The sequence below is a fragment of the Equus caballus genome, chromosome 7 (assembly GCF_041296265.1).
Source record: "Equus caballus isolate H_3958 breed thoroughbred chromosome 7, TB-T2T, whole genome shotgun sequence".
NCBI lineage: Eukaryota > Metazoa > Chordata > Mammalia > Perissodactyla > Equidae > Equus > Equus caballus.
The window spans coordinates 74,893,471-74,954,418 of NC_091690.1; the positions used below are offsets into that span (position 1 = coordinate 74,893,471).

General features: G+C 42.4%; 4 protein-coding genes and 1 long non-coding RNA gene across 10 annotated transcripts; 4 read left to right on the top strand and 1 right to left on the bottom strand.

The window, feature by feature from the left end:
* Positions 1-9,876: 9,876 nt before the first annotated feature.
* Positions 9,877-26,115, bottom strand: TRIM68 (tripartite motif containing 68). 5 transcript variants are annotated; one of them, XM_001501878.5, is made up of 7 exons: positions 24,870-26,115; positions 21,839-22,322; positions 20,042-20,137; positions 18,709-18,966; positions 18,248-18,270; positions 17,555-17,655; positions 9,877-17,315 (listed from the first exon to the last, which is right to left on the bottom strand). In XM_001501878.5, exons 2-7 carry the CDS (start codon positions 22,262-22,264, stop codon positions 16,765-16,767), a joined length of 1,455 nt encoding a protein of 484 aa, XP_001501928.1. In that variant the 5' UTR covers positions 22,265-22,322; positions 24,870-26,115; the 3' UTR covers positions 9,877-16,764. The 5 variants fall into 5 exon arrangements, with proteins under 5 accessions (XP_001501928.1, XP_023501622.1, XP_070129416.1 ...); XM_023645854.2 differs by having other exon boundaries at positions 22,187-22,322; positions 24,870-25,422; XM_070273315.1 differs by having other exon boundaries at positions 19,897-20,137; positions 24,870-24,944.
* Positions 10,482-11,459, top strand: OR52I12 (olfactory receptor family 52 subfamily I member 12). Its single transcript, NM_001391739.1, has one exon. It carries the CDS (start codon positions 10,482-10,484, stop codon positions 11,457-11,459), a length of 978 nt encoding a protein of 325 aa, NP_001378668.1.
* LOC138925038 (uncharacterized) lies at positions 26,089-29,100 on the top strand. Its single transcript, XR_011440690.1, has 2 exons — positions 26,089-26,605; positions 28,042-29,100. It is a non-coding gene; the product is annotated as an uncharacterized lncRNA (long non-coding RNA).
* An 8,417-nt stretch (positions 29,101-37,517) lies between these two features.
* Positions 37,518-45,706, top strand: OR51D1 (olfactory receptor family 51 subfamily D member 1). Its single transcript, XM_070273316.1, has one exon. It carries the CDS (start codon positions 42,383-42,385, stop codon positions 43,397-43,399), a length of 1,017 nt encoding a protein of 338 aa, XP_070129417.1. The 5' UTR covers positions 37,518-42,382; the 3' UTR covers positions 43,400-45,706.
* A 2,811-nt stretch (positions 45,707-48,517) lies between these two features.
* On the top strand, positions 48,518-59,724 carry OR51E1 (olfactory receptor family 51 subfamily E member 1). 2 transcript variants are annotated; one of them, XM_001497168.6, is made up of 3 exons: positions 48,518-48,622; positions 56,855-57,852; positions 58,303-59,724. In XM_001497168.6, exon 2 carries the CDS (start codon positions 56,897-56,899, stop codon positions 57,848-57,850), a length of 954 nt encoding a protein of 317 aa, XP_001497218.2. In that variant the 5' UTR covers positions 48,518-48,622; positions 56,855-56,896; the 3' UTR covers positions 57,851-57,852; positions 58,303-59,724. The 2 variants fall into 2 exon arrangements, with proteins under 2 accessions (XP_001497218.2, NP_001378206.1); NM_001391277.1 differs by lacking the exons at positions 48,518-48,622; positions 58,303-59,724 and having other exon boundaries at positions 56,897-57,850.
* The last annotated feature ends 1,224 nt before the right edge of the window (positions 59,725-60,948 follow it).

Consider the following 60,948-nt stretch of genomic DNA (forward strand, 5'->3'; position numbering starts at 1 on the left):
GGTTAACAGAGAAAATGTTACTGCAGCTAGTGGGATCCTGAGACCGGTACTCCATCAATGTGATATAGTCGATTGTTTAGAGAGGGGCTAGAACCCTGATGAGAAATTAAAACAGGTAGAGATGATGTCTAAGGGTAGGGATATGGGAACTTCTTAGCCTGAAAGGGGAGGGACAGGAAATGGTAGTTGAGGGCAGGCTAGTCTTGAGGCTTGGTAATTAAGCACCCTTCATTTCAGATTGCCTGGACAACTGGGAGATAGTTCTTGGGCTCTATAAGGCTACTGTAAAGTCAACACAAGCCACATAATTGGTGTGGTGATCCACTAGGCTGAAGCCTTGTGAGATGCAATATTAGGATAATAAGAGTTTGAGGAAGGAGAAGATCAATCGTACTTAATATAGTCTGATCCACACTAGGGGCCTTGAGCCCAGGTCTGAGACCAAGCCAAATGTCCATGTTCTTAGGAACAGAAATGACCTGATATTCATAGAAAAAGTAGTTGAAGCAGAAATTTAGCTTGGATAAGGTGTGTTTCTCATACACACTTTGATTCCATTCTTAATCTCGTTTCATTTGTCAAGTGTAGGTGTATGGCAGCGGAGGAATTAACCACTCTTCGGCTTTCTTTTTAAAGATGGGTAATCAGGAAATATAAGAGAGCCATTTACACTGAAGTGATGAAATAAAAAACAAGAAAATAGCAAAAAGAGCCCCAAATAAACAAAACCAAACCATAAACCTGAAAACTGACCTATAATGAAACAGATTGTGAGCTTCTCATCACTGTCATGTTAAAAGAACATTGCTATTTCTAGTCACTGGGTGGCACATCTTCGGTGATCGATCACGGAAGGAAAAGTGGTAGGCAATGCAGGGTTTAGCTGCATTGCCTACCAGTTGCATTTTTTTTTTAATCTGGCCTCCAAATCACACTTATCCATTTGAATATGCTTTTGAGAGCAATATAGAACTATAGAATTTTTTAAAAGTCTCATTTTTTATTAGCTATATATTTTTTTTAGCAACCATGTATCATTGTGCTAAGCACTTTTAAATAACTTCTCATTTAGATCTCAAAACATCTTTATGAATTAAGGACTATTAGCCCCATCTTACCAAGAACCAAAATAAGGCTTGGAGAGTTTAAGTAATTTGACCAAGGAAAAACAGCTAGTAAGTGACAGAGTAGGGTTTTCAGTCTTGGGAGTATGTATTTAGAACCAATGCTTTTAGCCACTTAGCCAACCTGTCTCTTGATCGTGTAGGACCAACACCACATTTTGAGTGGAGTACACAGAAGTATGCAGGATTTCTATGCTGTAATCTAAGGAAAGAGAAACTAGAGGTTCTTTGAAGTTCAAACAACATCTCTAAAGCCTGAGTGATACCACCAGAGGAAGAAGGGCCCCTTGTAAGTATGTTCTCAGATGGTTGGGGGAATGTGCACACGCTCAAACTCCAGATGAAGTCATGGAAACAATCCATCTGAAGCTGGAAAGTAGCTAAAGGGATGTCATACAGGAATGGGAAGGTAGTTAATACCGACCCCTTATCTTCAGGTTTATCCAGCCAGAGTATCACATGTTATATGATATGGTAACTCCTGAGTAAGGCAGATGGAAACTGAATGCAGTAATAAACAGAAATTGACAAGCTCCTGGCTGTGCAGAGCAGTGCACATCTGTTCTATCAAAACTGGCCAAGTGAGATCCCTAACCCTTTTTTTTCCCATTACTGTAATTGTTTTCTTGCCTATTAACGTTGGGCTGGATGGACATATGGGAATCACAGGTGTTAACAGGAGCTGGAAAGACATGTACTTGAATCTCAAATTTACCATGTACTTTTTCATGTGATCTTGATCAAAATGTTTAATCTCATATTAATTACATCAATTGTGTTGAATGGAATGGATGTTTTTCCTATTTTACAAATGGTTAAATACACTTAGATTATGAATACTACACTTTTCAACATAGTACCGGTACATACTATATTCATTAAATAGAACTTTCCTTTCTAAAGGATAAAACTTCATTGTTGTTTGGAATGTCTTGGTAGCTTATCAGGAAGAGTTATCCATATTGAAGAATTATAAAAATCTAATTGGGTGTTCATCTATAAAGGAGCCCTAAAGTTGTATTTGTAGCTATTTATTCTATTTTTTTAATTGAGGTAACAGTGGTTATAACATTATATAAATTTCAGGTGTAGATCATTATATTTCAGTTTCTGTGTAGACTACATAATGTTAACCACACCAAGAATAATAATTTCAATGCATCACCATACACATGTGCACTGTCACCTCTTTCACCTTCCTCCCTCCCACTGCCCCTCCCGTAACCACCAATCTAATCTCTACAGCTATGTGTTTGTTTTTTGTTGTTGTTATCTTCTACTTAGGAGTGAGATCTTACAGTATTTGACTTTTTCTGTCTGACCTACTTCACTTAGTACAATACCCTCAAGGTCCATACATGTTGTTACAAATGTCAAGATTTCATCTTTTCTACAGCTGAGTAGTATTCCTTTGTATATATATACCACATGATCTTTATCCATTCATCCTTTGATAGGCACTTATGTTGTTTCCAAGTCTTGGCTATTGTGAATAATGCTGCAACGAACATAGGGGTGCATATATTCTTATGCATTCACGTTTTTGTGTTCTTTGGATAAATACCCAGCAGTGGAATAGCTGGATCATACGGTAGTTCTAGTCTTAATTTTTTGAGGCATCTCCATACTGTTTTCCCTATTAGCTGTACCAGTTTACATTCCCACAGCACTGCATGGGAGTTCCCTTTCTCTACATCCTCTCCAACACTTGTTATTTCTTTTTTTTCCCAGTAATTTTATTGAGATCCTAACGGTTTATAACATTGCATAATTTTGGGTGTACATTATTATTTGTCAACTTCTGAATAGACCTCATTGTGCTCACCACTAGTAGTCTAGTTTTTGTCCATCACCATATATATGTGCCCCTTTACCTCTTCCACCCACCCACCATCCCCCTTCCTCTCTGGTAACCACTAATCTGTTCTCTTTATCCATGTATTTGTTATCTTCCACATATGAGTTAATTCATGCACTATTTATCCTTCTCTGTCTGGCTTATTTTGCTTAACATCATACCCTCAAGGTCCATCCATGTTGTTACAAATGGGATAATATGTTTTTTTATGGCTGAGTAGTATTCCTTGTATATATATCCCACATCTTCTTTATCCATTCATCCATAGAAGGGCATTTGGGTTTCTTTCATGTCTTGGCTATTGTGAATAATGCTTCAATGAACATGGGGGTGCATAAATATCTTTGGATCATTGATTTCAAGTTCTTTGGATAAATACTCAGTAGTGGGATAGGTGGATTGCATGGTATTTCTATTCCTAATTTTTTGAGAGACCTCCATACTGTCTTCCATAATGGCTGCACCAGTTTGCATTCCCACCAGCATCACATGAGGGTTCCCTTTACTCCATGTTCTTTCCAACCATTGTTGTTTTTTATCTTGGTAATTATAGCCATTCTGATCAGTGTAAAGTGGTATATCTCATTGTAGTTTTGATTTGCTTTTTCCTAATAATTAGTGATGTTGAACACCTTTTCATCTGCCTGTTGGCCATCTGTATATCTTCTTTGGAAAAATGTTTCTTCATATCCTCTGCCCATTTTTGATCAGGTTGTTTTTTTGTTGTTGTTGTTGAGTTGTATGAGATCTTTATATATTTTGTATATTAACACCTTATCAGATATATCACTTGCAAATATTTTCTCCTAGTTTTTGAGTTGTCTTTTTCATTTTGTTCCTGGTTTCTTTAGTTTTGCAGAAGATTTTTAGTTTGATGTGATCCAATTTGTTTATTTTTTCTTTTGTTTCCCTTGCCTTAGTGGAGATGGTATTTGAAAAGATACTGCTAAGACCAGTGTAAAATAGTGTACTACTTGTGTTTTCTCCTAGAATTATTATGGTTTCAGGTCTTACATGAAAGTCTTTAATCCATTTTAACTTAATTTTTGTGTATGGTGTGAGATAATTGTCCACATTCATTCTTTTATATGTGGCTTTTCAGTTTTCCCAACACCATTTATTGAAGAGACTTTCCTTTTTCCATTGTATATTCTTGACTTGCTTGTTGAAAATTAGCTGTCCATAGATGTGTGGGTTCAGTTTTGGGCTCTCAATTTTCCATTTACCTATATGTCTGTTTTTCTGCCAGTACCATGCTGTTTTGGTTACTATAGCTTCGTAGTATATTTTGAAATCAGGGAGTGTGATACCTACAGCTTTGTTCTTTTTTCTCAGGATTTCTTTGGCTATTCAGGGTCTTTTATTGTTCCATATAAATTTTAGGATTCTTTGTTCTATTTCTGTGAAGAATGTCATTGGAACTTTGATAGGGATTGCATTGAATCTGTAGATTGATTTAGGAAGTATGGACATTTTAACTATGTTAATTCTTCCAATCCAAGAGCACAGAATACCTTTTCATTTCTTTGTGTCTCCCTCAATTTCTTTCAACAATGTTTTATAGTTTCAGTATACAAGTCTTTCACTTCTTTGATTAAACTTATTTCTAGGTATTTTCTTCTTTCTGTTGCAACTGTAAATGGTATTTCATTCTTAATTTCTCTTTCTGGTACTTTGTTGTTAGTGTACATAAATGCAACTGATTTTTGTGTTTTGATTGTGTGTCCTGCAACTTTATTTATTATTTCTAATAGTTTTTTTGGTGGATTCTTTAGGGTTTTATATACACAGAATTATGTCATCTGCAAATAGTGAGTTTTAGTTCTTCCTTTCTAATTCGGATCACTTGTATATCTTTTTCTTGCATGACTGCTCTGGCTAGGACTTCCAATACTATATTAAATAAGAATGGTGAAAATGGGCATCCTTCCCTGGTTCTTGTTGTTAAAGGGGTAGCTTTCAGTTTTTCTCCGTTGAGTGTGATATTAGCTGTGGATTTGTCATATATAGCCTTTATTATGTTGAGCTACTTTCCTTCTGTACCCATTTTATTCAGAGTTTTATCATAAATGGATGCCATATCTCATTGAAGGCCTTGTCTGCATCTATTGAGATGATCATGTGACTTTTATTCTTCATTTTGTTAATGTGGTGTTTCATGTTGATTGATTTTCAGATGTTGAACCATCCCTACATCCCTGGAATAAATCCTTCTTGATCACAGTGCGTGATCTTTTTAATGTGTTGTTGAATTCAATTTGCTAGTAATCTGCTGAGGATTTTTGTATCTATGTTTGTCAGTGATATTGACCTGTAATTTTCTCTTTCCCTGTGTTATCCTTGTTTGGTTTTAGTATCAGAGTAATGTTGGCCCCATAGAATGAGTTAGGAAGCTTCCCCTCCTCTTCAATTTCTTGGAAGAGTTTGAGAAGGATAGGTATTAAGTTTTCTTTGACTGTTTGGTAGAATTCACCAGGAAAGCCATCTGGTCCTGGACTTTTGTATTTTGGGAGGTTTTTGATCTCATTACTGGTGATTTGTCTATTCAATTTTCTATTTCTTCTTGATTCAGTTTTGGAAGGTTGTATGATTATAAGAATTTATCCATTTCTTCTAGGTTATCAAATTTGTTGATGTATAGCTTTTCATAGTAGTCTCTTACAATCCTTTGTATTGTGTGAGCTGTCCATTGTAACTTCTCCTCTTTCATTTCTGGTTTTATTTATTTGAGCATTCTCTTTTTTTCTCTTGATGAGTTTAGCTAAATGTCAATTTTGTTTATCTTTTCAGAGAACCAGCTCTTAGTTTCATTGATTTTTTCTATTTTTTAAAAAATTTTCTATTCATTTATTTCCTCTCTCATTTTTATTATTTCCTTCCTCCTACTGATTTTGGGCTTTGTTTGTTCTTATTTTTCTAGTTTCTTTAGGTACCCTGTTAGATTGAGATTTTGTTTCTTGAGATAGACCTGAATTGCTGTAAACTTCCTTCTTAGTACTGCTTTTGTTGTATCCCATAAATTTTGGCATGCTGTATTTTCATTTTCATTTGTCTCCAGGTATTTTTTGAACTCTCCTTTTATTTCTTCATTGACTCAATTGTTGTTCAGTAGCATTTAATCTCCACATATTTGTGGCTTCTCCAGTTTTCTTCTTGTAGTTAATTTCTAGTTTCATACAATTTTGGTCAGAAAATATGTTTGCTATTATTTCAATCTTCTTAAATGTATTGAGACTTGCTTTGTGGCCCAGTAAGTGACCTATCCTGGAGAATGTTGCATGTGCATTCAAGAAGAATATATATTCTGTTGTTTTTGGATGGAATGTTCTGTATTTATCTACCAAGTCCATCTGATCTAATGTGTCATTTAAGCTCAATCTTTCCTTGTTGAGCTTCTCTTTGGATGATTTGTCCACCAGTCTAAGTGGACTATTAAAGTCCCCTATTATTATTGTGTTACTGTCTATTTTTCCTTTTATGTCTGCTAATAATTGCTTTATATATTTAGGTGCCCCTATGTTGGATGCATAGATATTTACAAGTGTTACATCCTCTTGTTGGATTGTTTCCTTTATCATTATGTAGTGCCATTCTTTGTCTCTTGCTACAGCTTTTGTTTTAAAGTATATTTTGTCTGATATAAGTATTTCTACCCCAGCTTTCTTTTCATTGCCATTTGCATGGAATATCTTTTTCCATCCTTTCACTTTCAGTTTGTGAGTGTTTTTATGTCTGAAGTGTGTCTCTTGTTTGCAGCATATATATGGGTCTTATTTTATATCCATTCAGCCATCCTAAGTCTTTCGATTGCAGCATTTAGTCTATTGACATTTAAAGTAGCTAATGACAGGTATATAATTATTGCAATTTTATTACTTTTCTTCTCTGTGTTTTAGTAGCACCCTATTCCTTTCTTCTCTTGTTGTTTGCCCTTGTGATTTGATAGTTTTATTTCATATTATGTCTGGGTTCCTTTTTCTTAAGTTTCTTGTATTTATTATACGTTTTTGGTTTGTGATTACCATGAGGTTCCTATGTAATAACCTATGTAAATAGCAATCTATGTTAAGTTGATGGTCTCTATAAACCCTACTCTTTTACTCTCCTCCTCCCACATTATATATTTTTGACATCCCATTTAACCTCTTTGTGTGTGTGTGTGTTTCCCTTAAGCTGTTATCATGGAAACTGATAATTTTAGTACAGTTGTCTTTTGATCTTTGTATGAGCTTCATAGGTGGTTGATCTGCTACCTCTACTGTATTTTGCCTTTATGAGTGATTTATTATTATTATTTGGATAATTTTCTTATTCCTATTTGTGGTCTTTTCTTTTCCCCTTAAATAAGTCCCTTTAACATTTATCATAAGGCTGGCTTATTGGTAATTAAACTCGTTTAGGTTTTGCTTGTCTGGGAAACTCTTTATCTCTCCTTCCATTCTGAATGACAACCTTCCCAGATAGAGTATTCTTGGCTGGATGTTTTTTCCTTTCAGCACTTTAAATATTCTGCACCACTCCTTTCTAGACTGCAAGGTTTCTGCTGAGATGTCAGCTGATGGCCTTATGGATTTTCCTTTGTATGTAACTTGTTGCCTTTCTCTTGCAGATTTTAGGATTCACTCTTTATCTTTAATTCTTGACATTTTAATTATAATGTGTCTTGGTGTGGGCCTCTTTGTGTTCATCTTGTTTGGTGCTTTCTGTGCTTCCTGTACCTGGATGTCAGCTTCTTTCCTTAGGTTAGGAAAGTTTTCAGCTATTATTTCTTCAACTAGATCCTTTGCTCCTTTATCTCTCTCTTCTCATTCTGGGACATCTATAATACAAATGTTAGTACACTTGATGTTGCCCCAGAGGTCCCTTAGACTGTCCTCATTCTTTTTAATTCTTTTTTCTATTCAGCTTGGGTAATTTCCTGTACTCTTTCATCCAGCTTGCTGGTCTGTTCTGTGTCATCTACTCTGCTGTTGATTCCCTCTAGTGAATTTTTCATTTCCATTATTGTATTCTTCAATTCTGGTTGGTTCTTTTTTAAATTTTCCAATCCTTTGTTGAAATTCTCACTGTGTTCATCTACTCTCCCAAGATCAGTGAACATACTTATGACTATTAGTTTGCATTCTATCAGGTAGATTATTTATCTCTGTTTCATTTAGTTCATTTTCTGAGGACTTGTTCTGTTTCCTTATGTGGAACATACTCTTTTCTCTCCTCATTTGCTTACTTCTCTGTGCTAATATCTATATTTTAGTTAGATTAGCTATGTATCTTTATGTGGGAGATATGGCCTTATGTGACACATTATGAGGCCCGGCATTGTGCTTCTCCCTCATCACCAGTTCCAAATGTTCCAGGAGTATCCCGTGTGGGCTATGTGTGCCCTTCTGTTGTGGCACGGTTGCTCTTGCTGCAGGTGCATGGATAGCCTAGGCCCCCTGGCCAGCTAGTTGTTAGGCTTAGCTCTGTGCGGCTGCTACAGTCACTTTAGCCACTTTATTAGGCAGCAGGAGCCCCAGCACAGTTGACTGTGAGGTCTAATAGCACACACCTGATGCTTTTTTACTGTTAAGTGAGTCAGGGCCCCAGTGTGGCTGGTTGCAAGGCTCAGGGACTCACAATTGCTGTAAGCCTCTGGCCTATGAGGCTGTTATCAGCTCTCTCAGGAGTGCAGCTAGTGGGAATAACCCCAGGCCTGAAAGCACACAATGGTTTCAGGCATTGGAAGGTGGGGCAGATCCCTTACGTGGCTGTTTGAGGCCTGCAGCACAAGTTGGCTGCAGCCAAGTCTTACTCCCAACAGGCCCACACACCAAACCAATGTAGTCCTGCCTCATGTGCACACCTTGCCCCACCAAAGCAGACCCACTCACCCCACTGCAGAGGTCCCACACACCCCACCTAGATGGACAAGTTCCTCAAGGGTTTGCTAGTGGGCAGGGCCGGTCCCTAGGTGGGGATGCCTGCCCTGGCTAAGCTGGAACTTTGGTGCTCTAGTGGGCAGGCAGACCCCTGTGCTAACAGGCCAGGGGAAAAGATGCAATGGCGTCAGGCAGTGTTTGTGTCAGCACACCTATACTAGGTCACAATAATGGCTGCCAATAGAGTGTCATCCCTGGGGAGGTGGTCCCAGCTGCCTCTGCCTCGCTGAGACTCACTTAGAGCTTATCAAGTGATTCTCTTTTACCAAAGGGCCATGAACATTTCTTTCTGGTGATTTTGTGATGGTTTCCAGAATGGGTGAATTTGTGTGGGCCCTTTAAGAGCAGGTATTTCTTTCTCTTATGTTCCATAGCTTTTCTGGGGATATCCCCTGTTGGTTTTAATAGCCAGCAAAGGCAGGTAGTCTGACACTCATCTTGGTTGTGCTGAGTTCAAAAGCTGATTACAGTACAGCTCTCCTTCTCAGATCCTCTGATTCTCCAGGAAAAGCTTTGCACCTTAAGATTACTCCTGGCCGTGAAGCATTGTGGCTAGAATGCGTTTTCTTCATCAGAAATATATTTCTGCCTCTTCCACCTCTGTCAGTGTTATCTCTTGTTGTGGGGGTTCTTTTTTCCAGTGCTGAGGTAATTGTTCCACAGGTAGTTGTAAATTTGTCGTGTCCCTGGGAGGAGGTGAGTTCAGAGTCCCTCTTACACCACCATCTTCCCAGCAATCTCCTGTAGCTATTTAATATATTAATTGAACCTGGCTCTCCAGGAAATCCAGGCTGAAATTAAGAGAAGCTAGGGATTATAAATATTTCCAGGCAGCTTATTTCCTCCTATGGAAAATTATGTTGTTCTCTAATGACCTTGTTTTCCTAAAACCATTAATCTGTTTCTTCAACCAGAAGGATGCTTAATTAATCTTTTATCTAGACAATATACTAAGGACACAAAATGTGACACGTTCAATTTCAGGCAGTTTATTGCTTCATCCAACAATCATTAAATATTAGGAACTGAATATACAAAGATAAAAGAAAACACCTTTCTTCTAGTTTCTCATTCATTCATTCAAGTGTTTGCGATAATGAGCAGACATATCTTCTTTTAATGGACTTGTGCAGGACAGGTAGGGGTCACAAACTTGTATAAGGCATAAGTTCCTGAACAAGACACACACAAATGAATACAACAAAATCATAGGGAGAGATAATAACGTCAATTTAGGCACCTCGGAGGTCAGTATGGGAAATTTTATGAAAGCTCAGAAGATATCTAATTTACCTTTGGCATGAAATGGGGGAGGAGGTAGAGCAGAGAAGGCTTCTCAAAGGAGGTAACCCATGAGCTGATGTTTGAATGATAAATAGAAATTAGTAGGGCAAAGAATACTAAGGAGGATGGAAGGTGGAGTAGGATAAGTTTGTCAGATGTCAGATTTCTGATCCTGTGGTCCACTGAGCTAAGAATATCACCAGGCTCTCCCACACCATAACTGGGAACAAGTCTTACAGGATTGCATCCTTTTCTTACATCATTTTGTGCATTAACAGGAAAGCAGCCTCATCTATGATGCCTGGGCTACCCTATAACACCACCATGGAAACCCCTGCCACCTTCTTCCTTGTGGGCATCCCAGGTTTGCAGTCTTCACATCTTTGGCTGGCTATCTCACTGAGTGTCATGTATACCACAGCCCTGTTAGGAAACACCATCATAATGGCTGTAATCTGCATGGATTCCACTCTACAAGAGCCCATGTACCGCTTCCTGTGTGTTCTGGCTGCCGTGGACATTGTTATGGCTTCCTCTGTGGTGCCCAAGATGGTGAGCATCTTCTCCTCAGGAGACAGCTTCATCAGCTTTAGTGCTTGTTTCACTCAGATGTATTTTGTGCATGCAGCCACAGCTGTGGAGACAGGGCTGCTGCTGGCCATGGCTTTTGACTGCTATGTAGCCATCTGTAAGCCCCTACGCTACAAGAGAATTCTCACACCTCAAGTGATGCTGGGAATGATTGTGGCCATCATCATAAGAGCTGTTATATTTGTGACTCCATTGAGTTGGATGGTGAGTCATCTACCTTTCTGTGGCTCCACAGTGGTTCTCCATTCCTACTGTGAGCACACAGCTGTGGCCAAGTTGGCATGTGCTGACCCTATGCCCAGTTTTCTCTACAGTCTGATTGGTTCCTCGATTATTGTGGGCTCTGATGTGGTCTTCATTGCTGTCTCTTATAATCTGATTCTCCAGGCAGTATTTGGTCTATCCTCAAAGAATACTCAGTTGAAAGCCTTAAGCACATGTGGCTCCCATATGGGAGTTATGGCTCTGTTCTATTTACCTGGGATGGCATCCATCTATGTGGCCTGGCTAGGGAAAAGCATAGTGCCTTTGCACACCCAAGTGCTGTTAGCTGACTTGTACCTGGTCATCCCACCCACCTTAAACCCCATCATTTATGGCCTGAGGACCAAACAAATACGGGAGCGAATATGGAGCATGCTGCTGTACTGCCTCTTTTACCACTCCAACGTGGGTTCATGAACACGAAATCCATGGAGACCTTAAGGATTCCAGCTGACTTCAAAGATGGCTTAGAGATCTATGGAGTTTGTTTGCTTCCCCTGGCACCATAAGAGTTCTAAGTTGAAGCTCTGAAGGATAAACTTATATAACTTTTCAACTTAGAGAAAGAATATGAATGAAATGATTAATTTTCTGATATTCTTAATCGTTTCAATCAACTAGTATCCAGATCAGAGAGAAGTTTGTGCAGAGAATAGTGATATGGGGTTTTTCTTTTCTTAGGTTCTGTTCCATATTTCCAACTTAATACCCTACTAGTACCTGAGTAGAAGAAACCAATTATTTGATCCCCCAACCCCTGGCTGATTTCCTCAGAACTGTCCATCTCCTCACTTGTTTATATGGAAGCAGCTATTAATATATGACCCTGCCTGCCTCTGGCCCATTGATGAATCCACTCAACTTGGGTCATGTGCTCTCACTTGGACCAGAGGCCTTCTACAGTCAAAATAGATTCCAGTTTATCTGAAAAGATATAAACTTGGATCACTGACGGTGGCCATTTTCCAACATATGAACTTAGAAAGAAAAAGCTATTCCATAGCAAAAGAAGAGATTAGCAAAATGGATGAAGAAACTGAATCGCTGGTTCTCTGGTTCCAATTTATCTTGGATACCCAGGTACATCCCTGTTATTACGTTCTGCAAGATATCTCTACATCCTTTTACTATATCCCATATTGTTAAGGTAGATGGACTCAGCGTACTAATCACTAGGTTTTTGTTTTTATGACACAGAAGCTAAGGCAATGTAAGTTTGATTTTTGACATCTTTCTCTTTGTTTCCTAATTTTGCTTGAGTAACTGAACTGTAAGACACAAAAGAGAGGGATCAAATATAAGATAGGTCTATCTTCTTCTGGATACCTCTAAGGCGGTGTGCTCTGGGATGAAAAGGTCAATAGAGAACAAGATCAATTATGAAGCTGAAATGTCACTACTCTCCTCCAGGTCACCAGATACTTATTTTGTTTTTGTTTTTCCCTTTTCAGAAAGTGTTAAACAGAATAATCACTATATGTTAAAAGAAAAAGGTTTCATATGCAAGAGATACACATATTTGACTCTGGTACATTTGAAAATGTTATGAGCCCAGGTCTGATGGCTTAGTGATTAAAGTTAGGTGCTCACTGCTACTGTGGCCCAGGCTCACTGCCAGTTGCGGAATCAAACCACCCATTTGTCAGTTGCCATGCTGTGGTGGTAGCTCACATAGCAGAACTAGAATGACTTACATCTAGGATATAAAACCATTACTGGGGCTTTGGGGAGTGAAAAAAAAAGAGAAAGATTGGTAACAGATGTTAGCTCAGGCTACTCTTTTCCAGCAAGAACTAAAGAAGAGGAAGAAAAAAAATTTTAATACAAGATAATTTTACAATAGTACAGATACCAAAGTACTGTATCTGAGTCTCAATATCTCCTTTCTACTGATGGGGGGAAGGCATTGAAAATTAAGCAAAATAATGAATGGAAAGTACAAAAAGCAACATCAATATATTGTATTTAAAAAATAAACCCAATATATTTCTAATTCCACAATTTTAAGGGGTAGTTCTTGGCACTATTGAAATTGCAGTCCTGTGTAGATCAGTACTCATGTGGTAATTATTCTAAACAGATTTTCTACTTAACAACTCAGCAAACCCACCTTTTGCTAATATTGGACTTTGTTTACCCACTAGAATGTATTCTATTTCTGAATACCAGTGGAGTAGGAATCAGCCTCTAAATATCTGATAATGATGCCCTGAGTTCCCAAAGAGCAGTAAAAAAGACTCTCCTCCCCTTGCCACCCCCTAACATAAACAAATCAAGATCATGAGGCAGTGAAGCACATTTGAAAAGATTTTGATTTTGAAAAGTCACACTATTCTTTCTCCATAAAGCACCAAAAGAACTACGTCTATTAAATCAAAGAATACTAGATACATTAAAGAATCTGAGGTAAAGCAACAAAGGTATAGTCCAGCCTGCAGCCAAAATAAAAATCTCTTTCCAGCATTTCCATCAGAAGGCTACTCTGCCAACTTGTGTCTCATTCACATTACTATTCCCTGACACCAGCTGGGATCCACCGTTGGTACTCAGATATTGAATTACAGATTTCCAAAAACGGACTGGTTCCCTGCCATGGCTGCCCCAAAACAGTAAGTCTTGCGCTTCTCTGGATGCATTCAGATCAGACCCCTCCTCTATTACAAGCAGCAATGTGTGCTCACTTAACTAGTGCCTGGGATCCACAGCAGACTCTCAGTGTTTGGATCTTAAGAGATTACAACCAATCATCCTTGAAAAAAAGGGAGACTGGATTTCCTGTGGGGAGTTGTGAACCCACAGATTTACCCTCTGCCTCTAGCTTTTATAGGACCCGAGAATCACAAGCTTTTAGTAGCCTTTCCCCTCAAGACTCAGGCATTGCACCCCTTGGTTTCTCTGCTGGTAAAGCAAGGATGGGCAAAGCTCATCCCTGCCTGGCAATGAATGATCACACCACGTCAGAGGTGCCAGGCCAGACATTCTAGGGAGTGGTGCATGCACTCTACCCTCTGATGGCTATGTGTCTCTTCCCCTTCTGGACCACTTTTGAAATTACCCATCAAATCAGTTTTTGAACAGGAATATAGTTAAGTACCATCCAGTCTTTCATGCCCCTAGGAGGCAAGAAAAGCTTACTTTTGTTTTGATTCTAGGCATAGGAATGAAAATTCCCTCACTTAAATATTTATCAACACACACACACACAAACACACACACACAGTGCTAGACAGGGGTTACACTGATGAACCAGACAAATAAAGTCCTTGTCTTCATGGGGTTCTTAGAAGGGAAGAGTAAGCAACTATCTTAGAGAAAAGGGTTTTCATACACTGAAGAACTTTAGTCTTCTTGCCTGGTCTTACAATCAAAGAGTATGAAATAAACAATTTGTTTAAACTTGTAATTCTTCTAACAAGTAATCATAGTGCCCAAATCAGCTTTAAAAATGTCAAAAAAAAAAAAAAACCCATCCCAAAATAGCACATTACAAACAAAACCATTTTACTCCTTAATTCATTCTAGGTTTGAATGAATTTATCACTTAATAATCTTTTTCGAAGAACTGTCCAAGATTGGTCCTAAGAAAGCCATAGTAACAGAACAACACTGATTTGGCCCTTAGCCTCTTCTGCTAAATGTCCAGGGACATAACTAGAAGTACTTCCTCAAAACCCATTTCTGAAGTCTAAAAGCACTTCCCCAGAGAGTTCCCCCAAGTAAAGACACATGGTCCCTCTAATGCTGGTCAGCTCAATCCTTTGCAAGATCAGGTCTGTGACTTACCAGTTCATTCCACTCCAAGCAGTTGATGGTAACTTCTCCCCTTTACTACTAATAGTCAAGGAGCAACTTGGATGTGTGGTGGGCAGAATGAGTTCATTTCCCCATTTTGGTCTGTTTTACCTCTTTCATACGTGAATAGCCGATACAATAAAGGTAGAAACATAACTTTTGCTATCCTTTATTACAGGAATTACTTTGTTTTTGCCTATACCTAACCTAGTATCTACTTTCCAGCCAAATCCTAACCCAACTGTCACTACCTTCAAGTATAAACTACCTCAGAGGTTGTGTTACACAGCATCAATATGTAATGTACATATTGTAGCCCGTACAATAAGCAAAACCATTAGTTCTCACATGGTTGCCTTGCAGTTTGTTTCCAGCCACAATCATTCCCACATCACACTCTTAAGAGCTGTAATGAATTGTTTTGGCTACATGCAGCAACCACGTTAAGGTGAAATGCCCAGACACATAGTCTCAATTCTCTTTCATTGTACATATAGCTCTCAAATTGGCTTTCTGAGCCTAGTCCAATTCTTTCTCCCTACCCTTCCCTCCTGCTTTCCTCATTTGTCATAGATTTAGAGAAGAGAAAGGCAGAATATTATATAGTTACCAGAAACATCAAGATGCCCTTGGGGACAAAAAATATCTGAATTTTAGCCCAACCAGCTTGTAAGACTTCCTGGAAGTGCACTTGTTTCACATTTTTCTTTTTATTATTTCCATTCTCTACCCTGATGTCACCGTCTCCATTCTAATCCAAAGACAAGCATATACAATAGATGCAGAATATATTACTGCGGGTGGAGTTTCCACTAGCATGGGACCTTTCTGTCTAAATGGCTCTAGACTGTCAGGAAAGGCTTTAAGAAACAAAGGCCCTGCTGACAAGATGCTGGCTCTAAGAAGGTAAGATAGGAAGGTGACACAGGCAAAATCCATGGCTTGTCTTCATTCATCCCTGAGAAGGGAACAAAACTACAGGATGGTTCTAAGATCTTTACAACAATCCTGTGAGGTAGGAGAGTATACAGCTACTGTAACCCCGCTGCCACTGAGGACAGTTGAATATTTACAAATGGGTGGGATGTTTCAGACCCAAAGGTAATGATGAGATGCAGACATGTGACTGAGATGTGAGTTTGGTAAACCCTTATAATCTTTACAATCTTCTTTCAGTAGCTTTGTGAGAAATAACTTGCTGCGTTAAGGCCATTTCAGTTTCTTCATCCATCAAGTGAAAATAAGAACAAGGCACACAGGGTTCCTGATCCTAACATTTAAAGAAAGGGCAGAACCAGGACACAGGTCTCCTTTGAGATAGAGTTTGAGATAGAGAGTGATTTGCCCAGCTCGTACTCAGAGAGAAGACGACCATTAGCGTGGTCTGGGCAAAGCTGCAATGTATTTCTCTGGTTAGGAGATCAGAGAGCAGGGGTCAGTTTTGGGTTGGTCAGAAGCAGCAAACCTAAGAGGAAGCATCCAGCCACTGCCATCAGCACCCAGCCAGTTCTGGACACGGACTGTAGTCTTTTGGCTTGTTGGTCAACCCTTCCCAAAGGGTTTCCCAAAGGCTGGATCTATTTCATCGTCCTCACTAACTTAATGATGGCACCAACAAGGATGGGGAAGAGGGGCATGAGCTACAGAAAGGACAGAGCCCTGATGCTCAGAACTGCTCTGATCTTCACCATCAGCCTGGCCACACGTCCCTCATAGGGGTGCACTGCTCATATGATAGAGCCTCAGCTTCTTCCCCTGCGGAGTTTAGAGAGCCTTTGGCCCAGGAGCAACAGGGCACTGGGTCAGGCAAGAGAATTCCTGGATTCCAGGCTCAGCTCAGTTCAAGGGAACCCTTGTCAGCAGCAGGGCCCTCCAAGACCCCTGCAGTCCAGGTGAAACTGCAAGGCCTCTGGTTAGGATGGGGGCTCTCTTAGTCCTCCCCGTTCAGGGAGCAGATGGTCAGAGGAGTGGTGTTGTTGGCACAAATGCTGTAGCAAGGACTAAAATAAGGCAGGAGGCGCCCAGGGAAGGGAAAGTGGGGAAAAGTGAAAATGTGGGAGGAGTTGTCAGTCACATTATAGAAGGAGATATCATGGGCCTCATAATCCAGGAAGACTCCCACCCGGCGTGGGGGGACTGGCAAGGACAGCAGCGGGTATTCTTCAGTGCCTGCCCGGTACTCATTTCCCTTCCTCAGCCTTATCACCCAGAATCCATAGCGGGGGGATAAATAGACCACCTCCTTCCGGTCTACATTTTCCTTACATACTCCCAGGCCCCATTCAGACCTGTCTCCCACCTCCACCTCCCAGTAGTGGCGGCCTGAGGAGATGCACTGGCTGCCCAGGACAATATTGTAGCGGTAAAATCTCTCAGGATTGTCAGGCAGTTTCTGCTCGGTGTCTCCATAGTGCACACATTTTCTGTCCTCAGACACGATGAGGCGGGAATAAGCAGTGTCTGGATCCAGGAGCACATCAGCTATGGAAAAAGATCTTGGATGGTAACACCGATACAGAGCCGGATCTGATAGAGTGGTACACTCTATCCACATACACTGACGCAGGGGGCGTGGGTGAGGTCTCCCCGATAAACATAGGCCAGATTTTTCAACGATGGGGTAGGGGGCTAGATGGGGCATCCAGAGGTCAGTGAAGTATTTTCTTTCTCTGGAAGGGTCCCTCCCACTGGCCATCACAATCTCCCCCAGCATTTATTACCGGCATACGTCTTCAGGACCTCTCTTAGCCCCAGCACACGGCAATCCGTCTTCAACTCCAAGGAGACTGGTTTTGGCCGCCTCAGGCTCCAAGACCGGCTCCTGGTAGAGGAGGGGTAACCCTGGAGGCCAGAAATCCTGACTCTGCCACACGGGCCTTCCCTTAGCGCAGGGAAGAAGGGTTTGGCCGGGGACCTAGTTGGTGGGGTGCCCCTCTCCAGCAACACCAGGCAAAGCAGAGATGTGGTGATTATTTACTGAGGCCAAATGGTTTTTGGCATAGAGAGGAGAGCATTCCCATTCCTGTGCTGCGGGAAAGGTCACATGTGTACTTGACATCAGTAGAGGAAGACGTGTGCCACAGAGGGAAAAGGCTGATACTCAGAGCTCAGAGCATAACGGAGACATCTGCGGTCTTTTCCCCTCCTTGGGAGATCTACTTGCAACTGTGTATTTTATAATTTACCTGAAATTCTTATTGCTAATACTTGAAATTAATTTGATCAAGTACAAAGAAGACAAAAGAAAGATGAATACATTTCTTTAGCCAATACGGTAACAGTGGGGGAAGATTATGGACTAGCACTTGCTTCATTGTAGGTCCTGGGTCTCTGCTCCTTCCCCATTTCTGGCTCTGGCCAGGACCCACTTTGCCTTATAGGGCTGCCTTGGGGCTCCACAGATGGGAACATACCTGTTTAAGACATCCTCAATACCCTAGACAGAGAAAAGAAAACAGCACATGAGTATTTGCTGTTCCTTGGAGGAACCAGACAGACACTGAGCTCTAGGAGAGGGTTCCTCTAAGGGAAAGGGAGGTAGAGAGCAGGGCTGGAGAGAAGACATGCGGATGTAGAGGGGAGAAGCCTACAGAAGTGGAGAAGGGCAGGCCTAGCTCTGGCTGGATTGGCTGATTTCAGGCTCCATCGCAAGGCTCTCAGGCCAGAGAGTAGATGGCACTCCTCCTATGAGGCTACAACTACAAGGGGCCAGGTCATCCACCCACCCGGGGATAGAACAGCAGGCATTAGTGGGAGGTGTATGGGATCCATGTCTGGCTCACAGGCCCCACTGAAGACTAGGGAATCCTCTCTCCTGGAGTCCCAGGCTGTCTTCAGCTGTCATTCAAGGTTACCAGGAAAACCTGCTACTCACCTGCAGCATCCAGCGGACTGGCCTCTGAGACCTCTCTTCCAGCTCTGCAATCATCTTCCACAGGAACCGGCCTTGCTGGAGGAGCTCATTGTGATTCATCTCCAGCTTCTGCATGGTCTCCCCCTCCTCCTGCTCTAGGCTGGCCAGAGCCGCTGCTGCCTCTACTTCCAGCTGCCTTGGTGGCTGTTGTTTCTGTAGTAATCGCCAATACTTCTCAAACTCCCACATGATACTCTGCTTTCGGGTTTCCAGCTGTATCTGCAGAACCAAGATCAGAAATCAGTACTGGTATTGTTTGTGTAAGGGCACCACCCAGGATTGAGGACACTGGCATGTGTGTACACTTATACTCTGGAATGTTCTGGTACCAACCATGTGTTTGGCACAGTAGAGGCCAAGATAAAGGATACTATTTTTCCTACATTTCTGTTCCCACAGCTGCAATACGTGCTTCTGGGTCATTATTCTTACTCTCATTGACACAGTAGGGCCCAGGTTAGCATCATGCTACTATATACTCTAAATTATTTTCTATTTTCAGAATAATGACAAGAAGCATTATACTTGAGCCTCTAAGGCAGTGGAACCTAACCACAGTGGTAGACGCTTTTGCTTCTCAATGGTATTATATCAATTCAACATGCTGTTTTAGACTGGTTCAATGTTACCTTTTATTTATCAAAAGTTGTTTTTGTGTGTGTGTGTGTGTGTGAGAGAGAGAGAGGAAGAGTGGCCCTGAGCTAACATCTGTGCCAATCTTCCTCTATTTCATGTGGGACACCATCACAGCATGGCTTGATGAGTGGTGCTAGGTTTGCACCCAAGAGCTGAACCTGTGAACCGAAGGCCACCAAAGCAGAGCATGCAAACTTAACCACTATGCCACCAAGCTGGCCCCAGATCACACGTTTTGACAGTTTGGTAGTTATGGGCCTCAAATTTATTCCAGAGGTGATTTTCTAATATTTTAATAACTTAACTTTTAGTAAATATGTTCTAACTGGGGAAAGAGAAACAAAAACTATGCTTTACTAGGTGTTATAAAGTAATACCAGTGTGATCTAACACATTAGTGAGGTGCCTACTTTTCCCTGCTCACATATGGGGACACACGCCCAGAGGTAATCTGTGTATAATAATCAAGAAACTGGAATTGAGAGGTTCCATGACATGCCTAAGGCCACATACCTTGGAGAGAAAGCTGGTAAGAGGACCCCTGGGTATCTGACTTCAAACCCCACAATCTGCCTCCCAGAGATGAGGAAGCTATCATGGATCAGCTCCAGGACAACACAGGGACCACAGACACTCCTTTCCCCAGATGGCAACCTGCCTTCCAGTTAGCGGTTCGTTTCCTTTCACCAACTTCCAGCTTCCAGGCCTCTTCTTGCTCTTTCCTCAGATGTTCCAGAGCCTCATGGAGTTTCCACTGAAAGAGATAAAAACCTCATGAGGCCACCTTGGGCAGCCTGGGTTGATAATGAGGCTTCCTAGCATTGGTAGGCGATGAGAAAACAAGTGTTTCTCAGAGGATGGGCCAGGATGAATGCTGGGAGAAACGGGAATGCCAGGGAGGGAGCAGATCCTGCCCAGATGACATCCAAGGTAGTTCTCAATCTGAGAATCATTTCAACTCCCACAGTCTCTAAGTTTCCGTAAAGTATAAGAAAAGGTCCATTTCCATCCTTCCCAGAAAGCTACCTTGGACTTTCCTATCCATGCCTCTTGTTATCCTTATCTGCATTGTTATGCTACAGCCTCCTGAAACCTTCTTATTCAAAGCACAGTCCAAGTGAGACGGCAGCCACAGCATTATCTGGAGTTCGTTAGAGATGCAGACTCTCAGGATTCAATCCAGCCTCCTGAATTAGAATCTGAATTTTAACAAATTCTTGGGTGGTTCCTATGTATATTAAAAGAAGAAGCACTATCCTAGAATACTAATGCAAGAGATTACTACTGGAAAGCATGAAGTATTCTGATAATAATATTAACCATTTTATTAAAGATTTGCCAAGTGCCACATATGGCTTCAGCACTAAACATACATTTGATCCTCACAATCCCTTGAGACAGGCATTATCCCCATTTTATAGATAGGAAAACTGAGGCTCAGAGAGTGAGCTAATCAAAGTTATTCAGCTGGTCAATGGCTGGGCTGGGATTTAACCCAGGTCTTTAATTCCTATGCCTACGTTACACTGCCTCCCTATTCCAATACTCTGAAACTAAATAAGTCATGTTAATTTTTAGAAATCCTTCTTGCATAGGAAAACAGCTAATTCGCAGATTAGTCTTATATTCTTACCTGTTAATCTCAACTTCAAGAAAGAGAATTAAGACCTGTTCGGATCAATGGATCAGAGAATCATTGGGATAATGATTGTGATAAAGGTGCATCAGCATGGACATTGGAAGAAAGAGTAAGCAGCTGGAAGTTGATGAGGGTAGCCATAAAAAAGGAGGAGAAAGTGTGTCCATCCAAAAAAAGACTTGGTAGAAGAGAAAGAACACTGGCGGGAGAGCAAGAAGACCTGAGTCCTAGCCTTTGATCTTCCTTTAACTACCTCAACCTAAAGCGAGCAGGACCTGACAAGGTGAGACTAGATAATCTCACTCAATCCAAAATGACTCAGCCATGGTCCTTCCACCTTTCAAACCAACAGGCATGATCTCAAATTTCTAAGCCTCAGTTTTGTCTCTAAAAGGAGAGAGTTAAACTGGCTTACGCAATGTCAAATGACCATTTGTGGCACTGCCAGGAAGAGGTTCAGTTCTGATAACTGCAGCCTTGACTGCTTCATACCCAAATGCATCCAAGGCACCCTGAACCCAAGCTAAACCAAATTGGTCTCCTTTAAAGTCTCAGTATGGAAAGTCTCTTTGGGTTAGGCATTCCACCATGTTGGGGTCAGGAATAGAGTTGGAAGTGGGAGGGAAGGAACTCAAAGCAGGTCATAAATGTAGGGAGATCATGGCTCATGTATCAGGTCCCAGGGATCTGGGGGTGTGAGGAGCCAAAGGAATGAGTTCTCGTTTTGTCTTTGCGGCCCTTGGCCAAGTCCTTGATCTAGAGAAAGCCAAGTGAGGGGCCGAGGAGAGACTGGGCTGGCTAGCCTCCATCTCTCACCTTGTACTCCCAGGTGACATCCTCCATGGGCACGACATTGTGGGCCTGATGCTCGGGGGACAGCCTGCAGGCCTCACACATGACCAGGCCATCCTCTCTGCAGAACATCTTTAGCTGTTTGCTGTGGAGCTCACACACATCCCCCTTCAGCCCCACTCCTGCATGCAGCTCTAGCAGACGGACTTTTTCTACAACACTGGCCAGCTGCCAATTAGGCCGCAGGTTCCTTGGCTGGACAGGAGCCCGGCAGAGGGGACATGTGTAACCCTGGTCTTGCAATTCTCCTGGGACCTCCCAGAGCCCAGAGAGACAGCTGTGGCAGAAGCTGTGGCCACAGTCGATGCTCACGGGCTCCCTCAGGAAGGTCATGCAGATGGGACAGGCCACTTCTTCCACAATGGCTTCCACTAGTGCTGCAGGATCCATGGTCCTTCTCACACCCTCCTCAAAACATGGAGAAAACCAGGGGCCAAGGCAGTGATGTCTACAAAGAAGGAAAGGAAAACAAGTAAGAGAAAAAAGGAACAGAAAAGCAGAGGGGTCAGTGTAAGGGATAATTAGTGACTGACAAAGACAACTTCCTCCTTTGGATCCTCTATTGACCTTGTTTAATAAACACTGGCCTTCCCAACTGAAGTTCTGACTGTGTCCTTACTCACACTACACAAGGGACATCTGGGGATGCCTAAGTGAGTGGATGTTGGAAGTTATTAGTTTTCATTCATTCGGTCATCCCTGACCCCCCCTCTGGGTTCACTCACCAGACCATTTCCACCCCACCTCAATCCTGCTCTCCAAATCAGCATTGCTCATCTTGAACATGGGTAAGGTCACATAAAATGTGGTGTTTCAGTATCCAGAATAAGGCCAGAAATACCCCTAGCCTCACTCTCTGGCATGTTTATATGTATATTTATATACTTCAAGGCACAGAAAAGGTAATATGCCAGACCCATTGCCTATGTGCTCAATTTGTTTTCTTGTATTGTGCACTAAAGCATAAGGTATAAGAGAACCAGCAATACTTTCCCCACACCCTGTAAACCCCTGCCCACTCCTCCAGCACTAACATTCACAAGATGCCAAGACACTCTCTTCAGTGATGTTAGAAGCAGATACGAACAAATGCCCCTTGGAAGATAAAAACAAAAGTCATCGGATGATAATGAAACCCATACTGATGAATTCACTACTCCAGCAAGAAATCTGAGATTTCTGCCAGGGCCACATGTAGCTACAGAACTTTAATGGTCAACATCAGGCCCTTGGCACAGTTGGCCTTATTTATTTGTTCACTTTGCAGGTCTGTGGTACCAGTTAGTGTGTGTAAAGGGAAGAGCCATGTTGGTCTTAGTCACTGCTGTATTCTGAGCACCTCAACAGGGCCTGTCATGCAGTTATTGCTGAATAAATATTAGTTGAATGAATAAATCAGCTAGGCAGAAGCTAGTTCCCAAATCCACAATATTTTTCTGATGTTAGGTAATTGAAAGCATAGTATACCTTAATATTAATAGCAAGCATTCCTTAAGCACTTATACTACATGCCAGGTACTATTCTGAGCATTTTACATGGATTAACTCAGTTTATTTCACAACCCTAAGCAGAAACCATTACTCTACTCTTCTCCTTTTACAGGTGTTTAGTCATGGGCTCCATCATTCTATCTTGGGCAAATTACTTAACGTCCTGAGCTTCAAGGTGTAATAAAAATTCAAGAGTAGAGAGAAAACACTGTGGTTTAAGGGTAGACCACTAAGGCTTCTTGAAGGAAGTGGGGCAGTAAGTAGATTTTGCAGGACTCTCTGTTATAGGGCATCAGGTCCTGCCTCCTACTGGTCTCCCAATTTCCTCCTCCCACTATCATTACCAAACTGTAGGATCCAGTATCCTAGAACCTAGTTTTACTAAATCATGAACCTACTGAACAGCCTATCCTAGCTGCTCAGGACCTAGTCCAACAGGAAGCTCTCTCTCTTCACCCTGAAACAGCACCTGTGCCCAGTCCAGCAAGGGGAGAAACTTCCACACTTTCCTGCAGACTCCATGTCCATTCATTCTACCCCACTGGGGTTCCTTCCCTTTTCCCAGTTTGAAATGATCTCTTAGTGATCCCACTCTTAACACCACTTGACATGTATATTTTTATTGTCTTACTTCTCACACTAGAAGTTTCATGAAGGGAGTGACATCATCTGTTTCCTTTGCTAGTACATTCCAAGGCCAAGAATAGTGCCTCAGATATTTTTGAATACATGAGAATTAAATGTAAATGCTGATGTTAGGTTGGAAGTGGAAGAAGTGTCAAAATCCTCATCAAACACAGAGGGGCACCAAGAACTACCAGCTAAAGCTGACACAACAACAGGTTGATATCTATGATTGAAAGCTCCTACGATCAACGAAAGAATGAAAAAAGCAAGTGAAAATTAAGAAGATGGTGGCAGTAGGGAAGTGAGATATAGAAGTGTCAAAATGATAAATTAAGAAAGGCTGTGGGAGCCTATTATTTAGATTTAGTGAGGTCGTAAAAAGATCTAAACATGAACAAGTTAAAAGTGGTGCCCCTGCAAAAAGGACTTAGGAGCAGGTAGCTATTGCTCTTTGATGTAAAACTTTTATTTTTTCTTATACATAAATTGCTTTGACAAAACTTTAATTATTAAACGTTTAATTGCTTAGACCTTGCATTTGGCAGAGCAGGGAGCCAGTCTGGGAAACACATTTGAGGGGATGGGGCGGAGCCTGGAAAAGACTCAAGAGGCGGGACTACAGTGGGGAGAAGCCAGGCGGTGACTTCTGCGTTCCGGAGCAGAGGGGGATGGTAACCTCCTGGCCACAGGACTCGGGGCAGGGCCCGGGGACCCGGGCAGGTTGGGGCGGAGTAAGGTGAGCCTGCAGGACCTCTGACTTCAGGAGCGGCACAGCTGTCTACCCACCACCCACCTCAGCACAGACTAACGCCCCCCTGTGGAAACCCAAACTGGAGACGCCTGGTTCCCGCGACAGACCCCACGGCGCAGCACTTACCGCCGGCGCGGAGACCACCACCCCAGCAGCGATCGGGGAAGCTCCTCGGCCTCTTCCGCTCAACCCCGAGGCCCCGCCCCCAGGCCCCGAGCCCGAAAGCCGAGGGCACGGTCCGGGCGCCGGAATCTGCCCGGCCGGGACGTCATTGTGGAAGCAGCCAATCACAGAGAGGGATTTGGACAAGCCTCGCCAATCGCAGATGGGGACGGGGGCTTCACACCACTCTTGGCGTGCCGGTGTATTTTGTCTGCTTGCTCGGTTTTTCTGCACCTTTTCCTCCCTCAGAGCTCCTGAAGCCAGTCCCAGGACGGGTCAAAGGGTTGAGGCTCCCGAGTGAGGCCGCTCAGGGCCTGGTTTAGGAAAGGCCCAGCTGGCTGTCCGCCAAGGAAGTCTGTCTCCGTTTCCGCTAGGGCTGACTAGTGGCTCTTCAGAAAGAACCTGTTCCTTCAGGGTGATAGCGCTAGACCTGATGCTGTTCATTCGCCAGTTTTCCATGTCAGCCTTAGCAGCGTATGAGTTCAGCCATGTCTAGTTCTGTGACCCAATTTCGCGCAGAGCTGGGCACACGTATGCCGCGGAATCTGCAGTTTCCTGCAAGATGAGCGACCTCTCCTGGATCCAGACTGCAGAGATTGGGTTCTCCTTAAAACCAAAACCAAAACCAAAACCAAAACCCTCCTGAGTTTTCCTGCCAAACTCTTATCCTTCAGTACTTGAGCAGGCAGCGTCTCAACACTGTTGCTACAGCCCACTTTTAGAATTAGAAGCGGATACTGGGAACTGGTGGAGTAGAAGTGGAAACCCTGGCCGGAAACTTTCAGAAACTGAAAATGTTTGTCAACAACTGGCCCCGTCCTTCACCCAAACACACAGATGCAGATATGGACACACACCACACAATCTGCTACTTAAGGCAGTGATTTGGGTTTTTCCTCGTGCTTTCTCTACCTTGTCCTTTTCCTGATAGTTAGGTGAGTCAGCAAATAAAGGCACATCCTGTCCGCAGGGAAAATAACCAGGAAATCCTTCATTGAAGCTCAGTTTCAAATGATTTCATTGTTGGAGCTGATACTCTTTGGATCCTCGTGTGGATGTCAGGCCCCAGGCCATGGTTGAAATTCTAAAGGGTGAGGTCTAGAAAATTCCTGAATCAAATGGGCCCATGAGCGAAAAAAGAAGAAAAGAGGTGACTGAGGTCTGAGCTGGGCCCCCTGCTTCACCTGGATCTGGAGAAATGTCTGTCCTCACAGAATAGTGAGTGTGTTAATTGAAACAAGCCACTTTAAACATTATTGCGCGTCAGCTGCTTGTAACACTTGGTGCTGGGTGCTGGGATTACAACTAAGAGCCACATGGTCTCTACACTTAAAGGAGCTCAAGATCAAGTTGGTTGTACTTCTTTGGGGCTTCTGTGAAGTTAAAACAGTTAATGAGGAGATCTTTTTCCTTTGTAACTTGTAATCTGTCTAAACCATGACTGACTTTCCAGGCCCCTGGCACAAGGGCACCTTAGAGTTGCTGGGAGAAGGGAAGGCTGGAGAAACAGCTTTTGAAGACAGATCAGTCCATTGCCTAAGCAAGAAGCTCTCCTTCCCAACCGCCCTCAGGGTGCTTTGTTTGCTGTGAGGGGCAGACAGGTGCGTCCAGGTGAGGCTCTGTCTTGGAAACATTCCATGGCTGTTACTCCAGACCCTACCCTCTGCCTCAACCCAAGACAGACCAGGACAACAAGATGGGTGGGTAACTGTGGGGTGGTGTCTATCTGTGTTCTGAGAGAGGAGTGGCATCAAAGGAGAAGCAAGGACTGAGAATTGGCTTGGGGGCAGGGAAGGAGGTACAGGCATTGTCGAAGTAGGGCTAAGGAAGGAGTGGGGAGTTGTTGCAAAACCCTGGGGCCTGACCATGTTGCATGTCATACAATCTGCCTTACTGAGAGACCCCCAAATGGTTTCCCTCTCTCTCTCTGTGAAGAAGTATTAAGTACAGCCTCGCCAAATTTCATTCAGTCTTAGACCTGAGCTCTACAGGGGAGGAGATAGCCGCCTATGGTAGTAGCACAGGTCAGAAGAAAAACCTGAAAGAGGTGGAGAGAAGAGGCTAAGAGGAGTGTGGCTCAGACAATGGATAGTCCACTTCACATCAAAAGTCTCTTCCTGGACCTCTTACAGTGGAAGTTAATACTTCCTGTTCTTCCAGTATTCTGGATTGTCTTCAGTTTCCAAAAGGCAAGGCTGACACCTCCCAGGGGTCCAAGTAGGGGAAGTTAGGGCCTCCCTCCCTCATCTACTCAATGCTAGCCCAAGCTAAGAGAGAAGAAATCCTAGCTCAGAGCAGCAAAGCCACAGACCTTTGTTAATACTCTCACATAGGAGGGGGAAGGGCGACAGGAATGGAGGCGAGGTGAGTCTAAAAGCTAAGACCTAGAATTCTGTAACTTTTTTAGGTTTGCTGTTATTTTGTGACCACAACACATAAGAATTTATTTTTAAAGTGCCATTACAACCTATGCTTTGGGAAAATATTTTGTGGCCAACTCTGTAATTGCATTATAGACTTATTCAGTAGGTGATGGAAAATAAGACATATTGCTATTGTGGAAAGGATTAAATGATATAGCGCCTTTATCAGGGTATAATAGAATTTAGAGGAATTTGGCCAAACTCATTGCCATGGAGATGGATGAGTCAGGAGCCAGCCATGCTGGCTAACACCGAGAGTTGAAAATACCAGAAACTATTTTTAAGCAGAAAAAGGACTTATTAAAGAATATTAGGTAGCTCATTGGTGATGCAGGCAGGAATGTCATCAGATTACCCTGCATGTTCAGTCTGGTAGAGGCAGCACTACTGCCTCCATTGAACATGGGCAACTCAGATCTTACTCCCAAACCTGGCCAGCGGAGGCTGCCACTAGAAGCTCTGCCTTTGCTTTCTTTGGAAGATGGATTCTTCTATCAATATTCTTCACCAAAATGACTCAGTGTGGCATCTGTTCTTTATATTCTTATCTTCTGAATCTGCTTCTTGCAGGTATCTGTGGTTGACAGCTCTTAGATCACATGTCTTCATCCACGGTAGTAGATTGGATTATTGTTCCCATCTATTTTCCCCCATTTTGTAAGGGAATGTCTAATTCCATCCATCACCTTATGACTCACATTGTGTCCCTATAGGTGAAGAATATGTCCGCAGGCCATTATGAGACTTGACAATGTGACTGTCTTGGGTCATTGGAATGAGAGCCGAGGTGAAGTGTTTTAGTTCCCTACAGAAGCTTTATGAGACACTGCATGTTTGTACCACCTCTTGGTGTTTTTCCTCTACCGCAATAAAGACATGTCCCAACGAAGAGCCCCTCCTTCAGCTTGAGTCCTGGATGAGAAAACATGTGGATCAGAGTCCCAGAAGTCCACCTGCAGCCAACGACATGATGTGTAAATGAGAAATGTTTGTTGTTTAAGTCTCTGTGATCTTGGAGTTTTTCTAATAGTAGAAAAACTGATTAATTAGTTAGGAAGGTGAGTTTATGGCTTTCATCTTGGGGAGATGTAGAATCATAAGGAGGGAAATCCCTGAAACGTAGGAAGATCAATCCAAGTGCTGAGTGGCCACAGTAAATGACAAATGTCCACTATAAACACAGACTCTACATTCACAAAATTTAGAAAACACACAGAAGCACTCAGAACAAAATGTGGCCACCTCATTGTACAATAGCATTTCTCCTGTCAAAGAGAAGTTCAAATCCACTTTCCATTGCTGGCCACAGTCCTAAAAGAGAAATATAATGTTATCTGGGGAGGGGGCAGAAAGGAAAACCAGGAAGGAAAAAAAAGGATTGATGGTTTCAAGTTTTCAAAATTGTTTTGTCAACCTGTGCTCATTGTTTGGTATCTAGAGCCAAATTCAGGAATATGTCTAGTCAAGTAGTTAAGAGTGATACTATGATTCCCATACAATGTGAGAAAAAAATTTGTCTATATAAACAATCTCCCTTTTGAGGGGAACAGTAAATGAAGTATTTTTGTTTTCTCAATTTAGAAAATTTCAATGTACCATTTGTCTTCTAAGTATTATCATGCATATTGCCAAACTTCTGCATTTTCCTTTCTATCTCCTCTTTGTCCCCTATGCTCCAAGCATCCTAATTGCAGCATTGAGACTATGCTCTGTCTCGGGATACAAGATCTACTTTCTTTTCAGCAGGATGCATTATGTTCAACAAAAAGAAATTTCAAACAAAGTTTAGGGCCCAACATTTTCTACAGTCCTTGTTACCTGCTTTTTTCTCTGAATGTATCTACTGTAGGATTTCAAGGACTCTTTAGCTCTTTGCCAAAGTGGCTACCACTGCTACTTCCTGCAATGGAATTCCTTAATTAGGTCTGTGAGTCTGGCCTTAAAGGAGAGGTCCCCCCCTCCTATTATTTTCCACATTCATGACCTAGAAAATCATAATCAACTGATTTCTGAACCTGAGCTGCTGTTTTCTTCCAGAGTCTACACCTTCAGGGACCCAGAGAGGCCTATCCTTGTGTATATATGTCTTCCTATATTCTTGCTTTTCCTCACTGAGCTTTCATATTTTCTAGAACGTCTATAAATATTGCCACTCCTTTTCCTGCGTAGTAAGATATGACTCTAACGTCCTTTAATATTTCATTTCCCTCGTTTTATTTCCTGTCAGTTAAGGCAAGTCCGGCAATTTTCTTTTAATCTTGTAACGCTGGCTCCATTTTTTCTCTACCACTTGTAGGAGCAACACATTTACTGGACCAGAATGTCTTCCAGTGCTCCCTCACTTTCTCTTTCAACTCAACGCCTAAGGAAGATCCTCTCCTCCTTCAATTCCTGATACATTCAGTTTGCGTACTACCACTTCTAAAACTCCTAGGTATCCCTCTATCTTCTCATTAATACACTCTGTCATTATTTTACCTGCTGACTAAGATGATTATACAACTTCCCTTGTCGCTTCTGTGCTAATCTGATTACCAGAGCAATGATATTTTTGTTATAGACTTCCTTTAATTATTTATCGGCCTTAGGATTTATGATGGTTTTATTTACAACTCCCATTCCCCCGCTCTCCCAGTGGTTCAAGATGAGGCTTCTTCTTTATCTGCTTATTAATGACATTTATTATGTTTGGAACCACATTCCAGGTCTCTGAATAATCTGCAACTTGATCATGGCTTAACTAATAAATGGACCAGAGGTAATTTTTGATACATGGTTGGTGCCCAGGGTCAGATTACAGACAAGACATGCAGCTCTCTAGAAGTTAATCCTACCTCCGTCCTGGATACAGCTTAAAGCAGAATAAAAAACCTCACAAAACTTAGGGATTACATTACCTATGTAATGCTCTTTACCAAATCATAGCAGTAACAACCCCAAGGCCTAAGATATCCTCACTAGATCTCTACCTACTTCAAGGTTAATCACCCTTTACCTATATAGAATTACTCCGCTCTTACTGTTTGGTGTAATGGAGGAGTTTCCTGTCCTCCAAAGTGAATCCCTGGCTCCACAAATCAGGATCTTGCTTATGTATATGACATCATTTGCATTTTGAAGCCTAAATATGAGAGGCTCCTCCCCCATTCAAGACCTTCTAATGCTCTTCACGGCACTTTACTTCCCATGACAGAACCTGGTCCAGTTGCTTCCTCATGCTGCTGACTATACAACATGCTGTTGGTCACCGTAACAAGAATAACCTGATGGAACGATAAGAATGGAAGTATATTCTTTGATTCAGAGTGGTTGTAAAAGGCCACAGAGATCAAGGTAGTAGATAGATGGGCACTCTGAGTATTTGCTAAGGTGAAAGATTCAGCAGAGAACAAGAGGCTGAAGATACATATGAGATATGAATTGAAGGGAGGAGATCCCAGAAGATATGAGTGGGAGGGGGAGGAGAGATGGGGTTCCGAGCATAGGTGGAGAGATTGTCTTAGAAAGGAGAGATACCTCACTCTGTATACAGAAAAGAGACAAGAATAGGTATAGATATTTTTATAGCTGAAGAGACTCAAACCTAAGATCTTCAGTTTCTCCATGAGGAAGATGTGTAGCAGATGTTATGGGACCATGCCCTCAATGTCCTACTACAAGCCTGTGACTCTTACCTGAAGTATTTCCCTTGATGTGCCATGTGTGGCGGGCCAGAAGTGCCAGAGAGTTAATAGCTCCTGGGGTGTCCCTTAATCAATGAAAAATGAAAGTTGGAGGATAACTACCCAAACTTCTTTACTTGGGTAGTATAATAATGTGGTATGTTCTTCACTGTCTCCCAGAGATGCCTACTAGAATCGAGTCTCAGCTTCCCCTAGTGATAACCTGCTTGATAATGCACACTTTATTGACTTCCTTTCTGTCATTTTCTCACTTCCTAACATTCCTAATATTTCATCCTGGGATCACCTCCCAAATAAACTACTTGAACTCAAATCCATGTTTCAGGACTGTTTCTGGCACATCCAACCTAAGACAAGTCATATTATCTGCCAAGAAAATTCTCAGAATAACTTCTCCATGTTATTTTATTCCTTTCTATACTGGTGAGTTTTTGGACACCAGAGGATCTATTCTTCCCTGGTGTCGAGGGCCATTTGTTTCATGGCCTTTGCCAATAATTTCATAAATAGCTTAAGTTGCTAGCATCCTGACACTATAACTCTGGTTTAGGATAAGAGCTGATTATGGAACACAGACTCAGATGACTAAGACTCTTCCTCTGGACATGTACGAGGATCACATCTATCCAAGTACGTGAGTTGATTTTTAAAAAATATATAGAATATCTAACCACAGAAACATATATAAACAGTAGATACTCAAAAAGTCACTATTATTAATAGTTATGTGCTAGTCACTTTCTATATATTCTGATTTTCACAATATCCCTGCAAGGATCTATCACATCCATCTTCTCAGGTGAGGATACTGGGACACGGATTTACTTACCCAAGGGGTTAAGCTAAGATCTGAAGCCAGGTGTGTTATGAAAGTTCTCACTTTTTTCCTTCAACTTTATTAATTTAACATCCACTTTACCCAAAATCTTGGGAACATTTCAATTTGAAATATTCTGGCTTAGTGTCCCCCCAAATATTTGTGGACCTTTTGTAGCATGGGCACTGACCTTTTAGTTTAGAAGATATGTATATATACCCACACATGTATATACACACAGTATATTGTGTATGTATAAACATATGTATATAAGTGTATATTTAAAAATACACCACGAGATGGTTTACAACAACTTCATCAAACTCCTCTTAATCAATCCTTTGCATGTTCATAGATTTCAAGTGACTGGGCAACACTGTGTGTGAAAAGATCACCAGCTTTGTTTCAGGCTCAGGCACAATTTGCTTAACCTCTTCCTTTAGGTCTGTTTCCTGTCTTTAAATCTGGAGATAATAAAACCTACCTCATAAAATTGGTGTTTGTACTAAATAATAACGTATCTAATGTCCTTATTAATGTATCCACCATGCCTAACGGTGTCTTGCACATGACATGCACACCAATGATAACTGTAAAGGAAGGAAGAACTATGAGTACAGTGTGGTACAGGATTTGAAACACCTTCCACGCAGGAAATTTGACACTGGTTCATGATTCAAAACGACTCTGCCTGGTCAATTTTTTTCTACCTTGTTGAGATATTATTGATATATAATATATGTAAGTTTAGGGTAAACAATGTGATGATTTGATATATGTATATATTACAAAGTGATTACTACAATAAGGTTAGTTAACACCTCCATCCCCTCACATAATTACCATTTTTTTGTGTGGTGATAACATTTGAGATTTACTCTCTTAAACCCTTTCAGGTATATAATATAGTACTATTAATTATAGTCATCAGGCTGTACATTAAATCCCCAGAACTTATTCATCTTATAGCTGGGAGTTTGTACCCTTTGACCAACATTTCCCCATTTTCCCCAACCCTCAGCCTCTGGCAACCACCATTCTACTCTCTATTTCTATGAGTTTGGCTTTTTTATTCCACATAAAAGTGAGAACATACAGTATTTGCCTTTCTCTGTCTGACTTATTTCACTTAGCATAAAGCCCTCACAGTCCATCAATGTTGTCACAAAAGGCAGGATTTCCTTCTTTTTCATGGCTGAATAATATTCCATTGTATATGTGTATATATATCGCATCTTCTTTATCCATTCATCCATCAGTGTACTCATATGTTGTTTCCATGTCTTGGCTATTGTGAATAATGCTGCAATGAACATGAGGGTGCAGGTATCTTTTCAAGATAGTGATTTCGTTTCCTTCAGATATATACCCAGAAGTGGGATTTCTAGATCATGTGGTAGTTCTGTTCTTTAAAAAAATATTTGAGGAAACTTCCTACTGTTTTCTATCATGGCTGAACTAATTTACCTTCCCGTTAACATTGCATAATGGTTCCTTTTTACCCACATCCTTACCAAAACTTGTTACCTTTTTTCCTTTTGATTATAGCCATCCTAACAGGAATGAGGTGATATCTCATGATTTTGATTTGCATTTCCCTGATGATTAGTGATCTTGAGCATCTTTTCATGTACCTGTTGCCCATCTGCATATCTCTTTTTGAAAAATGTCTATTCAAGTCCATTACCTATTTTTTAATGAGATTGTTTGTTTGTTTTTGCTATTGAGTTGTATGACTTCCTTATATATTTTGGGTATTACCCCTTATCAGATAGATGGTTTAAAAATATTTTGTCCTGTCCCATTGGTTGCCTTTTCATTTTGCTGATTGTTTCTTTTGCTATTGTACCTACTCAAAACATATAATATAATATAATAAAATATATATTCTTCCATATATATTATATTAATACACATAGATTAGGTGGTCATTCTATTTCTGCTGAATAACTGGAAGCAGGAATTGCTGTGGAAATTGAGCAGAGTGTCAAAGAGCCCAGCTAGGATAGAGCTCGCTGCCCACGCTGCATCCTACGACTGGACTTGAAAGGAGAAGAAAAGAGAAATGTGGGCAAAGGGAAGGGGAGGGTTCTCCCCTGCTCCACCGTCTCGTCGTGGAATCCAGCCCAACCACAAGGGGTCTCTGAGGGTCAGTTCCTAGCGACTGAGGCGCCTGGAGAACCTTTGCACCCATCCCTGCGGAAACCGGACTGTGCAGCCTTCCTGATCCCCCAGTCCAAAACGAGGACATGAGCAGTCCCAGCCAATTGGAGATGAGCAGAGAGACACTTGTAGTCCACGTGTGGACAGATGAGAAGGCGGGGCGGTCTGGCGCTCAGTTTTCTTCTGCAGCTTAGTTTTTCCTGTTGTTTCCTTGGCTTCCTAGAAACCGCCTGCTGAGTAGGCGCAGATATTAAATGTCTTTGAAGGCTTCCTTTTGGCTACAAATGGTCTTGCAAAGTGGGCTAACCCTACACTCTTTCCTTAATCTGCAAAGATGTGGGGTGAAGGGAACAGACAACAGTGTAAACAGTACAAATGGAGTCCTAATTCTGCCCGGAGATAGTCATAGGTAGACTATAAAAAAGACATTCCTGGTAGACAGCAGAGCAAAGGCACAGGTGCAGAGGTGCGATAGAACACGCACAAGAAGAGGGATCCTAGAGCGGTCAGTAGTTGGCAGAGAGTCCAAGACTTATTCCCCTTGCTAAGAAATTTGAGTTTTGACTTTATCCAAAGGATAAAAGGAAGCCACAGGGGAATTTTAAGATGGGGAGTGACATGTTTAGATCCAAAAGTATACCAGGAAACAGACACTTGGGATTTTCAACAGATTTATTAGCCACAAAATTTATTACCAGATGGTCACTCATGAACATGTGTGCTCAGACTGAACTGAAGATATGAAGCAAGCAAATATTTGTACCTGTTCAGTTCTGTTTAGAATCCCTTTTCCTCTTCCGCTAAAAAATTCTACTCTAAGGAGGTTAGATCTTCAATGTGCCCATGGCTCTCTGCAGTGAGACTGAACCTTCTTATGGACATACTGTGATCAGTCATGAACATCTAGTTTCCCTTAAAATCTTTCAGGGTTCGACCCTCTAAATTTTAAGATCGTTGTTCTCAATCATGAGTGTGCATGAAAATAAATGATTTAGAACTTTGAAACACTGCTATAAGTATTTGTTGCTCAACCAGCATTGTGGAACATGCTGGTGTCTTATATCTTATATCTTATAATCTTAGAAATTAGAGCTTGGGACCATGCAAGACTATGCAGTGAAAAGGAAGGCCATTATAAAATAATGATAAGAAAAGATCAATATTCAATACTGTACTCAGAAGGGTTCTGGGAAGATGGCAACATAACTTTGATTTCCTCTTTTTAATTTTGTGTGTGAAAAAATTCAACTAAGAAAATACAGTTCAACAAGAATATACAATCCTGTCACACAAAAGAGAGCAAAAGTTCTTTCTAAATTTGGGATTTGTGTGAGTCTGTTGAAAGTAAGGTGGAAGGCAACTGACCTACCTTGGAGGAAAGCTCTCATGAAACCATACTGGGAGGCCCTCACTTCAGAGCCTCCAGTAATTGGCCCCTGTTGAAAGAACTCTGCCTCATGTCTCCAGGAGTCTTACCTTGCTTGAGAGTGTGGGCTGGCCAGCTCACCTGTGCCATTCCTCTTAACCTTCTTAGGAAGAGGCCCATCTACTGTTCAGTGAGAAGGAGGCAGGACACTATGAGAACCTAATTAGCAAAGAACAGTGATTTGTCAAACCATAATTCATAACCAATGAGCAGACAAAGAGAAGCAAGTCATGTGGGAAAAATATCAGAGCTTGAAAAAAAGGGAACAAATCTGAGAAATCACACCAAATGGCCTGGTAAGAAACTGGGTAGAAATGAGAGAACTTAAAAAAAAAAAAACTGAATTCATAGCATCAGTGAGAGCTGAGAAAATCCTGTTGTCTTAAAACCAAGAATAGGCTGCTACAGAAGAAAAGCAATGTGCAAATGAAAATGAATTACTGGAAATAGAAATAACAATAAAATAGAGTGTGCACATTTTACGGGAGACAGTTGGTTGGTTATGAACCAATAGAGGGAGGAAGTAGGAGTATTTTCTTGAATCCCTAAACCCCCAAGGTATAAAGAAACAAACAGAGTAGCCATTGTCTTTCTGCACAACAATCTTGGAGAACGTCAAAAATTGGTCATGCATAGTTCTTTGTTTTTCAGCAAATATATAGACTTGCATAAGAAAAGATAAGAGACACGGAAGGCAAATACAGACATTCCAGAAGGAAGGAAAGGAAAGGAAAGGATGGAGCAGATGGAGTAAAAATCAACATTCAAGGAAATAGCTAGGAGAAAATTTCCAAAAGCCAAAGACTCAAGTCTTAAGATGCAATATGCTCACTCATTCATAAAAGATCTATCCCTAGATAATTTCAGATGAAATTTCTGAGCTCCAAGAAAAAAGAAACCATCTAGCATGCATCTAGAGATCTATGCCTGCAAAGTAATGCTAAATCATACTGGCTAGCAAGTAAACTCCACAGGAGCATTTGTCTGTTTTGTTCACTGATACATTTTAATCACTTAGAAGAGTGCCTATTCTTGGTAAGCACTCAAAAAACATTCGTGGATGAATTAGCTGACGTTAAGAAATCAATCTCTACCTGAGGTCATGAAAATATTCTTTTATATTACTTTGGAAGTTTAATTGTTTTGCCTTTTAGAGTTATATATACAATCCATAAAGAGTTAATACTTGTGAGAGGTATGAGATTAGGTTTCAAATTTCATTTTTTTTCCATATGGATATTCAGCTGTTCCAGTACCATTTATTAAAAATATCCCCCTCTCCTCATTGCTGCATAGTGCTACCTTTGTCATGTGACAACATATGTCATATATGAGTGGGTGTGCTTCTGGGCTTTTATTTCTATTCATGGGCCCAACTGCCTAGCCTGCACCAATATCATACTTTCATAATTACTAGAGCTTTATACTAAGTCTTGATATTTGATATAACAATTCATCACACTTTAGTCTTAGTCTTCAAGAGTGTTGTGGCTATTTTCAGCAATTTACATTTTCAGATAAATTTTTAGTTAAGCTTATCAAGCTCTACAAAATGACTTGTTAGGATATTATTGGGATTGCATTTAATCTGTAGAAAAATTTGGGGAGGTAATTAAGCTCTTTATATTATTGAGTTTTCCAATAAAAGAACATAATTTTTTCTTCCATTTATTTCGGTCTTCTTCAGTTTCTTTTAAGGATGCCTTCTGGTTTTCTATGTAGAAGGTCCTCTATATCCTTTGTTAGATTTAATCTTAGATATGTGATTTTTCTATGCTATTATAAATTCTGTTTAAAACAAATCATGTCTATTTTATAAAGAAATGCCGTGGAATTTTGTACATTGACCTTTTACTCAACAAATCTGTATATACTTACTTATTAATTCTAATTATTTATCAATAGATTCTTTTATATTTTTCTACATATACAATCACTAATCCACAAATAATGATTATATATTTATTTTTTCTAACTCTTATACCATATGTTTCTTTTTCTCACCTTATTACAGGTTATTAATACAAGGAATCATTTCTATTTTCAGGTAAAACTATGCTCTCTTTTCATGCAGGGTATTTGTGGCTTTGTATATATGCATCCATTAGTACTTCCTGGCAAAAACAATGGCATTACTCATCTGCAAATGGAATTTGGATACCCTTGGAAACAAGAGAACATTTTCTTACAGGAAAGATTTCCTTGTAGAAGAAGCACCTAAAATGGAATCTAAAAATCGTTAGTATGTAGAGGAGGGAAACAAAGAGATTGACTATTCCAGAGAAAGCTAGAGTTTGAGCAAATGCTTAAAGTGGGTGTGAGGAAAGAGAACTTTCATTTGAGGAACTGAAAGAATGCCAGTGTAGGACCATACTGAGTTACAGTTGGGGTGTCATGAGACAGAGCTGGGGTATTATTATCAGCAAGTTCATATCATTCAGGGCCTCCTAAGCCAAGAATTTGAGTATATCCTTGGCCAGAGTTCTCCATTATTGGTTGGACCCTTTAACACTGTTTATGTTGAATTATTGTTTTCCTTCTTTCTTGTGAAAAATATTGAAACAAAAATATAAGGATATGATATTATTTAAAAGTCATACCATAATCCACCTTATTCAATTCAGTGAGATACTATTCTTGTATCTATTATTGTATCTTGTATCTATTACTGACACTATTACTGTCAGAAGTGAAAAAAATGATTGAAAAGTTCCTGGTAAAAATCTATGTTCAAAAATTGTACCAGCTTGGCGCTTGATGTTGCTACCAAAAGTTTAAGGGGACCTGCGCATTAAACATGCTTCAATTGAAATAGTAGAATTGTGAGTTATGAGTGAACATCCACAAGAGGACCAATAATTTCTGCATTAAGAGGGAATGAAAAAGGACTCTAAATCTTCCCTTTTAAATATGAACTTCAGTGTCCATCCCCCCTATAAAAATAGGAGGATAAGGTCTGCTCAGAAGTAGGAAAAATAATTAACTTCATAATGTTAAATTCTTTAAGTGAAACAAAGGGAAAAGATTAAAGTCATTCCACCAAGATTAGGGGTCAGGAAAGATTTTCCTAAGGAAAGATGTTTAAACAGACAGCTGATGGTAAGAATTAATAGGTACAGGGAATAGGGTGAGTATTCTTATCATGGAGAAAAACATATGTGAAACCTGAAGGGTGAGAGAAAGTATGGCACGTTGAAGCAGTGAGATAATTTAGGAGCCTCGGGGCATGCAAAAAAGGGAGGTAGGATGGTTGTAAATGGGGATGGAGAGGTGCACTGAGATGCCTCATGGAGGCTTATGAGCTGGGTTAGGGAGTGTGAACTTCAACCTTTCATTCTAAAGTCGATGGGAAAATGCTACGGACTGATTTGTGTTTGGAAGATCACACTGGCCACAGTGTGGAGTTGGTAGGAAAGATCTTCATGAGGCTGACCAGTGAACAAGTTATTCTGATGATCTAGTCAAGAGATTATCTTGGTTTGGACTGGAGTAAAGGCAAAGGAGATGGAGAAAAATAATCTGGTTCACGAGATATCCAGGAGTAAAATAAAGGCGACTTGTAACTGATTGGATGTGGTTGGAGAGGGAGGTGAGAGAAAGAGGGAGAAGGTTTGGGTGACAGAGTCATTTGTGTGACAAGGAACAGAAACATAGATTGGGGGCATGGAATGGGGATCAACAAGAATGAGTTTAGTTGGATGCATTGAGTTTGAGCCTGAGGGACACCTAAATGGTGATGTCCTATAGACATTATCATGTATGGAGTTCAGGATTGATCTGGCCTGTTTGGGTGATGGAAGCTATGGGAGCAGGTAAGATTGCTCATAGTTGCTGTATAGAGGGGGAAGGATAGAGGGTCTACCTGGGTCATAGCCTTGAAGAACTCCACCAGAAATGTGAGAAGTAAAGGACAGGGAGCCTCTCTACCATTTCCATTCTGTTGACATTTACTTGTGTTCAATCTCTTCTAGCTCCAAAATACAAATTTTTAAAAACTCTCCTTAGAGCTATCAATTATTCATGTATTGCCCATTTAACTCCTTCTCTTCACATACAAACTTCTTAAACGAGTTTTCTGCATCCACTTTCTCCATTTCTTCCCAACCCACTCACTCCTCACTCTGCTGCATTCAAGATTCTGTTCCCACCAAACCATCTCAACAGGTTACCCAAGTTAACCATCGACCTTTTATTTTCAGTCCTTCTAACTGCTTGATCTCTCAGCAGCCTTTGGCATTACTGTCCACTCTTCCTTCCCAACATATTTTTTTCCTCTGGCTGTTGTAACATAATCTCAACTGGATTTCCTCCTACTTCTTTGCTTCGTCCAGTTGTTCTGAGTAATAATAATGAACACAAACATTATCTGGAGAATTACTAGTGTCTCATTTTATTTTTCACATTAAACTGAGGCTAAGGATCATTATACCATTAGTAAGTGGTTGAGCTCAGATTTGAACACGTCTTTCCTGACAGAACCCTACATTTAAACAACCACTCTACACGGTTTCATTTCTGGGAGCACATGAGAGCTCTGATTAGCTCCTCGAGGAAGAAAGCGTTGGCTTGTGAGGGAGAAAATACTAAGGGGCAGCGTAGTGCAGCGGAAGGAGCTCAGATACTAGGTCAGCTAGGTCCTTGGCTCTTGAGGCATCATCCTCGGAGCCATTGCCCAAGCTGCCACAAGGCTGCAACTCCCCGACGTGACCACAAGGGGGAAGCATCAAAAAGCGAGAGGTGGTTCCGAGCACAGCTCTGGGTCCCCTTGGATACTGCGTTCCGAGCGTAGGAGCGAGTAGTCGTGTCTGTGTGCTTACTAGTGAGTGTCCACGCTTCCATTCCCGTAGCTCCTCTCTGCCAGCGCCGGTCATCGGTCTTCTCTTCGCCACCCCACGGCACCCCCATCCTGCCCCCTCTTCCCTCTAGTCTCCAGAGCTAGTCTTAGAATAGTAACAGAGCGCTGCCCCTCTGGGCAGGAGTCAGTGTTCAGTATTCCTTGGGCGCCTGAGCGGAGCTGAGCTCCCAGGGAGTCCGGAGTGGTTCACTCTTCATCATCCCTCAGCCTCCCTAGGGCCCCCAGAGAAGCTATGTATGGGCTGTGGCCTGGGGCGGAGGCATTCTTGGTGAGTGTGCCAGGCTCAATTCAGGGAGAGGAGGGACAGGGAGGAGAGCCTTGCCCAGGCCCTGGGAAGTCCGCGCAGACCTGGGCAGGGAGGGCGCTTTGCCGGAGGAAGCCCAGGCCGCTCAATTGCTTGGAAATGTCGTTGGCCAGCGCGGGCGCTTCGCGATGGCAGCGCCTGGATCCCAGACCTTGTTCAGTGACCTACCCAGAGAGGAATTTCTTCAAACCACTATGAGGCCGGTTCCAAACTATGTCTATCCCTTGTGCCAGGAAGGACTCCCCAGTTCCAGCCTCCCACCCTTCACTGAAAAAACAAGGCAAGGGGAATTAATTTACCCAGGGGAAAAAAACTTGTGTGTGGTGGTGGTGGTGATTGGTCAGGGAGAGGGAGACTGAGAAGCTGGGCTGGAAAGTCAAGTTGGAGCCACACTGTGAGGGGCTTTGAACGCAGACTATGGAGTTCTAGCTTTATCTTGAACACTATGGGAGTCACCTGTCGCTTGCTAAACAGGAGCCTGACATGTCCAGTTTTGCTGTTTAGATGGCAGCAGTGTGGAAGGTGGATTGAAATATCTGGGTTTGGCGGCGAGGAGGTGAGTTAGGAAGCTCTTTTCATAATCAGAGCAGGGTGGATGGTATAATGAGGTTGGGAGGAAGGGAGAGTGTTTTAAATGAGAGGAAAGGCTATGATATATTCATTGGGAAAATAGTCACACGTGGAGGTGAAAGAGCAGAGAAATCAAGGTGGGACTAACTGCCCTGACTTGGATGACGTGGCTGACCGGGTGGTACCATTCAGACGGGTCCTGTTTTGGACAAGATGAGTGTGAGGCCCATAGGCTGTCCAAGTAGAAATACGAAGAGGCGGCAGGTTATATGGGTCTGGATCTCAGGACAGAGGCTTGAACAGGGTGGTCTGTGTGGAGCAAGGAAGTTGAGCCTGGGGTGTTATGGGGCCACCAGGGAGAAGAGTGGAGGAAGAAGGAGGTGCTGTGGACACTGGGTAGCACCGGCAGCAGCACGACTGATTTTCTTTCCATGTCTCAGCTGCATCTGATTTCTATGTCACACCCCAGCCAAGCACAATCTGGGACTGGCTCTCATGTGGGCCTTGAGAGATCCTGATGAAAGAGTCTTTTCTTTGGGGGAGGCTGGAAATGATAGTCTTTCTTCACCTCCATCCCTTCACCTCCTGGAACACCAGAATAGCTTTGCCCAAATTTCTCTTTGATTAAAAAAAAACAACTTGGGGAGAAGGGACTTACTGTTCTTTGACTAGATTTCTGGACCCCTCCCCTGGAAATTCTGATTCTCTGAGCTGGAGTGGGACTTTGTGTTTTCAATAACTGCTTCAGATGATTCTATCAGGGAAGTTTGAGAAATGCTACTCAGGCCTAAACATAAACCTGTCCCTTGAAATCCGGTCTCAGACTGAAGCCCTGCTTCCTGCCCTGAATCAGGTTAGAGTGGATCTTAACAGCAACCACAGACTGTGCCTCAGACTCTGGACCCAAACCAACCCTAACCCCGACGTGCAGCAAAAGAGCTGGGATCAGTGTGGAAGGTTCTGTGCAAGCCTGTCAGTTCTGTTGTGAAAGTGGCCAAGAGCAGTCTCTGGTCAGCACCATCAGCTCTGGAAATGAAGGGCTGTTCCACATGTTTTCTGAGTGGGCTTCACACACTGAGATTAATGGGACCTCCAGGGAAGTTTGTATATGGAGAGTTAGAGCAAAAAGAGGCTGGAGTTCAGAATTACTAGAAGTACTTAGTCTTTCTCTTTGCTGCTGTCACTATTCCAGCATCCTTTCCATATAAGTCCTTTCTTTCTCTGAGCCATGACTGAATGATGTTTCTCCTCTTCCTTTTCATAGTCTCTGGACTTGGGATGCAGAAGCCTCAGCTCTTGGTTCCTGTCATGGCCATTCCAAATGGAACTCTGATCCACCCAGCATACTTCCTGCTGGTGGGCATCCCTGGCCTGGGGCCTAATATACACTTTTGGCTGGCTTTCCCCCTGTGTTTTATGTATGCCTTGGCCACCCTGGGCAACCTGGCCATTGTCCTCATCATCCGTGTGGAAAGGCGGCTGCATGAGCCCATGTACCTCTTCCTGGCCATGCTTTCCACCATTGACCTAGTCCTCTCCTCAGTCACCATGCCCAAGATGGCCAGCCTCTTCCTGACTGGCATCCAGGAGATTGAGTTCAACGTTTGCCTGTCCCAGATGTTCCTTATCCATGCTCTGTCAGCCATGGAGTCAGCTGTCTTGCTGGCCATGGCTTTTGACCGCTTTGTGGCCATCTGCCACCCACTGCGGCATGCTTCTGTGCTCACAGGGCCTACTGTTGCCAAGATCGGACTAGCTGCCTTGACCAGGGGATTTGTATTCTTTTTCCCACTGCCCTTCATCCTGAAGCGATTGTCATACTGCCAAACACATACTGTCACACACTCCTTCTGTCTGCACCAAGACATTATGAAGCTATCGTGTACTGACACCACAGTCAATGTAGTATATGGACTTTTCGTAATCCTTTCAGTCATGGGTGTCGACTCTCTCTTCATTGGCTTCTCCTACGTCCTCATCCTGAGGGCCGTGTTGGAGCTGTCCTCTCGGGGGGCATCACTCAAGGCTTTCAATACTTGCATCTCCCATCTCTGTGCTGTGCTGGTCTTCTATGTGCCCCTCATCGGGCTCTCAGTGGTGCACAGGCTGGGTGGTCCTACCTCCTTGCTCCATGTGATTATGGCTAATATCTATCTATTGCTACCACCTGTGGTTAACCCTCTTGTCTACGGAGCCAAGACCAAGGAGATCCGTTCATGGGTCCTCAATATGTTCTTACAAGATGGCAGATGAGGAGGATAACCTCCCCAGTGTCCTCAATCTCTATCAAAGATGGCAGGATTAGAGTCCTATTGAATGTCTTGGTGATTAGAACATCCAACTCACTGGGTTGTCTGCTCCCAGTTATCTAAATAGACCTTGGATTTCTGTCTTCAGGAACGTGTCAGTATGGAAGAATTTATTACCCAGTTTGGATAGGCCATCCTGGAGAATGATCACCCTAGTCTTTCTGCTATGGTGGCCTTGCCTTGTTCCTCTCTCCCAACTGAAAAATACATGTAGTTTTGGCATGAGAAGGCTCTAAATGCCACACTTCACGATTCATTCCAGTCTTGATGTATGATTTTAATTATTTTGCTCCCATGTATCCATGTAGGTGAATCTGTGTTGGCTATAAAGCTTCTTTCTTGGGCCCCAAAAGTGGTTACAGAGTCATTTCTAGGGTTTAATGAAGGTATTTGGATGATAGAAATTGGAGGAAGGGGAGGGGGGTGGTAGCCGGAGAGGAGACAGCTCAGATAAAGTGTTTATATTTCTGTCTGCATGAGAGTGTATTTGTGTGGAATCTGCTAATGTGTTTATATAGTTCTACTGGAGACTGTTTTTCCATAAGGTACTATTTATTCTGGTTGTGGCTGTGTGTATATAGGTATGTTTATCTGGCTATATGTAATTTTTAGTGTACGTGTAGGTGCATAGAATATATGCCAGTTGTGTTTTGATGAGTGTGGTAGCTGTGTCCTGGCATGTATGTATTTCATGAATAATGTCTCTGATTGTGTATTTATTGTGTTTATGTGATCTCTGTTACTTGGTATGTGATATGCATCTACTTGAGAATGATGGACAATATCTTTCTGTGTATCTGGTAACAATGTTGCTTCTATTTTTTCTTCATGTTTGTAATATGTAAATGTAGAATGTAATATGTAGAATGTAATATATAATATGTAGAATGCAATGTGTATAATGTAAAATATTTCATATTTGTAACAATGTAGAATATGTAATATGCATGAGTGTGTGGAATGTGTAGTGTTGGGATGTCTGTACCTTTTGCCGTGTGTGGTGTTTATGTTTGGGCATATGTCTGTTATGCATAGTATTTGTGATGTGAAATCATTTGGTGTGTTATATATGTCTTTAGTCATGTGTAGGTGGACTGTAATGTCTGAAGGGTGTGTGTGTACGTGTGTGTATGTGTATGCAGGCATTGTTTGTGATGCAGGCATTTTAGGGCATGTGTCTGGGGCATATATTTTAGGACACATTTCCTTTGTGTAGCAGGTGTGATTATGTGGCATAAGAGTGAGTAGTTTCTGAGCACTGATTGATGAATGGTGTCTGTGTGTATCAGGGGTGGAGGCAGGAGATTGAAGAGGTCCTGATTGTAAGCAGCAGATGTAGTTTCCAAATTTGAGAGGCATGACTCCAAGAGGCTGAGTTTCTTGGCCTGGGCTCAGCCTGGGATTATGGTTCAGTCTCTGGGAGTGATAGATAAGCACAGGGCTTCTTTTCTTCTTCTCAAAGGCCAGACCATACCTTCTTCATCCTGACCACAAGGTTTCAGGTGCTTCTGTCAGTTCTTCCCATCTTTCTTTCCACCCTCCCTGAGGTATTGACTGCCCTAATACCTGGCCTTCTGCCTCAATAGCAGGTCACAGTATCTTCCCATCTCCCTTCCCTTTCTTGCTGGTCTACCAAACATGTTTAAACATTGTCCTTGATTGTAGGGAGTTTCTTTTAAACCCTTTGGGGAATCAGTGAATGAGGATGGGGAATGCAGGGGGAGACCAATATGAGACACTGTACAGGCTCAGGCATCCTTTAGGAGCCTCTCACTCTAGGTACACTCACTCAGGTTCCAGCTCTTGGAATGTGTGGGGTCAAAAATGTTCACATTGAAGAATGATAGGTAGAAAACAGTGTCGATTCATTTGAGGCAGAAGAAAGAATACTACTGTAGGACTTATAAGGTTGAAACCCTGGAAATATAAACTGGTATACCATATAACCTCTCTGGATCTCATTTCCTCTTCTGTATAATAGAAAGTACAATAGCAGTGATCTTGTAAAGCTTAAGTGCTGTGAATGTCCTTTGTAAACTACAAAGTGTTGCAGACATGCAAGAAATGATCCTATTCATGGGTGTCTTCATGTACAACTTTAGGAAACACCATTCGCATCATGGTCTATCTGAATGGTGCTCCCAGAATTGTGCAGCATATCACCAATTTGGCCATGTATGGTTGTCTTGACTTATTGTTAGTAATTAAAACAACTGTTTCTCTCTTAATAAATTGTTTTTACAAAGCTTCAGAGAAGTTGCAGTTCATTTCCCTGTGCTGGTATCTGATTTACAAATGAAAAGCATTCTTTCCAGGAAGTTTCTTTAGACATGGTTGATATCTATATGAGGAAAAGAGACGTTGTGTGGTTGGAATTAGATGCAATATAGGTTAAGATCACTAGCTTTGATATTTGATCACGTTACTTAGCCTAGTGAACCTCAGTAAATTTGGAAAGTGTAAGCACTGCAAAACAGATATTATGTAGCTCCTGTTGGGTGGTTGTGGGGATTAAATAGCATAATAAATTTGAAAACACATGGAAAATAGAAAGTGACCAATAAATGCTGGTGGCAATAGTTTTAAGTAATGAAACTGATAAAATGAGATGATATGTTTCTTCCATTATAGGGGATAATATACAAAGTACAGCAGTCTTCACCTTTCGTAACCACCTTCTGTGCCAAGGCCAGAAGCTAGTCCATTGTCCAGATTGCAGTGTCACTGTTTTTAGACTAACTTGTGGCCTTCTTTCTCAGGAGATCTGGGGATATCTCTGAGTCCTCCAGAATCTCTTTACTTGGATAACTGGTAGTGACTGGGGTAATTGCTTGTTGGAAAACTTGGCTAATTGCCAGACTAGATTAAGGGCTTTCTCTGAGCTCCCACAGTCTCTGTGCTTCCCTCTATCATAAAACCTAAAGCTCTACATTGCTACTGGATGTTTATCCCTATGTCATAGAACTTAAATAGTTTTATGATAACTCTCTGTTTATCCTCCACTGCAGAACTTAAATATCCGTATGATAGTTGTCTGTCTCCCTTGAGGACAAGGACTAGGTTTTGTTTATCTCCAGGGCCTGGCATATAAAGTGCTCAATGGCTGTTTGGCTGGGGCCTCTCAGAAGGAGGGAGAGGCTGCGTGGGTTCTGGTTTACTTTAGATAAACAAATTCACTCTTATTCCCTGCTCACCTCACACTTGCCATCCATTCTCATCTGTTGTTCCTTTCTCTATAAACTATAGTCCTTAGTTTGACCTGTGTTATTTTATGAAGTCCACAGAGTACTTTCCCCATCTATTAATGATCAATTATGAACTAAAGACAACGTTAGAGTGTAGGTAATGTTTGGTTACTTATTCCTTACTATTGAGGCAAGATCGTTCTGTATTCTCTGCTCAATGCCCCGTGAGTCTTAAGGTTTGCCAGTCTGGCTGGTGGGAACAGTCGCTATCCTTGGCCGCATGTGAGCACTGACCAATGTTGCCTTGAATCTTTAGGTACTTGCTCACATGCATGTACTGGTTACTACCCAGCTGAATTCCTGAGGAGGACCCTATACTCCTCTGGAGCCCTCTCTGTGTAGACCTCTCATATCCAGTGCTCTGCCTTCAAACTCTAGCTAGCTTGGTCTTTCTGCACTCTCAGCTCCATATCTTCAACCTAAGATGTCCACTGGACTCTGCCTGCATTCTCCTTTCCTGTACTGCAGCATGAAAACTCTCTCAAGGCAGTAAGCTGGGGGAACCACAGGGGTCACCTCATTTGTTTCCCATGTCTCAGGGCTCACTGTCCTTCATTGTCTGATATCCAGTGTCTTGAAAACCATTGCTTTAGTTATATTGTCCATTTTAGGTTCCATCAGGTGGATATTACTTCCTGTTACACCATCTTGGGCAGAAGTAGAAGTCTCTGGGGCATATTTTAAAAAGTCTTCACATAGTCTAAGTCTATGAGAGGTTGAGGGAGGCAGCAGAGATGCTCAAGGAGGATGGCAGCTAGTGTCAGGCTGCATGCTTGCAGGCACCTGGAGCTCTTTGATTGTTAATTTTGATGTGGTCTGAGCTGGAATGGCCTGATTTGACATTGTCTATTTCTTATAGCTTAAATCAGCATGCCCTGTGTTGTGAATTTAAAACTTACATTGTGAAACTGACCAAAATAAAAAATAAAGAGAAACCAACTAAATGCACTTGGATTTATTTATAGGTATATATATATTTTTACTTATTTAAATATGTAAGATATTTATTTTCACATTAAAATTGTTCTCTAACTCTCTAAAATGTTCTCTCACTATTTTTATCATTAAAGGAGAAACCAGATGGCAGTGGTCTTATATGGCTGGAGTTGGGATTAGGGGAGGGTTAGGGAAACTGCATACTCCTTCCTCAGCCAGGAGTTCAGAAACCCATGGCCAGGGAGTAGAAGGCAGAGGCATGGTCCCTGGGGACCCCTGCTGTGAGTTAGCTAGACACAGGCCCCAGAGCCTGGGGGACAAAGTGGCCCTAGAGTTTTGGGGAAAGACAGAAGGGTCCATGGGGATCCAGGCTCAGCAAAAACCCAAGCAGGGGCTACCAATGGAAAGAAGGCAGAGGACAGAGAAAGCCTCAGGAAGGCGAGGAGCTGGCTCTTAATCATGGGACTTCCCTGAGAGCTTATTCTGCTTTTTCTCTGGCTGAGTTTGGTAAGCCTGGGAAGAATCTTGGAGAAAAGCTCCTCCAAAGGCCATAGCCATACAAATGGGATTCTTCTAGACTTTCCTCACTCATTCCCCCTGTCTAACCACACTGGGAGCTGGCTAAGTATCCAGCTGGCACTAGGCCCATCTGGGGAGGACTCTAGAGACCCCCCTCTATTCACTGCCCCTCCTTCCTCATTCCCCCAGGCATACCTTCCTAGGACACAGAAGCCAAGAAGGACACCAGACCCACAGCTGGCTGCTGAGGGGTACCTGCTGATAGACCTTCTGGGCAGTCCCCCGCTCCCCAGCAGGGAGAAGCAGAGGAGGGAGGAGGTAAGGCAGAGAATAAATAATCCTGACCAGAGAGGCCCAAATGAGGAGGCGGAGACAGAGAGGGCTGTGCTTCAGTGCAGCCTGCCCTGCCCGACCTCCTCAGGAAGAGTACTGGAGAAAAGGGCAAACGTTCCTTCAGTGCAACTGAGGTGAGTGTAGGAGACCAGGGGGTACATCCAGGTGTGTGGGCTTCTTGTAGCCAGGGCTCTCCTGTTAGACCTGCTGAGTGAATGAGAAACCAGGCTGTGAAGAACCAGAAGTCCAGGGGTGGGGCGGGGGGATGTGAAGGAGGGCCCTGGCTCAAGGAACAGACAGCCTTAGAAATTTCTGTGCTTGTGTGGTGAAGGGAAGCATGGGCGATGTTAGATGCTGTCTATGGGTAGTTTTCCAGTGATCGGTTTACTGAGAGCCTGGCAGGAGTTGGTCTAAATGCAGGTGAACGGGGACAGAGAACAGACCGGGTTGGGACTGGATTAGAGTTGGATTAGGGCTCAGTGTGTGAACAGCGCCAGTATTCAGGTTGTTAGTGTGGACAAAGTTCAGTTTGTGATTGGGGATCAGACTATAGCTCTGTTTGGGGTGTGGGCTCTGAGCAAATTCGGGCTCCTTCTGTACTCTGCATCAGGAGTCAGGCTGCCGCTGAGATTGGGACTTGACAATCTTCCAGGGCCTCTGATCCTGACTTAGTCTGTTTCTAGATCAGGGTTCAGTCTTCAGCCCATTTGAAAAGTAGATTAGTGTCTATACCGTGGCTTCCCCTGCCTTGCACTCTTTACCTCATCTACATTGAACCACTTGCAGCTTTCCAAACGAGGTATGTTCTCTTTCTCTCTGGGACTTTGAATTTGCCAGAATCTACCTTCAACAACAAATTAGATCAAGTCTGTTGTTTAAATTCCCCCAAGTCACTTAGAATTAAAGTGAAGCTTCTTGCCATGTCCTGCAAGCCACTCCGTGATCTGGCCCCTGCCCTCTTCTCTGACCTCATCTTCTAAAACTCTCTCGTGCTCTCAATACTCTGACCACATTGACCTTCTTTCTCTTCTATGAATACCGAAACTCATTCTTGCCTCAAGACCTTTTTCTCTTGTCTTCTCCTCCCGGAACACTAGTTCCCTAGATCTTAGAGTGTCTGCTGTTTTCTCATCACACAGTTCTCAGCTCATATGTCGCCTCCTCAGAGGCTTTCACTCACCCCCATCTCAAATATGGGAGCCCTGGCCCTGTCCTTTCCTGTCCTATCACTCTATCTTGTCTTCAGTGCACTTATCTTTGTCTGAAATTTTCTTGCTCATTTGTTACTTTTTGTTATTGTCCTCCTAGTGCGTGAGCTCCATGAAAGCAGCGATCTTTTCTATTTTATCCAGTGTTTTATCTCCAATTTTGGGCACAAAGTAGGTACTCCATATGTTTTTGTTGTCTAACTGAATGCTGCTGTTCCCACGCCCCCAACCATGCTTGGTTAACTCTGACTGGACTCTCAGGTCTTGGCCTGGTTGGCCTCCTTGGGGAAGCCCCCTCAGCCTGGCAGCTTGGGGGGGCTCTTGTCTGCTTTGCTCTTGAGGCCCTTGAGCTTACCTTGTCCTAGCATTTATCACAACATGCTGTGATGTCTGCATATTTGTCTCAGTTTCTCCCCACCACTGGAGGGCTGAACAGTACCTTGTTTACCCTGCATCTCAGTATCTCCAGGGCATAACACAGAGCCTGGAACACAGTAGTCAGTCAATCAATAATTGTTGAAAAAAATCGGAGTATCAATCAAAGTCCCAGATCCAGTTTTTCCACTGCACCACATTTCCCTGCATGTAAGCAACAGCTAGAGTAGCTCCAAACGGCGCTGAAAACTAGGTCAAGCTTTGCAGGTCTGTGGGACTCTTACTGGCTCTCGTACTACTTGGGAAGTGGAGGAGCAGGGACCTGAGCCTCTAGAGCTCTGCTGGGGCTGATTTTGGAGGGCCAGGCTGACCTGAGTGAGTAGGTTGGAGCTGGAAGCCTCACTCTGCTTTATTTGAGTTGGAAATCGCACCCTCTCATTTTTCCATTTCCATCTTGGCCATTCTAAAAAGAATGCCCAAGGCCCTGCAAGGGCTCCCCAGCTTCATCAAATCCAAACAAGGTATGGGGGACAGAGGATGTGGGTGATTTGCAGTGGAACTGATTCTGGGGCTACCACCCTCATAGAGCGTCAGGAAAGAGCATCCGCTCCATGAATCAAGTGATGAGCTCCTACAGTCCTTGCTGGCCACCGCATTGCCCCTGAAGTCTGCCTTCCCTCTCTGGTCCTGGGAGTAGGAGTCAGAGACTCCCAGGTATTTCTGGGCTTGTATCCAAGAACACTCTCTTCCAGATGTTCCCACAGAGGCTGGCAGTGCCTGCAGAGGCCCCCACCCCACTGCTCTAGGCATGGAACATTTTCTGTGTTTACACCATGAATCTCCTTTCCCATTCTCTCCTTGTTTCTCTCCCCCGCTGAACCTAAGTGGGAAGAGCTGGTCAGGTATCCAATTCACAGGGAGGCTCTCTAGACTCATGAGTCCTCAAATTTTGGATTCCTTGGAGACTAACACTGAAATAGTCCTTATAAAGTATTGGTCTATTCTTTTGTGTGTGTGTGTGTGTGTGTGAGTAAGATTGGCCCTGAGCTAATATCTGTTGCCAATTCTCCTCTTTTGGCTTTAGGAAGATTGTCGCTGAACTAACATCTGTGCCAATCTTCCTCTATTTTATGTGGGATGCCACCACAGCCTGGCCTGACGAGTGGCACTACATCCGTGCCTGGGATCCAAACCTGCAAACCCCGGGCTGCCGAAGTGGAGTGCGCAAACTTAATCACTACTCCTCTAGGCTGGCCCCTGCATTGGTCTGTTCTTGAGGAGACTGGGAGAGGGGCCGGGCAGTAGTTTGGCATATTCTCAGTGCCAAACACATGGATTTGGCATTGAGAGCCCTTACTCTCAACATCCTTATCTATCAAATGGGGTTAATAAAACCTGCTTGACGGGCTGAGGGGAGGCTCTAATCATATAAGAAGGAGGTACTTGGTAGAGAATAAAGCTTTTTAATCTCTATCTTGGGGCCTCCCCAGGTCACAGCCAGAGGAGTTGGGACTGAAAGGAGGAGATTACCCAAGTTCCAGTCCAGGGGGGTCCTCTTTACTGCCCTCTTGGGTTGCCTTCTAAGGGTCTACCTGGGCCAGGTGTCCTACTTACCAAGCCCTTCTGCTACCCTGCCTCTTGGGCAGATTTTAGTAGCTTTCAGAAAGTGCAGCACAATTAAAGGCAGTCTAGAAGAGAGGAAAATGTACAGGCCTTGGAATTAGACAATCTAGGTTAAATTTCTGCTTTACTGTTCAACCCTGGGAACATTATTTAACCCTTTGGAACCTCAATTTTTCACCTACAATATAGAGAAGATACATTAAATTCCTATTATGCCAGTTGTTCTTGGGTGAGAGAGAAGCTTTATACAGTCCGGCATTTTGTAGGCACTCAGTGATTTCTGTTATTATCATTAAAGACATGCAATCAGTGCTGGGAGTGATGTCATTGTTCTCTTGGGTCTGAAGAAATAGAATTCATAGACACCGGCCTACCTCTATGACCGCTTTTCCATGGGTCTCTGAAAAGGAAGGAGCTCAGAGAGTTCTGAGAAAGAGTGTGAGGATGGGCTGGTCTTGGGGGCTGAGTTGGCACTGGGGGACAGAGCCCTGGAGAGGAGGGGGAAGATTGAGGAGGGTTGAGTGCCTCAAAATGGATTTCCACTCTGTATAGCCAGGGGCTCCTTCTCTCTTATTCTCAAGAAAGGGCTAAGATATCATTCACAATTTAAGAAACATTCCTGGGACTTGCTAAGATAGTGTGACTTTTTCAGAGAAAAGCTCAAGGACGGTGCTGTTCCCTGGGGGTTGGGACAGCGTGGGCTTTAAAAAAACAACCCAAACATCTTTGTTTATTTTTCCTTGATTATGTGTTATTTTCAAAATAGAGTGATTTAGTTCCAATTTCCTCCAGAGCTCTAAATGTTCTCTGAGTGCGTGCAGATGTTCTAATTACCAACAGGGGCTCAGGCTGGACGTCCTTTGGTCCCTCTGCCTGCCTCCTAGCAGAACTGTGGGAGACTGGGATGCTTCAGGGATAGACAGTCTGAAGGGTGACATGGGCTCTCTCACTGGCTCCCTCTACATTTCTTCGTTTCTCTCCTCCTGCAGTCTTTGGAGGTCTAGCCAGATATTTTACCTTCCGTGATAGCTGCCCATTTTGTTCTCCAAGGCACTTCCCTCCCAGGCTAGCTGAATTCTCCTCTCTTTGATTTCTGGTATCTCCATATCAGTGTTAGTCTTTGCCATTGTGATAGATGGACTGCCAGTCAGTATGTGTGTGTATGAATGTGTGCTTGAGGTGGAGTGGCAATTAAGGTGACAAATTGGAGGGAAATGAAAAGATTTTAGAAACCACACATTTTCAGAGATCTTATTCCTCATTTTTATGGAAATGTGAAAAAAAGTGCTTTGTATACTGTGATGCAGTTTTTACATCTTTTGGGATGCCTTATCTCATATAATTTTGCAGCAGCACTATGAGGTTATTATTACCTTCTGCATTTATTTAGAGCTGAGACTTGCATTCCTTGCCCCAGGACTCTGCTCACAACATCACTTTACCCTCAAAGGTAATAGGGTTGAAGATGCCAACCCATGATTCTTCCGCAATATGTTTCCTAAAGCAGCGCATTTTGATCCTGGGAATTGCCCTGCTCTACCATGTCTGTTCATCTGAAATTTCTGGACGGTATGGATGTCTGGCTCTCTGGAGTACCGGAGCCTTCTTGCTGATGCCTCCAGGTGAGGGATCCTAGGTCACCCCCTCTCTTGGGCACAAACTGTGCCACATGTCCACTTTGCATTTCTTTAGAGCCAAGGCTTTGCACCTACCCTGTTCTCCATGTATCCTCTCATGCCCTCGGGCTCCCTGGGCAAGAAAGGCTTTTGCTTTTTGGCCTTAAAGATTATTAGTTTGAACTGAAGCCCACCCAGCACTGACATTCCAAACATTCTTTCATTCTTCTGAAAAGTCTCTATAGTTCAGACAACTGGGAGTCCTTCCTCCCTTTGTCTGTGCCATCCTCGTTAGATGCCTATTGAGGGATTCTTCTTTTGATAAAAATCATTTTCATTTTCAGCTAACATTAACTAAACAGTAATAAATACAATATTGTCCCTGCCATCAAAGAATTCATAATTCAGGGAAAAACAAATACAGCAATAATTATAGCTCAGGATGGTAAATGCATAAAAAGAGACCTAAATAAAGTTCTTCCGAGCACAAAGCAGGAAATATTTAACTATACCCAGGGGAAATAGGCTTAGGAAAAATAGAAAAGAGAGAGACAGTAAACCACGATGTGAAAGATGAGTAAGATTTTGCTCACTGGGAAGTCAAGGAGTGAGGTCTGGGAGGATCTTAACAAAGGGATGAGAAGTAGAATAGACAAGAAGACACAGAGGCATGGGAATCAATGCACCTTCAGGATACAGCATGAGCTGAATACCGTAGTAGTTCAGTCTTTGTTATAGAATTAATTTGGAGTTTTCAAAAGTGTTTTTTTAAACAACAGATAGTGACCTGATTTTATTTGGTTATAATATTATTGGGATTATACAGGTGAAGAAGGTTACACTAGGGGCATGGCAGTCAGATCAGAATATCTAGCTTGTGTGACTGTTTAGGCCACCATCACAGAAAAAAGAAAGCACTAGAGGAAGATGACTAACAACAACAGATAAGATTCTTTTTGCATATTTACTATGCCAGGCATTGTGTTGATTGCTGTACACTCAACGTCTTATTTAATCCTCACATTGACCTCTATTAGATAGCGAATATTATTCTCATTTTAAAGATGAGGAAACTGAAGTTTGGAAAAGTTCAGTGATTTGCTCGATATGGCATAGCTAACGAAGTTTTTGGCTGGCATTTGAATCCAGCATGGATTTCAAAACTCATACTCTTAACAGCTATACAATGCTGCCTCTGGAAGAGTTTCTTTTTCAGACACGGAGAGTTCGATGTGCTTGAGAGAGACCCAGGTGGACCTTTTTAGTAAGAATTTAGAATTAGGAATCTGGATCACGTAAGATAACTCAGGGCTTGATAAACAGATTTTGGAATAAATAGTTTATACATAACAAATGGATTTACTGAAGGGGATGAGATGGCCCCGGGGAGAAAGTATAGAACAAGAAGAACACTGAGGATAAAATTCTGAGAGCATTATCATTTAAGAATATGATTAAGAGTCAAGCAGAGAAGGCTGAAGATCCAGAAGGGAGACCAAGAATTAGTGATCAGAGAGAGATGAGGAACAGCAGAAGGAGGAGGGAGAAGTTTTAAGAAGGAGGGAACTGCTCACAGTGTCACAGACTACAGAGAGGTCAGTGTGGAAGATTTAGGGGGCATTGATGAGGTTGACCTCTTTGCCTGAAGTTCTAGGTTAATAACCTTCTCCCTTCAGTAGTTTGAATTAAATTGTTACTCTCTGTTCTAAAACTCATACTCCCACTGTTTTGCTCTTAGTGTCTGGTCTGAGGGAACCTCTGGGTAACAGCTTAGTAGTGGAAAGAAGATTATTGACACATCTTGAGCCCAGTGAATGGTGTATAAGTCCCTCCTGATGATGGCCATGAGCTCTTCTTCACACTCAACTGCCCTCTGGTAACCCATGCAGAAAGCCCCTACCCCAGGTGTCAAGGGCCAGATCTTAAGAATCTAGCTTTTCCTTTTTCTTCCCAAGATAAAATTATCTTAAATATACCTTAGCAATAAATGGCACGATTTCTATATTGGAAAGAGGAGATAGCTAGCTCCCAAATTATAGTTGAACATATATATATATAAAATGGGTGTAAATCTATACAATTTACATAATTGAGTAAATAGTAGGACCAAAAATATTTGTGGATGGAAGAAAGAAAGAGAGGAAGGAAGTTAGTTAGCTCTTTAATTGTTTTGACAGAGAGATAAGATCTGAGAAAACTCATCTGACATTTCCCACTTCAGCAACCTCTGCTTATATCTACCACTTTAGAAGCCAGACTTGAGGAGACTAGAACCCTGCTATGGTATTGATTATTACTCCAGTGCTTCTAATGTCATCATCTCTCAGATTTAGTCTTCTGTGTTAGTCCCACTCTCTTAAGTCTGGTAGGTCGCCTAGAAACAGAGCTTGAGATGGAGATTCTGTTTTAAATGATATATTGAGGGAGTACTGCCATGAGAAGAGGAGTGAGGGAAGCGGGATAGAGCCGGGAAAGAAAGCTAAGTAAGGCTGTGGTCTCAGGAAGGTCTGGTTCCTCAGGAAGTTCTGAAGCACATGTTGCATCACAGCTTTGGTCCTACCTGGAGGCAAGCAGGCTAACCTTTTGTACCTTTATGCCAGGCAGTCATTGAACACTATATGAGCCCTGAGGGGGATAGCGTAACTTCCTAGGTGTGGTGCCTCTCATTTGATCATGAACAATTTTCTGGAGAAGGGAAGAACTGTGAGCTGTTAGCATTCAACACCCCCTAGGATATAGGTGCGCTGGCTTGGTGAAGGGGACCTAGGTGGGACACCAATGGCATCCACTGCAGCCATTGTTTGTTTTATGATATAAACTGGGTAGTCTGGACAAGTGTAAGACTTTGAATGGACATTTGGGAAAGAGTGAAATGTAGAGTTAGAGTTCAGGATGAAGTTAGTGTGTCAGGTTTTCAAAAAATTGAAATAGAGTTTGTCATAATAAAATATGTGCTATTAAGTTTTAGATTAAGTTTGAAATGACTACTAGAATTAGGTGTTAGGTTAATATTAAAGTTAGGGTTAAGGCTAGAATTGAAGACATCATTAGGATTAGTGATAAGGTTAGGTTTCAATGTTAATCTATGTTGCCATTAGTATTGCTGCATTTGGACTGGAATTAGTCTTAAAGATAGTCTAATGATATAATTAGAATTACAGTTGGTATTAAGCATAGGGAGCATAACGGTAGGATAGGACAGAAGAAGTGATGGGATTTTTTTATCATCTAAGCCTGATATGTGCTCAATCAATAGTATATCTTTGGTGAACTAAATGAGTTAAAATTTGCTTAGAATTTTGCCTTAGTATTTTACTTGTCTTCAGGATTGACTTTAGAGTGGGGTTAGTCAGTAGGGCTGGGTGAATTTTCACCTGGGCCTTGAGTTATGAAGGACAGTTAGATTGATATTAGAATAGAGTCAGAGTTCGAATAGACAATTAAGTTAGAGTTTGGGTCAGAGAATATGACATCAGCATGGAGGGAAGGAAGTGTGCTATTGTGATTCTGGAGAATCTGACAATGGCTTATCTTTGCATTCCAGCCTCTACCTGCCTGGCACTGGTCACAGCTCAGCTTCCTCACTATGGTGGTCCCCAGTGGCAATGAATCCAGTGCTACATATTTCATTCTAATAGGCCTCCCAGGCTTGGAAGAAGCTCAGTTCTGGTTGGCCTTCCCATTGTTCTCCCTCTACGTTATTGCTGTTCTAGGTAACTTGATGATCATCTACGTTGTGCGGACTGAGCACAGCCTACATGAACCCATGTACATCTTTCTTTGCATGCTTTCTGGCCTTGACATCCTCATCTCCACCTCATCCATGCCCAAAATGATGGCCATCTTCTGGTTCAATTCCACTACCATCCAGTTTGATGCTTGTCTGCTACAGATGTTTGCCATCCACTCCTTATCTGGCATGGAGTCCACGGTACTGCTGGCCATGGCCTTTGACCGCTATGTGGCCATCTGCCACCCTCTACGCCATGCCACTGTGCTAACATTGCCTCGTGTTACCAAGATTGGCATGGCTGCTGTAGTACGGGGTGCTGCACTTATGGCACCCCTGCCTGTCTTCATCAAACAGCTGCCTTTCTGCCATTCCAATATCCTTTCCCATTCCTACTGCCTACACCAAGATGTCATGAAGCTGGCTTGTGCTGACATCCGTGTCAATATCATCTATGGCCTCATTGTCATCATCTCTGCCATTGGCTTGGACTCACTTCTCATCTCCTTGTCATATCTTCTTATCCTCAAGACTGTGTTGGGTTTGACACGTGAAGCCCAGGCAAAGGCATTTGGCACTTGTGTCTCTCATGTGTGTGCTGTTTTCATATTCTATGTACCATTCATTGGATTGTCTATTGTGCACCGTTTTGGCAAGCCACATGACTCCCTCCTACCTATCATCATGGCCAACACCTACCTGCTTGTTCCTCCTGTGCTCAACCCTATCGTCTATGGAGTGAAGACAAAGGAGATCCGGCAGCGCATCATACGTCTTTTCCATGTGACCACCCACACTTCAGATCCCTAGGGGTCAGTGATCAAACTTCTTTTTCATTCAAAGTCCTTCAATTCAGATATTAATATCAAGATTTTGGAAGAAAGTATTAGGAAAAAAATCTTCCATAATAAAAACACAATGGATCTTTCGAAGATGAAACTGGTTGGAGAATCTCCATGTGGATAGGGGCAGCAGAACCATATCCTCCCAATCCCCATTTTTCACTATCATTTTTCCTTTTAGTTCTTCTCTGTATATAATTATTAGGACCCCAAGGTGATTGTGGTTGGAGGGTTATTAGTCCCCATTTAACCATTCAGTCCAAATCTCTAAATTGCTTGCACTGAAAGTCCACAGCATTCTGAGATAAGTGTTGTATGTCTAAAGAATGTTTACCAAAGACTTAAACATGGCAAAAGTAAATGACATAAGAATACAATACCATCAGATAATCTGATTTAAAACTATAATTTCCTCTTCAGAATCCCCTACCATGTTGGATCTCAGAAAAAGAGACATACCTGGATTTCCTTCTTCAAGATGACCTCCACAGAGAATAAATAATTTCTTTTCTTCTCGGCACCAGCCCTTAAGAAGAGTATTGGAAGTAAAACCGTGAAAAGACCACAGTTATTTACATTAATTAAAGATGACATGTTCTGTTCCGAGAGTTTTCACAACCCATTTATACTTTTCCTTATTTAATTTTCTTATCAATCTTTTGAGGAATATGATTAGTACTCCCATTGTACCAATGGGGAAATTGATGTTCAATGGGGATCAGTGAATTACATGAGGTCACGAAAAAATTTAAGTCTTTGATGCCCAATCCCACATTGTGGAGAGGGAGTGTTAGAGAGTCCAGTGGGGCAGTGAGTTAGACATTTCCAGAGTCTTGCATTTTCTAATGGAGATATTTAATTTCCTTTCTCACCCATCCAGTATTGTATTTAGAAATTTCCTGTTAATGTTGTTGATGGCTTTAATCCCAGAAGTTACTGGTCCATTTGCCATTGTACTTGTGTAGTAGAAGCAGGAATATGTTTGAGTAATTCCCAAACAGTGGCTAGTTTGGGAAATAGCATGATTAGCTATTTCAGTGGGGACATTCACTGGATATCTGGAGAGACACTTTATGGAGAGATGCAGCTGAGAATACCTAGAAGCTCATGGCAGAAATGGCAAGTCTACCACAGACCAGGGAGTCAAGAGCAGGAGGCATCATGAGACTGAGCAAGGCTGGTGGCCCAGGTGGCTAGTCAGGAAGCAAGGCCAAGGCAAGCATGGGTCCACAGAAACTGAGAAGAACGTATAAAGGGACATCATATATCCCCAGGGCTTTGAGCTGTTCTACTGGGGAAGCCCACAGCATCAGTGCCCTGAGAACAAGACCACAGGCAGAGATGAGACCACTACCTACAGGGGGAGTGCTACCTAAAAAAAAGGTAGGTGAGTGTGAGAAGCAGGTGTGAGAGCATGGCACAGGCTATCCAGAATTTTCTGGCCATGGCTTAGTAGCACAGGACTACTTGGTAGTGAGGGCATGGAGAGAGCATAGCTGATTTCTTGGACTGGAATCCAGAAGATGAGAATTGTGAGCAGCATGGAATCTGATATGCCCTGGTGAGTGGTAGCCAAAAGAACTAGGTGCATAAGCTAGAGTCAATGCAGACGTTGATCATTTTGGGCTGAGTGGAGGGTCAGCTCATTGCCCAGGAATGCCCTGATATCGGGATTAAGAGAAAGAGAAAGAATGAAAGAGAAAGAAAGAGGCAGATCTTTTTTCTCATTAGGAAAGCAATGTGTGGTCACCATAAACAAAAATATTAGACACTCTGAAAATATAAAAGAAATAAAAATATAATAAAAAATCCAATAAACTTGTCACCTTAAAAGGAAAAAAACGTTGTTAGCATTTTGGTGTTTATTTTTCCAGATTTTTAATAAGCCTTTGTGTGCATGCTTCTGTATGGGCATATAATGAATGTGTGTATCTGTTTTATGTTTGGAATCCTTTTGGAGACGTAGATGGAGAATAAACAGATAAATCAAACAGACACATTTTAAATTTCTTCTAACGATGCAGTCATTATTCTAGATTTTAGAAGGGATTCCAAGTCTGTATATGCTCGGGATAAAGTTTCATGGTTTTGATTCTAAATGACTTAGCCGTTTTATGAGTGTAAACACACATATACATACACACACCACCACCACCACTACCCCTACCACTACCTTCTTTATGTTTCTCAGTGAGTACTAAATGCCAGATACAGAGACAGAACTACAGTAGGAATCTCCTAACTTCTAGATCAGATTTCTGGTCACTTACTTCATGAATACTCACTGGTTCCCTGGAAGGGCCGGGAGCTAAGGACCAGAATGAGACGGAGAGGCTGCCTATGTTTTTTGTGTGTGTGTGTGTGTGAGGAAGACTGGCCCTGAGCTAACATCTGTGCCTATCTTCCTCTATTGTGTATGTGGGACGCTGCCAGAGGATGGCTTGATGAGTGGTGTGTGTGTCCGCACCCGGGATCTGAACCCATGAACTCTGGGCCACTGAAGCAGAGGATGTGAACTTAACTACTGTGCCACCAGGCCGGCCCCAGAAGCTGCCTCTTTTAGGAGATTTGGCTGGAAGTTAGGGTATGTTCTGGACAAAGACCTTCATTATATGCCTTTTACATGGGCATCATTTTACCTTCCCCGTTTCCTTTGTTTGGATATTCCTGTCTCTGGCCCTACCATCTTAGCCTCCTGGACGTTTATTGGGTCCTGGAGAAGTCTGAATAAAATTAAATCTCAGTCTATAAGTCCCTTGCTTATTTTTTAGGTTTTATCTAGAAATGTTTCATAAACATGTCTTGTGTCTTCCATTCTGATGACCAATGCTCTAGTCCAGATACTTACCCCTTGCTCGGACAATTGCCATAACCTCCACACTGGTCTCCTTGCCCAGCATCTTTGGTACTAGTCCTAAATCCCATGTAGCTTGCAGGAGTTTTTCCAAACAAAACTCTGATTATCTCTAACTTCCCTGCTTAAGACGCATCAAAGGTCTTTTATTGCCTCCTGTATAGAGTTCGAACTTGCTAGAACATCAGTAAGCTCCTTTTTTTCCCTTTTAC

Excerpts from the sequence above, each read along its gene's own strand:
- OR52I12 (NM_001391739.1), top strand. The coding sequence starts at position 10,482 with ATGATGCCTGGGCTACCCTATAACACCACCATGGAAACCCCTGCCACC.
- TRIM68 (XM_001501878.5), bottom strand. The coding sequence starts at position 22,264 with ATGGATCCTGCAGCACTAGTGGAAGCCATTGTGGAAGAAGTGGCCTGT. Across the intron at positions 18,967-20,041 it reads AACGAACCGCTAACTGGAAG|ATACAGCTGGAAACCCGAAA; the intron begins GCAGGTTGCCAT and ends TTGGTTCTGCAG. Across the intron at positions 18,271-18,708 it reads CAGTCCGCTGGATGCTGCAG|GGTATTGAGGATGTCTTAAA; the intron begins GTGAGTAGCAGG and ends TTCTCTGTCTAG.
- OR51D1 (XM_070273316.1), top strand. The coding sequence starts at position 42,383 with ATGATGTTTCTCCTCTTCCTTTTCATAGTCTCTGGACTTGGGATGCAG.
- OR51E1 (XM_001497168.6), top strand. The coding sequence starts at position 56,897 with ATGGTGGTCCCCAGTGGCAATGAATCCAGTGCTACATATTTCATTCTA.